This window comes from Onychomys torridus, chromosome 1, assembly GCF_903995425.1.
Source record: "Onychomys torridus chromosome 1, mOncTor1.1, whole genome shotgun sequence".
Classification (NCBI taxonomy): domain Eukaryota; kingdom Metazoa; phylum Chordata; class Mammalia; order Rodentia; family Cricetidae; genus Onychomys; species Onychomys torridus.
This window is the reverse complement of record NC_050443.1, coordinates 81,715,487-81,787,186: the sequence shown is the minus strand read 5'-3', so window position 1 is coordinate 81,787,186 and position 71,700 is coordinate 81,715,487. Positions and strand designations below refer to the sequence as shown.

At 43.4% G+C, this 71,700-nt stretch overlaps 4 protein-coding genes across 5 annotated transcripts; 3 read left to right on the top strand and 1 right to left on the bottom strand.

Annotated features, from left to right (window-relative positions):
* Nucleotides 1-13,650: 13,650 nt before the first annotated feature.
* Nucleotides 13,651-14,601, top strand: LOC118579990 (olfactory receptor 52K1-like). Its single transcript, XM_036181835.1, has one exon. The coding sequence runs from the start codon at nucleotides 13,651-13,653 to the stop codon at nucleotides 14,599-14,601; it is 951 nt and encodes a 316-aa protein (XP_036037728.1).
* Nucleotides 14,602-21,055: 6,454 nt separating this feature from the next.
* Nucleotides 21,056-24,848, top strand: LOC118579875 (olfactory receptor 52K1-like). Its single transcript, XM_036181645.1, has 2 exons — nucleotides 21,056-21,096; nucleotides 23,699-24,848. Exon 2 carries the CDS (start codon nucleotides 23,844-23,846, stop codon nucleotides 24,846-24,848), a length of 1,005 nt encoding a protein of 334 aa, XP_036037538.1. The 5' UTR covers nucleotides 21,056-21,096; nucleotides 23,699-23,843.
* An 8,126-nt stretch (nucleotides 24,849-32,974) lies between these two features.
* On the top strand, nucleotides 32,975-34,083 carry LOC118580064 (olfactory receptor 52E8-like). The gene has a single exon (XM_036181876.1). It carries the CDS (start codon nucleotides 32,996-32,998, stop codon nucleotides 34,004-34,006), a length of 1,011 nt encoding a protein of 336 aa, XP_036037769.1. The 5' UTR covers nucleotides 32,975-32,995; the 3' UTR covers nucleotides 34,007-34,083.
* Nucleotides 34,084-37,365: 3,282 nt separating this feature from the next.
* Rrm1 (ribonucleotide reductase catalytic subunit M1) lies at nucleotides 37,366-65,169 on the bottom strand. 2 transcript variants are annotated; one of them, XM_036173268.1, is made up of 19 exons: nucleotides 64,958-65,169; nucleotides 63,878-63,966; nucleotides 61,102-61,279; nucleotides 60,147-60,247; nucleotides 57,359-57,418; nucleotides 56,556-56,595; nucleotides 55,696-55,858; nucleotides 52,505-52,646; nucleotides 50,826-50,909; nucleotides 48,528-48,689; nucleotides 48,175-48,254; nucleotides 46,582-46,783; nucleotides 45,826-45,975; nucleotides 45,415-45,636; nucleotides 44,176-44,252; nucleotides 42,111-42,246; nucleotides 40,682-40,777; nucleotides 39,182-39,370; nucleotides 37,366-37,748 (listed from the first exon to the last, which is right to left on the bottom strand). In XM_036173268.1, the coding sequence occupies exons 1-19, from the start codon at nucleotides 64,974-64,976 to the stop codon at nucleotides 37,560-37,562; spliced, it is 2,379 nt and encodes a 792-aa protein (XP_036029161.1). In that variant the 5' UTR covers nucleotides 64,977-65,169; the 3' UTR covers nucleotides 37,366-37,559. The 2 variants fall into 2 exon arrangements, with proteins under 2 accessions (XP_036029161.1, XP_036029170.1); XM_036173277.1 differs by lacking the exon at nucleotides 64,958-65,169 and adding an exon at nucleotides 64,738-64,940.
* Nucleotides 65,170-71,700: the final 6,531 nt, after the last annotated feature.

Genomic DNA, 71,700 nt, shown 5'->3' with positions numbered 1-71,700 from the left:
GGCCAGGCGGTGGTGGCGCACACCTTTAATTCCAGCACTCAGGAGGCAGAGCCAGGCGGATCTCTGTGAGTTCGAGGCCAGCCTGGTCTACCAAATGAGTTCCAGGAAAGGTGCAAAGCTACACAGAGAAACCCTGTCTTGAAAAAAATATATATATCCCTTTTGCCTCTGGACTTTTAACTTTATTCTGTAAACCTTTCTTTACTTCGTACTCCGTGGCTTGCTGTGTGGTTGGGTGGCTGGTCCCTGGAGTCCTCCTCCTTTTCCTTTCGCTCCTCCTTGATCTCCTCCTTGATTTCTCTCCCCACAGATTTCTCCTCCTATTTATTCTCTCTGCTTTTTAGCCCCGCCTATCCTTTCTCTGCCTTGCTATTGGCCTTTCAACTCTCTATTAGACCATCATGTGTTTTAGACAGGCGCAGTAACACAGCTTCAAGAGTTAAACAAATGCAACGTGAAAGAATGCAACACATCTCTGTGCCATAAACAAGTACTCCACAGCATTAACAAGTGTAACATCTTAAAATACTATTCCACCACATTTCTATGTGTATCCCTGGCCGTCCTGAAACTCCATCTGCAGCCTAGGCTGTCATAGAGCTCAGGGATGTGCTGGGATTAAAGGTGCAGTGCATCTTGATCATACTCACTCATTACTCCACCCCAGAACTCCTCTCAGACCAGGAACAACCCCAACCTCCTTACCTTCACCTTCATACCCTTTTTTCAAAACTAACCCATTGAGCCCAACTTGTGTTGTTCATATATTCCTGCGTATGGGGCTATCCACTGGCTACTGCTGGGCCTATCAGAAGCCCCAACCTGAAAGAAAACTGACACTTCCTCCCCCAGGAGCCATCAGTTACCCATAGCCCTTCCCCCTCCATGCTAGAATGTTGGCTGGCTTGGTCTTGTGCAGGTCCTGTGCAGCATTGTTTCACTCTATAGACCAAGAGTTTATAAAGTCCAGATACTAGAGAAAGGGCCTCCTCACAGCTGGTGAGGGCTGGGCCTACTCTCTATCGTGGAGGGTGTATTTTTCAATTCCATTTCTCACCTGCTAAAAAAGAAACCTCCACTCTTTGCTTCTCCTGTGCCCTGGAGGAAATTCTTTTCCCTTGGGTTCAGATACCCAGAACCAATGGTTTTGGTTTTTAAGGCATGGTTGGACACATCTGTAAACTCAGGCCTGCAGGTGGAGACAGGACTGGGGGTGAGCCCCAGCTTCCAGAGACACTGTGTCAAAAACTACCTTGAAGAACAATATAGGAAACCAGCTGGTATCTGCTTCTGGCCTCCGAATGCTCACACATTAGAGCATGTGCATTTACACACACACACACACACACACACACACACACACACACACACACACATAAATGAATGAATGAATGAATGAATGAATGAATAAGTAAGTAAATAGATAAATAAATAAATCTCAGGGTTGTTTTGGTTTATTTTAACATGTGATCTAGGAAGGGAAAGGCCATGAAGCTACTCAATCTAACATCCTCCTTTTAAGAAAGGAGAGAGCTGGGTGGTGATGGCACACGCCTTTAATCTCAGCACTCAGGAGGCAGAGGCAGGCAGATCTCTGTGAGCTTGAGGCCAGCCTAGTCTACAAAGCAAGTTCCAGGACAGCTAGGGCTACACAGAGAAACCCTGTCTTGAAAAACCACAAAAGGGGTGGGGAGACCTGGCTGTGACTAGCCCAAGGACTCCCAGCCAGAGTATGGCACACCTCAAGAGTCTAGATTCCCTTTTCCCTGTGGCCTCCTGTCCATGCCTCATGGGGTCACCTGTTCTATTTCTCTGGGCTGGGGTTCAGGTTTGAGGGGTACAGATGTAAGAGAGATACAAGTTCAGAAGGCCCTGACGAGCTCCACACAGGATAGATGAGTCTCTTGAGACAGATGTTGTTGGGAACAGGCAAAAGCACCTTGTCCTAAGTACTACCATTTTGACTTCAGGCTCCATTTCAACTTTAGGGTGAAACAAAGTTCACATTCCTGAGCCCTAAGGAGCTGGGAACCATCCTAGAGCTGATGCATCTCCTCTTTAAGCAAGAGAAATAGTCTGTTACGCATCTTTAGCCCTCTAAAGACATACAGCTGTTCCTAACAACAGAAAGAACAAACGAGTCTGATTGGCTGGACTGAAAAGCTCACAGTCTATGCCAGTTGACAATGACAGAGCATGTAGCTGCAACTTTCTTGGGACTGCCAACCAGTTCCCACATAAAGACATGGAGACTTATTAATTATGAATGTTCAGCCTTAATTTTGGCTTGTCCCACCAACTCTTACAACTTAATTTAACCTGTTTCTCTTCATCTACATTTTTCCTCAGGACTTTGTACCTGTCTTTCATTCTGTATGTCCTTCTTTCCTGCTTCCTCCATGTCTGACTGACTGGCCCCTGACATCTCACTGGCATCACTTTCTCTTTCTCCCTCAAGCCTAAATTCCTCCTTCTACTTACTCTCCCTGCCCAGAAGTCCTATCTACACTGCTTCCCTCCCTACTGGCCATTCAGCCTTTTATTAGACCAATCAGGTGCCTTAGGCAGGCAAAGTAAAACAGCAACACATATTTACATAATTAAACAAATGCAACACATCTTTACATAGTTAAACAAATATTCTGCAACATTTCCCCTTTTTTTCTAAATAAAAAGAAAGGTTTTTAGCTTTAACATAGTAAGATTATGTACAATAAGAACAATCATCAAGTGAGAATTACATTCACAATATCCAGTCCATTGTATTTGGCAAATTTAGAGAAAATATTCCATTATCTATCCTATTTTGGTGAGTCCAAAGTTGTGTGCCTAATCCACTTTCTATCCTAACCTGTATCACCAACCCAAAATCATCATTTTATGCTATGGATATTGCTCTATGTAAATAAAGTTCTGATTGGCCAGTGGCCAGGCAGGAAGTATAGGCGGGACAAGAGAGAAGAGAATTCGGGGAAGTAGAAGGCTGAAGGAGACACTGCCAGCCGCCGCCATGGAAAGCAACATGTAAAGACACTGGTAAGCCACAAGCCATGTGGCAAAGTATAGACTAACAGAAATGGGTTAATTTAAGATAGAAGTAGATAACAAGTAGCCTGCCATGGCCATACAGTTTGTAAGCAATATAAGTTTCTGTGTGTTTACTTGTTTGGGTCTGAGCTACTGTGGGACTGGCGGGTAAGAGAGATTTGTCCTGACTATGGGCCAGGCAGGAAAACTCTAACTACAATTTAAGACCTCAAAACATTCTCTTAGATAAACAATCCAAGCTTTTATGTTTCTTAATCCCCTAAACTTTATATCTCTTTTCTTTCAATTTCTTTTCTAAATTTTGGTAACAAGGAAAACAATAACTATTTCATCTTCAACTCCATCAGAGACCCAAGGATACAAAATTCCCTGAGTAAACAGGAAGTGCAGAGTTAGCAACCTCTAAAACTATAGAAATGACAAAGACATCTGGCTGCCTGGACAGTCACCCAAGGTTCCCCTGCACCATTGGGGCATCCATCTTCAGCCTACAGGCCTACAGGTACAGACTTTTCTGTGAAACAGGAATTTTAAAGGACTGTCCCACCTTGTCTTGGCAAAGTTCCATAGTCTTTTTCCTTTGTGTCCTGCTTATCCAGTTTGTACAGTATACTGTCAACAAGGCAAGGGCAGTTTCTTGCCATTATGAACTCAAACTCCATGTGGAGATTCTTCAATGCTCATCTTCCTTTTATGAAGTAGATTGATGCTGCCAGGAGCAGACATGCCTCACTGTCATGAAAAGCCTTAAGTTATTAAACATTGCAAGTGCCATATTTTGTAGGTCTTTGAAGTGTTTGAAGATCATCTATCTATCTAAAATACATCTGTTTAACCTTGAAAACATATCTAACTGTAGCTGAAGTTTTTCTGAGTCTTGCCTGGCTCATGGTCAGGACAAAACTCTCTCACCCACCAGTCAGTCTCATAGCTGCTTGGACCCAAGTAAACACACAGAGGCTTATATTAATTACAACTACATGGCCATGGCTCAAGCCTTTTGCTAGCTAGCTCTTATATCTTAAATTAGCCCATAACCATTAATCTATATGTTGCCACATGTTCTGTGGCTTTACTTGTGTCCCATTACATGTTGCTCCTTGGGCGGCTCGCTGGCGTCTCTCTCCAACTTCTTCTTGGCTCTCTCTTTGAATTCTCCCCTACCTCTAAGCTGCCTTGCCATAGGCCAAGTGGCTTTATTTATAAAGCAATCAGAGCAACACATATTCCCCCCATCATCTAACATCACTATTAAGTTTGATTGTTATAGATGACTAACTACTAACCTGCATTTCTTAATTATCCTAAACAGTTTATAATAATATATTTCAAGGACTAGAACTCTATATTACACTTTTAAATGAGCTGCATAGGTATGCTACCTTAAACAAGAGTAGAAACATATATACAGTATTACAAAAATAACTTTAAATTTGTATCAGTATACAAAAGTCCATACCAATGTAAAATACTTAAGATGAATAATTATCTTTTTATCCTCTATTCCTATATCCCCACTAAATAATGACAAACATCCATAACCCACCAAATGAGCAAAAACCACCTGCCTCACCCCTTGGGATTGCGGGCATTGTGCTTTCTAAACTGCTTCCTGTTGTTTGGGGGTGACAGAATCCCCAGGAGACCCTGAGAAAATTAAGATAATGGTCAAGTTCTAAAAAAAAACTAGCTCTAACATTTGTTATCCAGTCTCTGTGTAATGGGAAAGTGCAAGGCTTACCTAAATTCTGGCTAGAATAGTCTGTGAGGCTAGATCATCTCAACTAGCAGCTTTGAAGTAGTTCTGAACACAAAACTCTGAGAAAATTGCAATAAAGGCACTCTGAGATGCTGGATCACCTGGGCCACCCATTTTCATTGGTTCCTGGTCCCCTTGCTCTAAAAACACACAAACTTTTAAAGGTAACATACATATCTGTTTTGACACAAGTATGGACTGTACATTGTACATAAGCCAGCCAAAGACCATTTTTTTGTTTTATGCTTGAGCAGGTAAAAGACATATGTCAATTTCTTAGGTTTGTTTGGACTATATAATCAAACCTCTATCTATGCCATATAAAAGAATAAGTCATGAGGACTCTGTGATCAACAAGATTTATTATGTCTCATCCAGTCTCAGAGCTGTTCCCATGTCAAAGGATCAGCATATACATCACTTGTGGTTTTTCTAGCTTTATTTCTTTATGTCTGTAGCCAAGATTTTCAGGTGGTCTCCCCCAATCAAATATGGTCTCTATTAATACTGAAGGAATTCACAGACTTTCATTTCCTGTGGAAACAAAAGCATAACCTCTCCCCCAACACAATATATTTTCTGAATTCCATTTTACAGTTAAGATAGCCTTAAAGTATCTAGGCTGGTTTAATTCAGCAGTCCCTTTTACAACCCCATGTCTCTCAGCAGCCATTGTTCACTCATCAGCACTCAAAAAATTCAAAGTCAACACAGCATGGTAATGATTCAGACTCCCTGTGTATTTTCCATCTTGACATGGTTTATTCTTTTTATATTACTTTACTCTTTCTTTAAAGACTTCATTTAATTATTTTTAAACTATTTATTTTTTTCTATGACTTTCTATACCCATTTCCTTTTCTTTCTTAAGCACCTATGCACAATATAATCTGTTTAAAAGGTTTTTCAGTATGGACCTGTTTTACTGTGCACCTGCAGTATTCTCTGACCACATTAGCCAAACCTTAAACTGCTAAGTGGCATCTAGGCCCATTGGCTTAGCCCTCTCCTCCCCATTGGCTAAGAGATGCATTTAACTGAGAGCTGTGTTTAACCACCCCAGCTCTAGGAGGTTGGTGCCCGCACTATAGCAGGTGTTTTTACTTAGCTTGCTGTTTCTACTTAGCATGCCAGCCGCTCAATGCTCTGCTACACAGCAGCACCTCTTTAAAGAGCTGTGTCAGGTTCCTTGTTTGTTTGTTGTTTTTTCAGCTTCCCATGACCCTATGTGGAAATTCAGGCCCCATGTTGGGCACCATTTGTAGTTGGAATTTTCTTTAGTCCACCAACCAGCTCCCAAATAAAGACACGGAGACTTATTATTAATTATGAATGCTCAGCCTTAATTTTGACTTGTCCTATCAGCTCTTATAACTTAATTTAACCTGATTCTATTCATCTACATTTTGCCTTGGGACTTTTTATCTTTCTTTCATTCTGTATGTCCTACTTTCCTGCTTCCTCTATGTCTGGCTGGCTAGCCCCTGGTATCTCCCTGTTATCTCTTTCTCTTTCTCCCCTAAGCCTGAATTCCTCCTCCTACTTATTCTCCCTGTCTGGAAGCCCCAACTGTATCTCCTCCCTTGCTATTGACCATTCAGCTTTTTAATTAGACCAATCAGGTGCCTTAGGCAGGCAAGGTAAAACAGCATCACATCTTTGAATACTTAGCAAATGCAACACATTTTTACAGAGTTAAACAAATATTCCCTGTAAAAAAACATTTACAGAGTTAAACAGGAACACATAGGGAAAGTCCCTAATCTTTGAATCCCAATTTGTGGAAAAATGTCACTGTAACTTGGCACAGATGTTTGTGGGTTTTGTACTTAAATACTTAATACCATTCTGGGACACAATCAGCTCCCAAGTCTGTGCTGTTGTCCCTGACCAGTCAGTTTCTGCTCGTGCTGCCCAATAATGAATCTTGCTTTGTGTAACCTCTGTGTCTGCACAGGTTGATTCAGAGCATCAGACCACAACAATGTCATGGATTTTGGTGAGACTTTGTCTCCCAAAAGCCTCCCATCCACTCTACATGCCACAGCCATCCCTTCCATTCCTCTACATACAGATTCTACAAAACCCTCCTGCTGAAGGATTCAGAGACTGTGACAAAGGCAAGCAAGGAGACTTCTAGAGCTGATGATACACACTCTGGTGAGGCTTGGGAAGAAAGGGCCAGTCAAGCAGAGGGGTAGGCATGGCATGAGCAGGGGGGGAGTTGAGAGGTTCAGGGAGGGGTAGGGGAGGAGAGCCTTGAATGCAAGGTGAGAGTCTAGCCTTGGCAAGATTGATGATGAGAGCCGCAGCAGGCTTTTCTTAGGTGATGAGGGGCTGGAGGAGATGAAGTGGCTGGAAGGGCTGATCAGATGACCTAGAATGAAGGCTTTAGTAGCAGGCTGGAGAGGAAACTGGAGGTAAGGCTGACAGTGCTTGGTACATGGAGAGGGCCAAGGGGCCTAGCACAGCCATGGTGGACTTCCAAGAAAGATGATGGAAAGTAAAGTTGACAGGCATTGGAAATGGGTCAAGGGAGCAGGCCCATAGGCGACCATGTTGCCCTTGAGATGCCTGTATCTACTTTCTGTTCTCCTTCCTGATTGAACTGCCATGTAGTCCTGGTGACCAGCCTCAGGACCTGGCCTCTGCCCTCTGCAGCTTCAGAATCTCACCATCTCACTGGACATTGCCAACCCACAGGAGGATCTCCCAGTCTGAGAGAGGATGCTCACCCTGCCCATGGAAGCTCTGAACCAGAAGAGAGGCATAGCTGGGGTCTGAGTGTTCAAAGGACCCCTGAGTGAAGGACATCTTTCTGTCTGAGTGCTCACTCAGCAACTAGAGGCTGCTGTTTTCTAAGAGAAGGCTCAAAGCTGACCTCCCTCAGGAAGCCTGCCCGAGGTAACCACAACCTTACACAAGCAGGTCCCATTTTTTCTGAGCTGCATCCCTGGAGTCCAGGACTTTAGACCTTTACAAGATGGGGCAGAGTTGTACCCTACCGTGACCATCACACACACACCTGCTTATGACCTCCAGATCCGGGCCACCTTGCTAACCCTCTCTTCTCTTTCTTTTACATTCCACACACAAGGGCTTTAGCGAGCTGTGTGATGGCCCCACAAAAAAACTCCCAGGTCCTAAACCCCGGAGCCTATGAATGTGATCTCATTTAGGAAAAGGGTTTTTTGCAGAGGAAATTGAATGAAGGATCATTGGATGAGATCCTTCTGTTATTCCGGTGGAGCCTGAAATCCAATGACAAATATCTGTATAAGACAGAAAAAGGGGGCTTGTGGATATGGACAGAGGTTGGAGTCACACCCACGGATCAAGGAAAGCCTGGAGTTGCATCTGACTGGAAAAGGCAGGGACTGTGTTCTCTCCTGAAGGCACCAAGGAAATATGGCCTGCCAGATGTCTTAGTCTGGGGCCTCTAGCTACCAGAATAGTGAGAAGAAACCTTTATGTCACTTGAAGCACCTAGTTTGTAGTCTTTTCTTGTATAGCACATGGAAATGAACAGCATGGACTATAGGAAGGGCCTGAATATCATGTGACTGGGTTGGTTCCTCAGTGTTCCTCGAAGACCATGTGTCAGGCAGGCAGCACTTGTCTCTCTGCCCATAGGCTGAGTGGAAGCCTGAGCTCCCAGGAGAGGGAGGAAGAGAACATTTAATGGCACTCAGGGAGCCCTGCTGGCTCTCTCTCTGCTCCTGCCTGGATGTGCTGGGATGAGTATCAGCTCCAGGGTAAGTGAAGAGTAGCAGGGTCTGGGTGGAGGCGCTTGCTGGGGAGGTGAGGGAAATGCGCAGAGCATGTCTTAGACTCACCCTGCTACCCATCCCAGAGTCTCCATCAGTCCACTCTGCTGCCTCCTCAGCCTCACCCCCAGGCTCAGGTCTTCTCAGAAGGAAATTGTTTTCTATGTCCCTCTTTTTAGAGACTGGGTCTTATCCCAGTAGAGAATAAGCAGGGGGTTTATTTCACCCATCTCCTTTCCCATCATCCTTTTCCTTTGTGCTATTTTTTTTTTTTCCATAGGAGGCGATCCGGGTACCTCCTTTGAGGCTGATGACAGGGATGGGGACTTGGGCTTTGGAGTTCCATCCATCTCTGATTCCTAGCTCTCAGCTTGTGTCAGTCAGGCTATTTGCACCAGACCTAGCCTGATTTGGGCTGACTCAGACTTCGGTTCTCGATAAGAAAGTCAGTCCTCTGAGCTCACCCTCACAGCCCCATGCCCACCAGCTCAGCATCCCTGGTCCTTAGGTGGTGCCTCAGCCTCAGATGTTGTCCCTAGACTTGAATTAGAGACTCTAAATAGTGTTCTGGGTTCCCATGGCACTTTTGACCTACCTGGCTAGACGCTACACAATTTGGACACTGGAGCCACATCTAAGGCACTTGAGAAGCCCCAGTGAGTGAATAGTAGAGTGACTTGGATATAACAAATGTCAAAAAAATAAAGCGTTAACAATAAATAGAAAAGTGAATAGATAAAGGGCCATTTCCTTCGCTTGTCAGTCCTAAACCAGCAAGCCACACCGTACATTCTAGAGAATAAGCACTACACTGAAAAAGTGTAGTGAAATAGATAATACCTTTCCCTTTTTAGTTTTAACATGATTCTGGACATTCTAGTTTGTCAAAAAATAGAAGACACAAAACATAAGTAAATTTCAGTTATTAAAAACAGAAGAAAAACAAGTAATTCTCCCTGGAATGCCCAACAGAATTTCCTGAAAACATTTTAATTAATAAGAAAAAATTTTAATGACAAGAAAAAAGATAAGTGTACAAAATAATATTGTTCCTATGTAAAAAGGACTCAAAACTGTGATAGCCTCAGTGAAGAACACAGCAAAACACACATGGGCAGGAGACTGCTCACTATTCAGCAATTATGTTCTGAGTGTAACCTGGTGTCTATATTTGGCTCCAGGAACACAAATGTAGACAGAATGTCTGTTCCCATGGACCTGTTCAAATCAGACCTGACAACCAATGGGAGATGGTAAAACAAGACGTGAAAACGCAGCTTAGGGCTGGTGAGATGCCGCCGAGTAAGACCGATTTTCTCACAAGTCTGACATCTGAGTTCCAGCCCTGGATCCCACAGTGGGAGGAGAGAACCAGCTTCTGAAAGATACCTTCTAACCTCTATACGCATGCCCTGGCATGCACACATGCACATGCACACACACAAACCATACACACACACCACACATCACAGACACCGTACACACATAACACACACACATATATATGCACACACACGTGCTCATATACACACCATACACACATTTTTTTTAATTTTTGTAAAAAAAAAACAAAAAACAAAAAACAAAACAAAACAACAACAAAAATACCACACTTTGTTACCAGATGGAAAGACAGAGTGTGGTTAAGATTTTGATTCTCCACAGGCTACTTTATAGGTTTAACAAAATCCTGATGTTTCAAATTGCAACAAGGTAATTTTTGAAAATTAACAAAGTGATACTAATAGTGGGGAAATTAAATAAGAATAATGAAAAATTAAGATCCCTTATGAAAGTGGGGTGGGTTTTTTTTGTGTGTTTGTTTTGATTTTGGTTTTTCGAGACAGGGTTTCTCTGTGTAGCTTTGCGCCTTTCCTGGAACTCACTTGGTAGCCCAGGCTAGCCTTGAACTCACAAAGATCCGCCTGCCTCTGCCTCCCGAGTGCTGGGATTAAAGGCGTGCGCCACCACCACCAGCATGAAAGTGTTTTATTAGGAATCTAAATAACGATTTTATAGTAATCACAACGGCTCTGGATTCTAACGCAGTACTAAGAAAGCCACCCGATTTAAATGTTCGAAGGCATGTTACAAACAGACATTTCTCTTGAAGAAATGAGTAAGCAGCCAACAAACAAATGAAAAGATGCTCAGAAAACAGAACCTGGGCACAGTGGTACACACTTTTAATCCCAGCACTCTGGAGACAGAGACAAAAGGTTCATGAATTCAAAGTCAACCTGGTCTATACAGTGATTTCCAGACCAGCCAGGACCACATACTGAGACCCTGTCTCAAAAAACCAAAAGGAATGAGGGAGCAAGGGATAAAAAGAGGAAAGAAGAAGCCAGGTGGTGGTGGCACACACCTTTAACCCCAGCACTTGGGAGGCAGAAGCAGGCCAATGTCTGTGAGTTCAAGGCTAGCCTGGTCTTCAGAGTGGGTTCCTGGACAGCCTGGCTACACAGTGAAATCCTGCCCCAGACAAACAAAAAGAGGGAAGAAGAATGATTAGGCATAGAAATACCTATGACCCAGCAATCCCAGTCCTCAGAATGTAACCAAAAATACTTTAAAACAAAATAATCATAGTAGCATTACTATAATAGCCAGAAAAGTGAAAATAATCCAAATACCCACTGTGAGTGGATAAATGGGACATGTTGTCTACACAGTAACATACTCTTCTTCCATTAAAAGTGAAGATCAAGAAATAAGCCGGGAGTGGTGGCACGCACCTTTAATCCCTGCACTCAGGAGTCAGAGGCAGGTGGATCTCTATGAGTTCAAGGTCAACCTGAACTACAGTGTGAGTTCCAGGAAAGCCAAGGCTACACAGAGAAATTTTGTCTCACCTCCCACCCTCCCCCGACCTCCCAAAAAAGTGGATAAAATACTTAGGCATACTGCATTATGGATGAATCATGAGGTTCAGAAAAACAGAAGCCAGGCACAGTGGCACACGCCTGTAATTCCAGCACTCCAGAGGCAGAGGCAAGAGGTTCATGAGTTCAAATAAGCAGCTGCAAAAGACTACAACTTTATTATTTCACTCACAGGAAATTTCCAGAGTAGGCAAACCCACTGACTCAGATTAGCAACTGATTAGCAAGGTTTATGGATGGACACAGTTCCTATGGGAGGATTGAAAGTGCTGGTCATGGTGGTTGTAACACAATGCCATAAACATACATTAAGCCGTTAAGTTGTACGCTCTAAATGGGGAAGTCATGTAGTGAGTTATTTACAATGAATATTTTGAAGATAGTGTGGCACTGGTATGAGTACAAACAGAACATCACTACCTTAAAAATAATAATTAAAAATAAAAAACTGGAAACCACCTCAGGGTTAGAGAGATGGGTCAGTACTTATGAGCACTTGCTGCTCTTCCAGAGGACCCAAGTTCAGTTCCCAGCACCCATGTTGGGTAGCTCCAGCTCCAGGAGATCCCTCACCCCTGTCTAGCCTCCTCAAGCAACTGCACACATGTACACACACACACCTCCCGAGTGCTGGGATTACAGGTGTACACCACCACCGCCAGGCCAGAAATAAATCTTAAGAAAAAAATTCAGCTACATAAAATAATCTAGAATAAAGACAGTAATAAGAAGTGACAGGTAGTGGGACACTAGCAATGTTCTCATGTGGGTAAAACCAACTTAGATTATCACAAGTCGTGAACCAAATGTATTTCATGCTGGTCAGAGCTCAAACACTTGGATATGGAAAGATTGCTCAATGGATGTCATGGTTTGAATGAGCAATGTCTCCCGTTTGAACACTGTTGGTGGCACTGTTTGGGGAGATTCTAAAACCCTTAGGAGGTGGAGCTTTGCTGGAGGAAGCCATGTCACTGGGGGGTGGGCTTTGGGGGTCTATAGCCTCAACTTGCCATCTGCTCCCTCTCTCTGCTGTCAGTGTCCACCACTGTGGACTGTCCCTGGAACTGTAAGCCAGAACAAACTCTAGAATAAACAAAAAGTAACTATAACAATGTAAAATATTTGCTGAACAAACATGAGAATCAAGATGGGTGGGTCTCAGGGGCCCAAGCCAGACAGGATAGCCAAAACAATGAGTAACCTGTCTCAAAACTAAGGTGGAGAGTTATACAGAAAGACACCTGTTGTTGACCTCTGGATATACAGGCAAGCATACCCATACAAACATTTGGACACAAATATACAAAAAATAAAACTCATATCCCAAAGAATAACAAAATATATTTACGATCTGTTTGGCCTTTCAATAAGACAGTACTTTCTATGCTAAAAACAAAAAGAAATAATTTACAAAAAGATATACCAATTGAATTAATTTTATACATGTAAGCTTTTGGTCTTAATAATATCATAAGCAGCCGGGTGGTGGTGGCACACGCCTTTAATCCCAGCACTTGGGAGGCAGAGGCAGGTGGATCTCTGTGAGTTCCAGGCCAGCCTGGGCTACCAAGTGAGTTCCAAGATAGGCACAAAACTACACAGGGAAACCCTGTCTCAAAAAAAAAAAATAATAATAATAATAATAATAATAATAATAATAATAATAATAATATAAGCAAAGTGAAAATATTAACAAGGTTTGTAAACCATGCTTCAAAAATACATAATGATAAACTACTAGGGAAATACTAAGTTCCTAACAGACAACAAGATCAACTATCCATGTCAACTAAAACGTCACTTAACAGCCACCATTTTTTAAAATCACTATGGCTCGGTACCAGCACCACTGAGCCACTGATGAGATTCATTCAACTTCTCTGGAAATCCACTTAACCCCTAAAAAGTGTGCCTATCACGTGACCCACAGAGTCTGCCTGCAAAATATGCTCCCATAATGTATTTGAAATGCAAGGAATGATTTATTGGAAGATGTATATCTCATTAAATAATAAGCCTACATGTCTTCTTTTTCCTCTAGAAATATTAGAGACTCATGAAAACCCAAGCACCCAGGCCAGCCTGGTGAGGCTGGGGCAGGTTCTTGCAGGACCTTTCAGGGACTGAAACCAGGCATCCTGCACCACCACCCCCTTCTCCCTGGAGCTGCCCTGCACCCTCAGGCATCATGTCACGGTGGGACAATGGCACCTACAATGAGTCCTACACCAGCTTCCTCCTGGTGGGCTTCCCAGGGATGAGGGAAGCCAGAGCCCTCCTGGTGCTGCCCTTCCTCAGCCTCTACCTGGTGATCCTCTTCACCAATGCCCTGGTCATCCACACAGTGGCATCCCAGCGGAGCCTGCACCAGCCCATGTACCTGCTCATTGCCCTGCTCCTGGCTGTCAACATCTGTGCTGCCACCACTGTGCTGCCTGCCATGCTGTTCAGTTTCTCTACACGCTTCAACCGTATCTCCCTCTCTCAATGTCTGGGACAGATGTTCTGCATCTACTTTCTGGTTTCTATGGACTGCAACATCCTGCTGGTGATGGCCCTGGATCGCTATGTGGCTATCTGCTACCCTCTGCGCTACCCAGAGATAGTGACAGGACAGCTACTGGCTGGCCTGGTGGGGTTGGCAGTCACCAGGAGCACATGCATCGTTGCTCCAGTGGTGGTGCTGGCCTCCCGAGTCCGCTTCTGCCGCTCAGAGGTGATCCACCACTTTGCCTGTGAGCACATGGCCCTCATGAAGCTCTCCTGTGGGGACATCTCACTGAATAAGACTGTGGGACTCATCATACGCACCTTCAACAGAGTCGTGGATATGCTTCTGCTGGGAGCCTCCTACTCCCGCATCATCCATGCTGCCTTCAAGATCTCATCAGGTGGAGCACGGGCCAAGGCCCTGAACACCTGTGGCTCCCACCTGCTGGTCATCTTCACTGTCTACTCCTCCACCATGTCCTCATCCATCGTCTACCGTGTGGCCCGCACTGCCTCCCAAGACGTGCACAACCTGCTGAGTGCTTTCTACCTGTTGCTCCCGTGTCTGGTCAACCCCATCATCTATGGGGCCAGGACCAAGGAAATCAGGCAGCACCTGGTAAGGTCATTCCTGTGTGTGGGCCCGTGAGTCTCTTCTGATAATTCCCCATTGGCTTCTCAGTTCTCCCAGGTAAGACTGAGGAAGGCAGGAAGTGGAGACCCGGGGAGCGAATTGCTACCATCATGCTTTCTCTCATTGCTTTGTTGTTGTTGTATTTTCAGCTGAGTTAGCATACAAAACAATAGGTTGCATCACAGCATTCTCATTACATATGTGTCATAATACTCAGTTCTAGTTTGTCCCTTTAACCCACAGTCCTCCCTCGTGCCCTCATGCCCCACCACCATTGATGGTTCCCTTTCTCCTTTCATCCCGTCCACCTTCAGATCACATGCATTCCATTATCCTTCTCATTGCTCCATTCTACAAAATTTTCCTCACCTAGAATAGAAGGGCGGGGGGGGGGAGTAAACCAAGGGCTTTGCTCAACTCTGTTCTCCCAGCATCCTAACACCAGCTACTGTCTAGGAGACAGGGGAGTGTACCAAGCAAGAGCTTTGCTCAACTCTGTTCTCCCAGCATCCTAACACCAGGTACTGTCTAGGAGACAGGGGAGTGTACCAAGGGCTCACTCAGTTCTGTTCTCACAGCATCCTAATGCCAGGTACTGTCTGTTCTCACAAAAGAGCATCAATATGTCCACAGTTGCATAGCCAATCATGCTAAAGCTACTGGGTCTGTGATTTCTTACCTCTCTTTAGCAATGCCGTCAAAGAACTGGGTAAGGCGTGAACACATCTGTAGCTATTCTCCTTAATGTCTCTCACTCAACTTCACACTGCCCACATTCAAATGACATTTTAAATTTGGAGTCTTATAAAAATAAAATTGACCTCCAAAAAGATAAAGAATGCATCTTGACATCTGGGTACCAGCTCTTCGGGAGAATCTGTGTCTGAGTAAATAAACTAAGGAAAAATGTTTTCCATGCTCTAAGAAGAATCAAAAGGACGATATTCACAGAATTATCCCGGCCTTGGCTCATGCTGGTTCTCACTCACTCAGTAGGACAAGCATTTTTAATTACCCAGAAGATTTCACTGAAAGCCATATAGACAACCCCCGATTTAGAAAATCCAGAGGGTAATTCTGTCATTAAAATTGTTCTTGAGAAAAATAAATATTTTTGAGGCTGTAAGTTGTGATACAAAACTATCATCCTAGCACTTGAGAGGTAGAGGCAGGAGGATAATCATGAGTTTGGTGCCAGCCTGATCTATCTAGCAGATTCTAGGCCAGCCAAATCTACACACTAAGGCACTGTATCAAAACAAACAATAACAATAACTAATTATTAAGAGTGGCTAGGGATGTAGGTCTGTGGCAAAACACTTGTCTAGCATGTGCCTAGGAGCCCTGGATTTGAATCTTAGCACTGAGAAGAAGGTCGTTGTTATTAGTGAGATGGAGATAGAGATAGAAGAGACCTCTACTTGCTACTTCATGGCCCCTGGAAATACAAATAATAAATAATACAAATCAATTATTAAGAATTTCAAATGGAGGTTGGAGAGACAGATGCTCAGTGGCTAAGATCACTTGCCACTCCTTCAGAGAGCTTAAGTTCTGTTTCCAGCACCCATGTCAAGCTACTCACAGCTGCCTGAACTCCAGCTGGCCTCCTAGGGCATCCACACACATGGTATACACTTACACATAAATAAACAAATAGACACATAAATAAAAATAAATTTTAAAATAATAATAGATAAAATAAGATGGAGGTTTGAGAGATGGTTCACTGGTTAAGAGATCATACCGCCTTTGCAAAAGACCCAACTTCTGTTCCCAGAACCATGTCAGGAAACCTGTAACTCCAGCTGCAGGGGATCCAGAGCCCTCTTCTGATCTGCATAGGCACCTTGCCTTCATGTGCACATAAACACAAATATATACACATAATTAAAAATAAAAGGAAATTTTTAAGAATTGAAAATGTTTCTCTTTTGGTTTTTTGTTTTGTTTTGTTTTGTTTTGTTTTGGAGACAGGATTTCTCTGCATAACCTGGCTATCCTGGAACTTGCTTTGTAGACCAGGCTGGCCTCCAACTCACAGAGATCCTCCTGCCTCTGCCTCCTGAGGGCTGGGATTAAAGGTATGTTCCACCAGCAGCAGTGAAAATGTTTCTTTTATGCCTGAGACAAAATTACAATAACATTAAGTAAAATTAAAAATGAGTTGCCTTGCCCAGCAGTGGTGGTGTCTATAGATCTAGTTCCAGGACAGCCAGGGCTGTACAGAGAAATCCTGTCTTGAAAAAAAAAAAAGAGTTGCCTTAAATCACAAAGTATAATATTCTAGTTTAGGGTTTGTGCCTCTTTAAGTATTGTTCTAATTTGTATTTTACTTTAACAGATTGTATAACTATCAGAAGTTTTTAATCACTTAGTATTAATAAATATTTGCATGAATAAATATCTAAATCTCCTCTCAGTTACTCCTCCTGCTTGGTGACTTGCAAACTGATAGACCAATTATAAAGTCCTGCTGGCATTCCCTCATGGCAGCTTCAAGAACTGTAGGAGATGGCACACCTTCATAAGGGCCATCCAGCTTCATAAGGGCCACCGTGCAAAGGAAACTTGAGAGCCACTAAGGGATCTTTCCTTGAATAAAAAAGAAAATATTGGCCAGGAGTGGTGGTACACACCTTTAATCCCAGCACCCTGAAGGCAGAAGCAGGTGGATCTCTGTAAGTTGGAGGCCAGCCTGGTCTACAAATCAAGTTCCAGGACAGCTAGGGCTGAGTAACAGAATAACAATAACAGAGAAACCCTGTCTTGGAAAAAAAGAAAGAAAGAAAATATTGTAGAAATGAAATTTTAGATGATAGACAGAGATAACTTTTTATGGACTATTTTCAAAAATGTTCTTTTGGAAAGTAAATTAAAAATTCAAACCATTGACTATGTCTAAAAAGTACAAAGTAAAGATGTCTAGAGAAAACAGCCTAGCCTGGGAGATGACTGCCATTATCATTTATGACAGGCAGTTCATGTCTAGACATCACATAGGACACAGCTTTGTGTTAGGCCCATTGTCTACCTTGCTAGAAAATGGAGTGGAATGTAGAGGAATACACAGATGATAGCATCCAGTACTACACATTCCTAGACAAAGAAAGCAATAGATGTATACAATACTTGAGACTATGAGAGGGTGTATGGGTCATAGAATAACCCATTGATGTTGGAGTGATTAAGACAGAAGCTTTGGGATTGCACTTGGTGGTACATGCCTTTAACCTCAGCCCACTGAAGGCAGAGGCAGAGACAGGCAGATCTCTCTGAGTTCAAGGGCAGTCTGGACTACATATAGCATTCCCGGCCATCCAGGGCTACATAGAGAGACCCTGTCACTAAAAAAAATAAAAATAAAAAATAAAATAAATAAATAAAAAGTCTGCAGCCAATTAAGCCAACAAGAAGCATCATCCTTTGTCATATATATGGCTTGTTGCCCATATTGATTTTGCTACAATTTTATTGCGAATACTCATGTCTCTGATCTCAATGTTGTCCCAAATCTAGACTCCAGACATGAATGTAAGGTGCCCTTGGGGTTCCCTTGTTCAGTACCCAGGAGGTATAAGGAGAAATCCAGTTTGCATACACTAGAATCACTAGGAGCCTTTAAAAAGTCAGCATTTGCTGCTGGGCATGGTGGTGTGTGCCTTTAATCCCAGCATTCAGGCAACAGAGGCAGGTGGATTTCTGTAAATTCGAGGCTAGCCTGGTCTACAGATTAGCCTCTCTCAAGACCCAGTCAGCCGGACTTCTGGCAGTAGAGTCCCATCAGCACAGTAGTACTGTATAAATGCCTCCCTGTTGTACCTATTGTGCAGCCCACAATGGCCTCATTGAGCCCCAGATAAAACCATTCCCTCCAGAAAGACAGCCTTGCATGAAAGTCTAGATCAGTGGCTCCCAACCACAGCTACACATTAATTTCCCAGCAGCTTCTCAGTGCATGTGCCATTCAAGGGTCTCAAGGCTTCCTTTCCTCACTACATGCAGCTACTGAACCCCAAACTATGAGTGTGTTACCTTCCCATGCCTGGCCCAAGGCAATCTTGCCTCCCTCTGCAAGCCTTGTTCAAATTCTGCTTTCTCTCAGACCCCTGGGCCTGAACAACTCTCCTGCTATGCCCAGACTGTCCTGGCTCCAGTATGTTCCAGTTACACTTCCAGCTAGGAGGCGTGCCTGGATTGTGCTTGGCTTTCTTCTGTCTTTCAGACATTGTGTAGATACTTACACGCCACATGACCCCAAGCTAGCATCAGCTCCATACACTCTATACCAGGAATCAGGCCCCACATATCTTTCTCCCTTCACCAGCTTCCCGTGGCTGCCAAGCCCTGGACTTTTTCCTTAAGTGCCTGGATAAAGAACTAGGCTGGGGGAGGAGGGACTGGAGTGGTTTAGAATACTTACTGCTTTTTCAGAGGATCCAGGTTTGGGTCTCTGCACCCACATGGCAGGTCACAATCCTCAGTAACTCCAGTTCGAGAGGATCCAATGCTTTCTTCTGACCTCCATGGGCACCAAGCATGTATGTGGCACACGTGTACATGCAGACAAAACACTTATACACATTAAAATAAATAAGTATCTTTTAGAAGATGTAGGCCAGACTTACAGTTTGTCCAATGCAAATGCCATGGTCTCTATGTCCTCCTCTATGCTCTATGCTAGTCTCTTATCACTTCTCCCAGCCAAAAGCTTCAGGTTCAGTCTGTAGAGCTCTACAAAAAGTCCAGAACGTGAAACGATGAAGCTCCTCCGGGAATTTTCAGATTCTTCATGTGGACTTGATTATCTGAATTGCCTCAGATGCCACATGCAAAAAAAAAACAAACAACAACAAAATTATGAAAAAGAAAACAGAGCCAACTCTCTAAGGTTGTGAGAATTAGATAAGAATTCACAGGCCACAGATGGTAGAACACACCCTTAATTCCAGCACTCTGGAGCCAAAGGCAGGCAGATCTCTGGGAGTCTGAGGACAACCTGGTATATACAGATTTCCTGGCCAGCCAGGGCTACATATTGATACCCTGTCTCAGAGAAAGGAAAAGAAAAAGAAGAAGCTGGGCAGTGGTGGTGCACGCCTTTAATCCCAGCACTCAGGAGGTAGAGCCAGGTGGGTCTCTGTGAGTTCGAGGCCAGCCTGGTCTACAGAGCGAGATCCAGGACAGGCACCAAAACTACACAGAGAAACCCTGTCTCAAAAAAAAAAAAAAGAGTTCATTGTATATAAGCATCTGGCCACAGTCTGATGTGGTTTGTGTTCTCACCAGATGACACAGTAGGATTAAGGCAGGAAAGTGGGAAGCATGCATCGAGCACAGTAGGGCCTCCTGCCCTGCATGAGAGTTCATATTTATATCACGGAGGACTCTTACAAAGACAGAAGTTGAAACTATAGTCGGGATGCATTGTATGAGAATCTATTTCAAAAACAAAAAACAGAAGTTAAGCTAGCAAAGCATTGAGACTCTTTTACTAAATTGCAACGAATAACCTGTTAATACACACACATGCTATGTGCACACACAGAGCCAATGTATAAACGTTAGAAAATTGTAAGTGGTATGCGTCTAATTCCAGCACTTGGGAGACTGAGGCAGGAAGATGGTGAGTTCTAAGCCAGGCTAAGCTACAGTGTGAAACCCTATCTCAAAGATGAGGGCGGTGTGGAAGGGAGAAAGAGAAAGGACATCTGACAAGCCAAAGGCCTTCCATTTTTACCTATCAAGTGAGTAAAGATAAGAAAAAATGAGTTTCATGTACTCTTACCTACTGACTGTCAGACAAAGAAAAGTCACCAGCTACTGTCACCTTAAGCATGTGAGGAACAACAGTAACAAGAACAGGGTTGTTAGTAACAGAAGGAATAAAGATGGACACGTTTCAAAGAAGGAACAAAAGCTAGGCAATTAAGCAAGCCCCCAGTGCCTTTCCCGGCCCTGACTCCTTCCTCTACCCCATCCCAGAAAACAGGGTGGCAGCAGCGTTTCTACCAGAGGGGGCACCAAAGGATGACAGTGTTTGGGAACTAGGGCATGACTCCAGTGCACAGTGTGATCCATCAGTGGAGACTTCCAATAAGCAGTTAAGCAGAGCTGGGTACAAGGGGCAGACGTGGCTATGGGGTATGGAGTCACTGGGGTTGATGGGTTATTGGTCCATCAGATGGATGAGAACACCTGGACGGAATGGGTGAGACAATCAAAGGAGAATCTTGGTAAACTACTCTCACAGGGACTCTGGACTCCCTGCAGACAAGTCCCTACCTGTTCCCTAGCTTGTCTCCATTAGGAGCTGTTCTCACTCACTATTCCCCCCCCCCAACAGGATCCTGGTGACCACTGGGGGCCTGGTAATTGGCTAAGTCGGAACCTGGGAGGGAACCTCAGAAGCTCTTTTCCCCTCAGGGAGAGATGGAGGGTATTTAACTCACCCTGGCAGCTGGACACTGACTTGACCAGTGCTTCTTTCCAGTGCCTGTGTGAGTCCTGGTGAGTAGGAGAGTGTGTGCTTAGCCAAGCCGGGGCAGGGGCTGGGGAGGGAGGGACTCGCAGAGAGGATAGGAATGAGGGCAGAGGCCAACTCCATCTCCCCAGTACCTCTTGCCAAGTACTCCACCATTTCCAATCCAGGAAAAAAGAAGGCCACACATCCACATTCCCAGCCTCTAATCTTGGTTTTCAGGGCTTTTGAGGTTGGTCATGTCTCCTAAGCCCTCTTCTGAGAGGAACCCAGAACCGAACTGTAACAGACTGGACCCGACTTATTCCTTTCCTTTTGTGCGGAGGTAAACAAATTCTAGACCTTTCTGACAGGTGTGCTTCTCAAAGCAGCCAATGTCTCCCTTATCAATGTCTCATGTACAACCACCTTCCCTTCTGCATGTTGGCACAACCACATTCACCCAGCAAGTCTGTGTACCCGAAGACAGGGTTTCTGTTAACACAGACAATACAGCTGTGCCATGAAGGACCCCATTTTGTATAAGGAAAAGATCTGAGACTGAAATTTCCCTGTTCTGGACAGATGGGAACTAAGATTCCATGATCTGCCTACCAACTCAGGAGTAGAGGAGGTCCCTATGCCCACAGACCAAGGCAGCAGCCTTCCCTCTGTCCCCAGACTCCCTCTTCATGTCCAGGACTCAGGGCTAGGCCCTGAGCTCACTTCTTTCACTTACTAAAAATGGACATAGAGAAAGAAGCACCAAGCTTGGTCTGGTGATTCATGCCTATACCATCACAGCACTTGGGAGGTAGAAGCAGAAGGATCAGGAGTTCATGGTCAACCTCTACTACACCGTGAGTTTAAGACCAGCCTGGAGGACATGAGATCCTGGAGAGAGACAGGGAGAGGGAGAAAGAGACAGAGACAGAGACAGAGAAAGAGGTGGGGAGGAAGAGAAGAAAAGGAGCAGAGTCATCCATCCATTATGTTCAACAGCTTTACAGACATCCTAAAAGGCCATTATTATAACGCCCACTTCACAGCTAAGGATCAAATAAATCCCTTGACTTTCCAGAGTCACACAAATGAGAGGCAGGACCCGGCTTCCGCATGACTATCTCACTCCAACATGCTGGCCCATGAGCTCAGCACACTCCAGCTTTGGGCGCTCTTCTTCCCAGCTTGGCCTCCCTCCGACACAAAGCTCTTTCTTCTTATCGGTGTCAGCCACACTCTTTGCTGCCTCCTACAAAGTCAGGGTTAGAACACACCCAGCACCCTGTCCTGTCAGGGCCGAATTTAGACCAACCCAAACTCCTGTCCCGAAAGCCTCCTCTAAAAGACTAGGGTTTTTTGTCTGGCATGGTGACACACACCTTTAATCTCAGCTCTCAGGAGACAGAGGCAGGTGGGTTTCTGAGTTAAAGGCCAGCTTGGTCTACAGAGCGAGTCCCAGGACAGTCAGGGTTACACAGAGAAACCCTGTCTCAAAATGCAAACCAACAAACAAAAAACCCACTGTGTTTATAGACTAGATGAACTCTGTGTGGCTCCTAGGAGCACACCCGGGAACAAGGGAGGAATATTCAGAGGGATGCTTGTAGCTCCATGGAAAGTCCTTTCTAAGGGTGGGCTCTGCCCCAAACTCCAGTTGTGGTACAATGGGTTGTTTCACAAGAAAATAGACACCCCAAAATAGGATGGGCTTCAAAACAAAATAAAAACATTATCCACAAAAGCCCTAGTCCTTCCCAATATCAGAGAGCAATGCCATGACCAAGGCATCCTACAAGGAATCACATTCCTGCATGATGGCCTGACTCCTTCCTCCTAAGAGTTCATCCTCTGCTGTCCACAGGTTCCTGAGCTCCACAGGTCTCTGGTGCCAAAGGTCTCCGATTCTGCGATCCCAGGGGAGGCCAGGGAAGAACAAGAATGATTATGCTGCCCTTCCCTTCCCCCTTCTCACTACCACTAAATAACTTGAAATATGAGCAGCCCCTGACATCCTTATCATAGGCCAGGCTCCTCCCTGAGAACCTCAGCCCTGAGCCATAGTCTCCTCCCTCAGCCTCAGTCCCAGAGTACCTACTCCACACCCTCATCTGTCAGATGCTGGAGTCAGCCTCGGATGGCTCTCTCAACTAAAGGTTTGTGCTTCTCAAGAGAAGTTGAAAATTCAGGGTTGAGAGAATGCAGCACTCGGAGATGGTTCCAGAAAGAAGCCAGGGTAGGAGGGAGAAAGAGGTGGGGAAGAGCCAAAGAATTGATTATGCGGCTCGCCCAGATAGTAGAGTCTTAAACACTAACAGAGAGAAACTGTTCTATGGTGTTTCCCCACCTTGGGTTTCGCCATATCAGCTGAACCTGGAATGGGAAAGATTCCATTTCAGCACCTTAGAGCTCCTGAATTTCTCTCTCATCACTTGGATCACATTCAATACAATCTGAAGTCACTCCAGACAGAGACAATCTATTACTCACCCAGTGTTCCAAGTCCCAAGTACACAAACTAGCACAAAATGGATCTTCAATCAGGACTCGGTAAAAAAGAAGGGAAAACCAACACGTAGGGACTGTGGAAAGTAGTTATTTCCTAAAATATCACACTAAAGGTTGACATGCAGCTCTTCATTTCCTCCACAGAAATGCTGTAGTTGATGACTGGCCAAGCACCCAGGCCAGCCTGGTGAGGCTGGGGCAGGTTCTTACAGGACCTTTCAGGGACTGAAACCAGGCATCCTGTACCCCCCCCCCTTCTCCCTGGAGCTGCCCTGCACCCTCAGGCATCATGTCACGGTGGGACAATGGCACCTACAATGAGTCCTACACCAGCTTCCTCCTGGTGGGCTTCCCAGGGATGAGGGAAGCCAGAACCCTCCTGGTGCTGCCCTTCCTCATCCTCTACCTGGTGATCCTCTTCACCAATGCCCTGGTCATCCACACGGTGGCATCCCAGCGGAGCCTGCACCAGCCCATGTACCTGCTCATTGCCCTGCTCCTGGCTGTCAACATCTGTGCTGCCACCACTGTGCTGCCTGCCATGCTGTTCAGTTTCTCCACACGCTTCAACCGCATCTCCCTCCCTCAATGTCTGGGACAGATGTTCTGCATCTACTTCCTCATTGTCTTTGACTGCAACATCCTGCTGGTGATGGCCCTGGATCGCTATGTGGCTATCTGCTACCCTCTGCGCTACCCAGAGATAGTGACAGGACAGCTACTGGCTGGCCTGGTGGGGTTGGCAGTCACCAGGAGCACATGCATCGTTGCTCCAGTGGTGGTGCTGGCCTCCCGAGTCCGCTTCTGCCGCTCAGAGGTGATCCACCACTTTGCCTGTGAGCACATGGCCCTCATGAAGCTCTCCTGTGGGGACATCTCACTGAATAAGACCGTAGGGCTCACTGTTCGAGTCTTCAACAGAGTCGTGGATATGCTTCTGCTGGGAGCCTCCTACTCCCGCATCATCCATGCTGCCTTCAAGATCTCATCAGGTGGAGCACGGGCCAAGGCCCTGAACACCTGTGGCTCCCACCTGCTGGTCATCTTCACTGTCTACTCCTCCACCATGTCCTCATCCATCGTCTACCGTGTGGCCCGCACTGCCTCCCAAGACGTGCACAACCTGCTGAGTGCTTTCTACCTGTTGCTCCCGTGTCTGGTCAACCCCATCATCTATGGGGCCAGGACCAAGGAAATCAGGCAGTACCTGGTAACTCTGCTCCAAAGGACTCCGCAGCAGGTCTCCACTGAGAAGCCCCAGTCCCTGCCCTCACAGAGAGAGCTTCCAGGCTGATTGTCCAGGATTTGTGGGTCCCAAGATCACTCTCACTGTTTAGTGAAGGAGGGGCATTCGTGTGAGTCATCTCTGGTACATTCTGTCATGGCTATAGTCGTGGTCTTTTCATAACAAGGTTCTATTCTATAGCCTCGCCTGTCTAGAACTCCTCAAGTAGCCCAGGATGACCTGGAACTCAATTCTCCTTCCTTACCTTGCCAAGTGCTAGCGTTGGAGGTGTGAGCCACAGTGCCCATCTTACCTGCGTTCTTCTTTGAGAGTCTTACGTCCACTTTCTGAAAAACACCTGCTCATTCTGAAGCACCATCAGCAAAGCGAGCTTCTGTCCCTGGCGTGACGTGCTCTCCCCTACCCTCTGCATGTGTGTTAGTCATTCGTTTACTTATACACCCACCAGATGTTTAGTCTGCATACTTCATTGTAACTCACTGACTGCAAAGAAGGAGCAAAATTTTGTCTCTCTTCAGAAGGAGATCCCAAATCTAGCAATCTATGGTGTAATATTCAATAGTAGTTTCTGTACAAATCTCTGTGGAAAGGAGGAGGAGGAGGAGAAGGAGGAGACATTCACTAAAGGTAGGATTGCCTCACAGAGCATCTGGTGGTCTGAATGAGAGCTGAGGCATAAGAAAGTGTTCTCTGGAAAGGAAAGGCTAAAGAGAAGGAAACCTATTCTAGGACTGGAGTTATAATAAACACAGCAGACGTGGACGCTCACTACTGTTTCCCTAGTGTGGGTGATTAGAGGGCTGTGGGAAGAAATGAAGCGTGCCTGGGCAGGAGTGACTAGACAATAGAAGACTCCTCTGTCACGGCGAGAGGTTTGACTTTTCCTCCAAGCAACATTCATTGAAGAATCCAAAGCAAGAAGGTGGCCAGATCATGCTGGGTGTGATCATCCTGCTGCCATGGAAGAATGCAGATCGAAATGTGGAGGCCAAGCTGCTAGGAGGCTGAGACACTAGTGTGGGGAGGGAAGAGGTGCTGAGCCTGACTAGTGACTGCAAGACAAGAAGAGCTGCAGCCAGGTGTGGGAGAAACCAGGACAAGAAGAGCTGCAGCCAGGTGTGGGAGAAACCAGGACAAGAAGAGCTGCAGCCAGGTGTGGGAGAAACCAGGACAAGAAGAGCTGCAGCCAGGTGTGGGAGAAACCAGGAGAAGAGCTGTAGCCAGGTGTGGGAGAAACCAGGACAAGAAGAGCTGCAACCAGGTGTGGGAGAAACCAGGACAAGAAGAGCTGTAGCCAGGTGTGGGAGAAACCAGGAGAAGAGCTGTAGCCAGGTGCGGGAGAAACCAGGAGGCCAGATTTGCACATCAAGGTCAGAAAAAGCAAGGTGAATGGCTTTACCAATGCAAGGGGAGGAGACTGTGTGATCAGTTGGAGTAGTCAATGATGTTGTAAACTCTGGTGGATCGAGAAGAAGGACAGACGGGTCCTTTGACTCAGTGCTGTTCAGGTGGCCGGTGACTGTTTCAGAACTGGGCTGTTTCTTTTTCCAGGCCCTGGGAATATGGTCTTTGCCTTCAATAGACTGGAGAAGGATGGAGGTGTGGCTCAGTGATGGAGCACATATTCAGCATGCCCAGGAGCACACACACACACACACACACACACACACACACACACACACACACACATCCAAAATGCTACACAGAGATAGTCAATTTCAATGCAGTGAAATGGTGAGGACTGAAATAAAAAGCACCATGAACCTGAATGAGGATGGAGAGAAGCTTTCAGGAAGTAAATAAAAAACAGCAGATGAAAGGAACAAAAAAGAAGATGTGGATAAAAAGTTTGCAGAAAAGAAAGAACACGAGGCTCAGGAAAGGAGAGACTAGAATATGATTCTTAGTTCAGACACTCAAAGGTGGTGGAAGTAGGAAGCAACCTTGGAATCCTCCACCCCACAGGAACATTCTGCCTCGGTTTCTGCTAGTTGGAGAAGAGCTGTGTTGATATATTGTGTACCCTAATAAATTTGCCTGAGGATCAGAGGACAGAGCCAGCCACTAGATTAGACATAGAGGCTGGGAAGTGATGGCACACACCTTTAATCCTATCACTCAGGAGGCAGAGATCCATGTGGATCTCTGTGAGTTCAAGGCCACACTGGGCTACACGAGATTGATCCAGTCTAGGAGAGAAAACAGATCCAGGCAGTGGTAGCACACACCTTTAATCTCAGCACTTGAGATCTCTTGCCTTTGCTTGGGAAGCACCCACCCCAGGAAGTAATATGGCAGGACAGAGAAGGGTATATAAGGTGAGAGGAAACAGGAATTTACTCTCTTTAGGACGAGGATTTCGTAGAGGTAAGAACTAGGGGCTGGCTGCTCTGCTTCTCTGATCTTTCAGCTTTCACCCTCATATCTGGCTCTGTTTTTTTTTATTAAAAGACCATCTAAGATTGGAACAACAGAGAGCTATGGAATGATGCATTCAGTGACATGCTACATGGATCTAAAAGAACAGAGCAGGAAAGACAAGTCTTGAAAGGAAGAGGGGCCCCTTCATTTTGGAAAAGGGATAGGGCTGAAGCACTGACCATCATGCTGTGTCTTAGTTCACATACAGCTTCCACCCGACTCTCAGCAGGTAGCATGAGGAACAGGAGGAACACTGGAGAGTGAGTCTGACCTCTGTACAAGAAGGATAGATGAGATGGGAGTGTTCCGAATGAGTGGGAAAGTTTCAAGTCCTGGAGGTCAGCACGAAATATAAAAGTAGGGATGGGAGTGATGATCCAGGCAGGACCTTGTTTGTGTCCTGTATGGAGGTAAATGAGCATTAAACGAGGATGTTAAATAGGTCATCGAAAGGCAAACTGCTTGGTAATTCCTCCTGTCCATGCTGGATTGGCCTCAGGGCCCCTCCCATACCAAAACTAGCAGATATCCAAATCACTTACATAAAATGAGTAGTAATCACATGTAACCTCCACTTGTTCCCCCGTACATATACTATGATCATTTATAGATACTTATGAGACCTACTACAATGTAAATGCTATATAAGTAAGTGTTATGATGTTCATTGAAGAAATCATAAGCAGGAAAGGTATATTCATGTTCAACATGGATGCAATTTTTAAAACTACTTTTGATCTACGGTTGGCTGAGTCATGGATGTGGCATCTGTAGATGGGGGTGGCTGACTCCTCGGGAGTTCAGGCGAAGACTCAAACTGGAGTCTTTGTTATTGATGGGAATAAAAAGGGTTTTAAAGCCACTGGAAGATAATGATGAAGAAGGAAGAAGCCACACGTTTTGGGAAAAATCATTCTAGAAACCTTAGAAAGCCGTTGTGGGGCTGGAGAGACAGCTCAGCAGTTAAGAGTGAGCACTGACTACTCTTGAAGAGGACCTGAGTTCAGTTCCCAACATCCGTATGATGGCTCACAAACACCTGTAACTCCAGTTCCAGAGGACTTAACACCCTCTTCTGGCCTCTGTGGGCACTGCCCACACATAGTGCACAGATATACATGCAGGCAAACACTCAAACAGGCAAAATAAAACTAATTCTTTTTTGTTTTGGTTTGGTTTTGGTTATTCAAGACAGGGTTTTTCTGTGTAGCCCTAGCTGTCCTGAAATTCACTCTGTAAACCAGGCTGGCCTCGAACTCACAGAGATCTTGCTTGACTCTGCCTCCCAAGTGCCATTAAAGGTGTGTGCCACCATGGTCCAGCTTTAAAGCTAATTCTTTTTTTAAAAAAGCCATTGATTGGGACTACTATTCAGAAGCATCACAATTAAGCTTCTTAGAAAAATATCAAGAAAGTAATTTGTTTGGAAATAACTGTCTCTTTTTAAAAAATATTTGTTTATTTTTATTTTATGTATATGTGCCTGCATGTATGTATGTACAACACATGTATGGAGAAGTGCCCACAGAAGAGGGTGTTGGATCTCTGAGACTGTAGTGACTAATGTTTGAAAGCCACCCAATGTGGGTGCTGATACTGAACCCCAGTTCTCTGCAAGTGCGGCCAGGACTCTTAACTGCTGAACTGTCTCTTCAGCCCCAAGCAATTGTTTCTTACAACATACATTAATCTGAAGCCTTCCTTTTCTCAAAAGGAACTTGAGCACAAGTACAAAATGAAGTTGTTTTGTAACACTATACAAAGTAGTTGAAGTGTGTGTGTATGTGTGTGTGTGTTTAAAATAAGCCTATAAAAAAGCAACAACAATAAATCCTAAAGTAACCATTGAAATAATAACAGGACAAAGAGGAACAGATTCTTCTGAGTTTCTCCTTGTTCCCTCCTTCAAGTCCCTGGAAATGAATCCCCTCTGGGACTCTGCTCTGGGTTCTCCACGTGGGCCCCACATATAATTAACCACCCCTGCACAGACTTCACAGATCAGTGCCTTGGAACTGGGCACTGATCACAGACCTTACCTCTTCAGAGCTTAAATCAAGGCCCAGCAAGTGACACTTTTGGAGACTATTGCAGGCTGCCACGGTGAGGACAAAGAATTATGGGAAATTTGGAGGCAGGTAAACCTGAGTTTGGAAACAACTTTACATTTTACCCTTGACAAACTTAGGTTTCATTTCTGTCCCAGAAGTTAATGCCTAAAGTTCGGTAAGAATGCTAGTTCAATTTTCTCCTCCTCAGTGTCTTCACCTACAGATTAATATAAATGAGCATTAATCTCTTGAAGCTGGACACACTACATGATGAACACCTGGCACAGAGTCGCCATGTAATAAACCCTCTTGCATTGCTACTGAGAGAGAACAGCTCAAAGGTTTCCAGTGCCGCCTCATGCAGGGTACAAGGATACCAAGATAAGACCAAGAGTTGAGGTTTAGTTCTCTTGCTAGGTGAGACTAAGAAAGTCACTTGAAACCTTTGAACCTGAAGCGTTTGATTCTCATACATTCACTCAGCCTCAAAACGCTGCTTCAAGTTTAATATGATCCTTCCACACACTCGTTGATTCCCCCAACACTCTTTGTAGACACCCTGTTCTGCCCTAGGCTCTGTGCTGGGCACTTGCAGAGATGAATAAGCCATGGTCTCCCCACTAGAAATGCCTCTGGTCTAGTGAAGAGATAAACATACCAGGGACTGCATCATATAAAAAGGTGTGCCAAGGACTCGGCTTGGAAAGGAAGAAGGGAGATTGGGATCTAGGAGGCTATATGAAATTAAGGAAAAGCTCGTTTTCTCCAATGACAGATAGCTAATTGACTTTTCATAAGCTAAGGGAACGGAGAGAGAAGTAGAGGATGCCCCGAGGGCAGAGAGAGAACAGCTGTCTCTCTTTCTCTCTCCTAGAACATGGCCACAGGGACCACATCCTTTGTGAGGATGGGGAATGAGTCCTTTTTGTGCTGTGGAGGTTATAACACCCCTTCCTTCGGGAATCCTGTGATGTCCACAGTCTCATTCAGCTCTCCTGTCTGTCCATGCTATGGCTGCTCTGCACATTAATCCTTAAAGGACAGTTTAGAGTCATTGATCTTACCCTATTAGTCTGTAAGTTTATATACCTTGAAGCCTCCCCAGCAATCAAGTCTCCTGCAGTTTCTGCCTGCTTGCTCCTGGATCTCATCCTCTCTCCTCTCTCTTAAGTCTTTCACTGATACCTGCTGTTCTATCTGTGCCTCGGGATGCTATCTCACGCTTCATGTTCCCATCCCCAGCCTCAATCCTTCATCTGAACTCCCCTCTTGTATGTACAGTCATTGACTAAAAGACTCTTCACTTGTGAGTTGCTTAAAGTATCTGAATGCAATTCATTAACTGTACCTTCTAGAACCTCAACCCAATTCCTCCCTTTTCAGGGTTTGGCAGCTCCATTAGAAATCATTATAGCTTTAAAGTCTTGAAGCTACTGATCACTCATTTCTCTTTAATTGGCTGCTGTGGGGTTGGTTTGTCTCTAGGAAGTTCTTCCTTAGCTTTCTAAGCTCTTTCTTAGCCAGTTAAATGGCAGCCCTCCACACTCCCCAGCATGTTTTCTGTCCCTTCTTAGCAGGGTCATTATTCTACATCATTTTTATTGACTGCCTCAGGGTCCTGTGTCAAAGATGTTCCTTATGGAATCTATCCAAGGAACACCAACACAAGACAGGAAAACAAATTATAGATCATATGATAAGGACAGGGCAGCCTTGTCCAAGTCAAGAGATTCATGGGCTGCTTGCCAGTCTTCTCTCCTTTCTACCCTTTGGTATATCTGGAAAAGAGGACTACAAGACTGCCCGATGTCTTCCTGACTACTGCTCCCCCAGATTTCATTTCCCTCCTTCGGTGTACCAGTTCTTGCCTTGTCCATGTCTCACTGTCCTCTAACAGTCTTTCCCAGACTCAGCTACACAGATTTTTATCACTTTGCCGCAAAGGTTGTCTTGTCCTCAACCAACCCAAGCAACGATAGCTTTTCCAAAATCTACTGTCCAAAGCAAAGTTCTGAAATTTTCAGAAAGATATCCCAGGGTGGGGAGAATTCCAAACCCACTTCCTCCCAAATCCTCTTCCCAGTGAGGATTTGTTAATAGACACACCTCCTCTGGTATTCAGAGGAAGTCTAGTCATACCCACACAAACACTGATAAAGAGGGAGGGAAACATTTCTGGGTTGCTCCACAACTTGCAAGCTTTCTCTGACCTTTAGTGTAGACAGCGGTTATTGCAGTGACGTGATTAGTTGCTAGGTCCGCCTGGCCGTTTTCTGGGGATTCCAGACTTTCAATTCTAAAGCCCCGCAAGTTCTAGGCAAGCCAAGAGACGGTATGAATCTTGAACTTGTGAAAAGAGTGCATCGTAGAATGGAATGGCACAAACTCACATCTGTCATCTATTAGCTGCGTGGCTCGAACTAGACTTTGCCTTTCTGTGTTTCTGTATCCTTGCTGATAAAATGAAGCTGGCTTTATTTGTTTGTTTGTTTGTTTGTTTGTTTGTTTGTTTGTTTGTTTTAGACAGGGTCTCAGTATGTAGCCCTGGCTGGCCTGGAACTCACTATCTACACCAGGCTAGTCTCAAATCCACAGAGATCTGCTTCCTGCATTATGGGTCTAAAGCCATGCACCACAACACTTACCAAACTGAAGACTTTTTTAAAAATTAGATTTATTTATTTAACTTTATGTGTATGAGTGTCTTGTTCAAATCCATGTCTGTGCATTGTGTGTGCCCAAGGCTCGCAGAGCTCAGAATAGGGCTTTGTATCCCCTGAGTTATAGGCAGTTGTGAGCCATCATGTGGGTGTGGGGAAGTGAACCTGGGTCCTCTGCAAGAACAGTGAGTGCCCTTAGCCACTGAGTCATCTCTCCAGATGCCCAAGTAAATATTTTTTAAGTTAATTTATGAAAGCATTTGGAACATTTCCTGATGTGTAATCACTATCAGATAGGTGCCATCTGAGTGTACACCTTTTCCAAGCAAAGCCCTGGGAAAGTCTATGCGGCTCTGCACATGGTGCCCTGGTGAGCTCTCCCTGGACTCACTGTTGTGAAGGAAAGCAAGCTTCCAGGACAAGGCCAGGCAAGAGGTGCTGCCGCCAGACTAGAGGAGCTAAGGACAGGACCAGACTGCAGCCTGGTGCTTTGGCCTCAGAAAATCAGCTCCCTTAGCAACATTCTTCTGGCCCAGCCAGTGTCCCTTGAGCACACAGTGAATCCACTGCTCCTGGCTGAGTCCTCTCCCCGGTCTGAAGCCTTACTTGGGTCCTTCCCAGACTCCTTGGAACAAGGATCCTTATATACTTTCTTGTCCTCCTAACTAAAGGGATTTTTGTTTTGTTTTACCTCTGAACATCACTTTCCTCCTCTCGTATTCCACATCTAATTTTCTGTCCTATATTTTATTCAGCAACACCTGTAACATCCCCCAAACAAATATAAATATATCTCATACATTTATATTTTACACAGAGAAAACCAGGAGCTCCCTGGGGACAAGGAATGTCTTATTCATCTGTGTAGCTCCAAACACCTAGCATTGTACATGTCTGCTCCAAAGCAACACACACACACACACACACACACACACACACACACACACACACACACACACGCATCCCACAGATAGGTTTTCATCATGCACGCCTCAGGCTCCTAAAATAACCATTTTGTTCTAACAGCCTCTGACTCTCACGCCTGGTGCGAGGACTGAAGTCAATGGGTGAGGATGGAAATACCAGTATCTTCAACTTTTCCTACACCAGCTTCCTCCTGGTGGGCTTCCCTGGATTGCAGGAGTGGCGGCCCCTTCTGGTCTTGCCTCTTACCTTCCTCTATGTGTCCATCGTTTCTGCCAATGCCTTAGTCATCCATATAGTGGTGGCCCAGAGGAGTCTGCATCAGCCCATGTACGTGCTCATTGCCCTGCTCCTGACTGTCAACATCTGTGCTTCCACAGCTGTGATGCCTAAAATGCTGGAAGGCTTTGTGCATTACGCTAACCCCATCTCATTACGCGGCTGCCTCGCGCAAATGTTCTTTATCTACTTTACGCTCCTTCTGGACTACAACCTCCTGCTGGCCATGGCCCTAGATCGCTATGTGGCCATTTGCCACCCACTTCGCTATACTGAACTGATGACCTCTCACTTACTGGGCCTGATTGCCACCTTTGCCCTGACCCGGAGCCTAGGAGTAGCAGTGCCCCTAGTGGTACTAACTGCAAAAGCCCGATTCTGCAGGACTTCTGTGATCCGACACTTCACCTGCGAATACATCGCACTGCTGAGTATAGCTTGTGGAGACCTGACCTTCAACAACCGTTTGGGATTGGCTATGCGGTTGGTCACCGTGACCTTTGATCTGGCCTTACTGGGAAGCTCCTACACCCGTATCATCTATGCTGCCTTCCGGATCTCTTCTGGGGGAGCCCGAGCCAAGGCCTTGCACACTTGTGGCTCCCACTTATTGGTCATCCTCACCATCTATCTTTCTGGTCTTTCCACTTCCATTGTCTTTCGAGTGGCCAAGACTGTGTCTCAAGATGTTCAGAACCTACTCAGTGCCATTTATCTGCTGCTCCCAGGAGCCTTGAATCCTCTCATTTATGGAGTGAGAACTAAGGAGATCCGGCAACACATAGAGAAAATGCTCTGTGGAAAGCAGTCACCCCAAGACATCAGAGAGAAGTCGCAGAACATGAGAGAGGAGAGGGAGTTACCTGGGTAAGAGGGCATTACCAGCTTGAGAACTTGGGGCTGTGGCCCGTGAAAACAAGAAGTAGGCTGTCTGTACTAACAGGATGGGTGGGTTCTTAGCAGGTTATGGCTCAATGGAGGCCTCTTGTTGAAGATATGATTTGTTGAATTCTTAGAACATTCTGTTACTAACACCCCAAATAGGATTGCTTGTATTTGTCCTTCTAAGTTCATTCTGTCTTCTTTCCAATCCTTGAAAAAACTAAAATTATTTGAGAATGCCTGTAGCTTTTCTAGGACACACAGAGTAAGTCAAACAGACCACAATCTGCCCTGAACCCCTGTTGAAAAACAAAGTCCCAGCCCTTCCGACCACATGTGAAGCAAGCATCTTTTCCAGATACTCAGTAAACAAACAGGCCAGACTAGAACACCCAAACGAAGGCTATTTTGCTTTCCAAACTCAGAAGCCTCTCAGGTGTTTTACCCTTTCCTTGACTGTGGAAAGTCAGGTACAATTTATCCTTTACCTTGTATCACAGGATCCTGGAAAATTTTTCTGATTTGAGGACTCTGAATGTTTATCAGATTTATTTCCTGCCCATAAGTCTAGAATAGTCTACTTCTCCCCCCATGTTAAAAATACTGCTCCGGGGCTGGAGAGATGGCTCAGTGGTTAAGAGCACCGACTGCTCTTCCGGAGGGCCGGAGTTCAACTCCCAGCAACCACATGGTGGTTCACAACCACCTGTAATGAGATCTGGTGCCCTCTTCTGGCCTTCAGGGACACATGCAGACAGAGCACTGTATACATAATAAATAAATAAATCTCTTTAAAAAAAAAAAAATACTGCTCCGGTCTGCAATATCATCGATGTACTAGTTCTGTTTTGTGGAAGGGAAAGCTGATTGAAATCATGTAAGAACTAAATTATGACATAAAGAGAATTGATGTACCTTCAAAATAAGATAAGGGGCTGGAGAGGTAGATGGCTCTGTCGTTAAGAGCTCTTGCCATTCATTCCCTTGGTTTTTACTCAGGCCAAATGGGTGAGTTGGATGAAGATGGGGTAGAAATCACAAGTCGATGGTGACACCAATCTCTGTCATCCTTCCAGGATGCAATTGGCTTTGCTTTTCCACCCTCTGAGTGGCTAACCTTTGCCTTTTCCTAGAACAACAGTCCTCACTCTGTAGTCACAGGACCAAGTAGTAGAGATTCTACAAGTTACAGAGCACATGTTACAATGATGCATTCTGAAGAAATAACCACAGGATGGTTCTGGGAGCCCCCTTCAAACTCCGTGAGACAAAACTGAGCTAGATCTACCTATAGATCACGATGACTTGGGGTGTTACCTGAAATTACTGCAGTTAAAAGTCAAAGTCCAGTAATCTGTGAGAGGTTGACTTCCTTTTCCCAGTGTACAATGCCCTATACAAGGCCGGCAGGAAGCAGGAAGAAAGACTTAACTCAAGGGAACGTGGTCTCCCCTTCATTTAAGGGCTCTGGACCTATACACTTGACCAAACCTGGAAAGTGGGCCAAGAACTAAAACCATTTATAGAATTCAATTAGACTCTGTTTATTTGGCCCCAAACTCTCCTACTCATACAAGTGAAATAAGGCTGCAATAGCTCTCCTATCTGTTCTAGGAACTCCCTAATTAACTGGCCTAACCACAGATCTCTACACACAAATAACAGACTGTGCCCTTGATGTGTATCCTTTTCGGTAACCAAGCATATTTTGCCTATAGGGATAACTAGGACAACTCTAGAAATTCAAGGAAGTATTTACCCAAATATAATCCAAGTACATGCTAACAGGGACTTCAGTGACCACACACAGTTCAAAGTCTGAGAATCTGATTTGCAGAATGACCTCATTATAAGTCAGAGTCCAGATTCTCAGTACCGAGGCCCACAGCCCATGCCAGTTATAGAAAACAGGCAAAAACTTCAAGGAACCAAGACAGTGGCCCTACTGGCACAAGACATTAATGCTGTCTCAGGCTAGAGATGTAGCTCTGTAGGTAGTGCCTGCTTAACATACAATAATCCCCCAGTACTGCATAAACCAGGTGTAGTGGCACACACCTGCAATCCCATCCTCAGGAGCTGTAGGCAGGAAGATGACAGATTCAAGGTTACCTTCAGCAAGTCTGAGGCCAGCTAAGCTTCCTAAGACTCCAGTCTCAAACAAAGACAAAACAAACCAGTTGTCTTAAACAGATTAAAGGCTGATGGAAAACATGGACAAATTAAATAAATGAAATCAATGTGAAGCAGCATACTCATTATGAGTTCCATAAGAGAGAGAGAAAAAAGAATAGAATGATTAATGAAAGAAAAAACTGGCCAAAAACTTCTCAGATTTAATGAAACATGTCAATCTACAAGACCAGGAAATCCCCTACTAAAACATGAGAAGGGCTTTACTAAATTATGAAAGGCATGTATTATAAGGATATGAAGGCAGTGAAACCCTAAAGCATCTCTCATGGAAATATAATGGTGTTGTCAATATGGTAGTTCCACAAAATCATACAGTCCAACAGTTCTTTGCTGTATTGGACCAACCAAACCAACCTGAAAGCAGGAATTCAGATGTTGTACACTAGTGTTCATGGCTGTTCTCAACAGCCAAGAGAAGACAACCCAAGTCCATCTAACAGATGACTGGACGGACACAAGGTGCCGTGTCTATAGAGAGGCACCGAGAGTTTACACTGCGATGTGTATTTAGTTATCATGTAAGACACAAGGGGACACATACTGCATTCTCTGTAGGAGGCCCCTGGAGTCCACATTCAGAAAGATGTAAAATAAGAGTGGTTACCATGGACTGAGAGGAGTGTGGAACAAGGAATTATTGTTTTTATGAGTAAGAGTTTCTGTTTGGAATGATGAAAACATTCTGGAAATGGCTAGTGATAATAATTACCCAATAGTGTGAATATACTAAACGCCACAGAATCAAATTTAAAATGGATGAAACTGTCAATTTTAGGTTATAGATAGTTCATCATGGGGCAAGGAAGAGCATATACTAACATCAGACTTCTATACAGTCTAAATAATGTCTTTAAAATTTTGCCTCTGAACTCTCAACAGAAATTTTTTTTCAAAATTCACCTTTGTATGATAATAGATGACAAATTTAGCACCACACAATCAGTTACAAATGTTTTTATTTCAAAATGACTATAAAACATTTATGTAGACAAAGCAGACAAGGTATCGCTTGGCTTTGCTTCTAGGAAAGCAGTCAAAGCGGAACTAAGTCTCTTTGTCCAAACTGAAATGGTCAGACAGAATGCTGGAGGAGGAGACTTCCTAAGTCTCAGTCTATCTCCAAGGCTCTTCTGCATTCCCCAAACCTCTATCTCCAAGGCTCTTCTGATTCCTAATATCAAAGCTGGGTTTGGTTTTTGTTTTGGTTAAAACAGTACTATGAATCAAGGACTCCCTTCATGGCAGTAAGGTCCAGCAAAGCTTTCCTGAAATCAAGCAAACCCACTACGCCTATCTACACTCAAGAAGTCTGCTATGGTGAGAGCCAGTCTCTGCTCGGCCTCTTCTCAGGATCCGCACATCAGGCACTCCTCTCTGTTCTCCAAAGAGCACACCATGGCTGCTGTGTTCCTCTCCTTCTCCTCCTCCTCCTTCAGGGCCTTCTCCCTGTCCTTCAGCTTTTCCTTGTTCAAAGTGAACTGGATCGGATTAGCCGCAGGTCTTGTCCTTAAATAATACATCCCGGTCTTTAAACCCTACAAGGGAAAGAAACACAGCTATTTAGAAGAATTCCAGGAGAACAGTACAGAGTCAAGATCTTTGTTCAAAATAACTACCATGTGGTCAGCTACAAAATTAATTTTTAAAACCTTTAAATATATTCCTATAAACCAACTTAAACTCTTTTTTAAATTTGCTTAAATAGATAGCTAAACCTTGGGGGTTTTGTCCCTAAAACAGGATTGCTTCTTTGGAATATCAAATATTTTTGTTCAGTTGTAGCTACTTTTACACGTATCACTTCCAGGTTTGTACAAACAACACTCCTGCCTTAGACTGTAACCATTTAGGGGATGAGACAGTCAAGGTAGAACAACAGACATCAACACTTCACAAGGGTCATCTTCCTGTCCAGTATCCCACATCAAGTAAGGGTCAACCTGTAATTCCACAGAAGGCCTCTCATATGTCAAGACATAAGAAAAACTGGGATTACAGCACTTATTATTACACTGTTACAGCTGGCAACAGTGTAACCTGGCTCACACACTGGATAAAGCAGGGACAAGGGATGCTTTTGAACAATGGATGGACAGTGAGTGCAAAGCTACTTTGGAAAAGGCAAGAGCGCACAAGATGGTCTGGAACAGAGAGAGGTCAGTGAAAAAGAGGGCAGTGGGCGAGAATGGAAGGCTTAAAAAACAGTATATAGGGGCAGAAAGACTGTAAGAGACAGAGGCCCAGGCAAGTGGAGCAAAATGCAGCCAAGTGCAGCCTCTGGCTGCAAGTGAGTCATTGTTCTAACATAGAGTTCATGAGTCCCCACCCCTAACTGAGGAGCTATGGACAGTTGATGGTTTCTTGGGGAAAGAAAGTCAACACCCAGCGGTACAAATTGGAGTTGGTGGGTTACTTAAAAACAAGAGAAAGAGGGCCAGGTGTGATAGCACACACCTTTAATCTAGCACTTGGCAGGCAGAGACAGGCAAATCTCTGGGAGTTCGAGGCCAGCCTAGTCTACAGAGCAAATTCTAGGACAGCCAGGGCTACACACAGAGAAACTGTCTCAAAAAAAAAGAAAGAAAAAGAAAAAAAGAAAAGAAGGAAGGGAGAGAGAGAGAAAGAGAGAGAAAGAAGAGAGGGACAGATAGAGAACACATTGTATAAAATTCTGAAAGAATAAAAATATCTAAAACAAAGGCCAGATGATGGCTCAGTAGTTTAAGGACACTTCCTGCCCTTCTAGAGGATCTAAGTGTTCAGCTCCCAGCACCCATATCAGGCAGCTCACAAGAAAACCCAAAGTGAAACTTTGACTGACATAAAAACCACTCAGGCTTAACACATTTGGACTTGAACTAAAAAAAACTTCCAGATGGCAATATGAAAAAGCAGCTAGAACAGAAACTATTTCAAATCCCAAATATCCCAAGCTGGCAATTAAGCCCTCTCAGGGTGCTCGACCAACCTGCTTCCAGCCATAGAAGTGCATACTAGTGAGTTTGCCATAGTTGGGCTCAGCAATATGGATGTTTAAAGACTGGCTTTGATCGATGAAAGCACCTCTCTCGGCCGCCATCTTGAGAACAGTCTTCTGAGAGATTTCCCACACAGTCTTATAGAGTTGCTTCAGGTCATCAGGAATTTCTGGTATGCTCTGGAAAAGGAAAACCATGTGTTGTTGTTTTAATGTCAATAAGAAAGCAATATAACTAACAACAGGTTAATGGTGCTTGCTACAATGCTTGGTTTGGTCTTCCTATAGATCTGACATTGTCATGCAGTTAGTATCTTAATGGTTATAGCAAGTGTGCCCAAACTGCTTATCTCTTGCTTAGAAAGTCAATAAAATCTCACTTAACCAATCAAATATAAATCTGATGTAGTAACTTAAATATCAGCTGGCTTATGGGCAAAATAGTTATTGTTCTAGATGTATTTAAGAAAGGAAAGGGATGCTGGGCAGTGGTGGTGCACGTCTTTAATCCCAACACTCGGGAGGCAGAGGCAGGTGGATCTCTGTGAGTTCGAGGCCAGCCTGGGCTACTACCAAGTGAGTCCCAGGAAAGGCGGAAAGCTACACAGATACACAGAGAATCCCTATCTCGAAAAACCAAAAAAAAAAAAAAAAAAAGGAAGGGGAGCAGGCAGTGATGGTGCATGCTGAGAGGCAGAGGCAGGTGGATCTCTGTGAGTTTGAGGCCATCCTGGTCTACAGAGCAAGTTCCAAGACAGCCAGGGCTACATAGAAAAATCCTGTAGAAACACCTCCCCCAAAAAAAGCAGGGATGGGAGTGGGGGTAGAGTTAAGCTAATAAATGACAGAAACACAAATAATCAAGACTTTACAGGCACAAGATCAAAGGAAGCAGTGAGCTAAGTCAGAACGCCACAGACTGCACTTAAGAGTCAAAATGGTTTTCTTAGCCCTACGGCTGACTGACTACATTGAAATACATGACCTGGCTGATGCTACAGTTTCTAACATGAAAATCTGAAAGTTAGAGGAGCAGTTGCCAAGCTGGCCAGTGTTTAGCCAAGGCATCCATCTACACAAATGCAATCATTTTATTGTTAAGCACTACCTGACTACTTTCTAGACTGTCTCAGTCCCCCATGCTTTTAAAATTTAACTCCAATTTTAGGTTTTTAAGAAATCTGTAGGTCTGACTGCTACTTCCTGACATTCTTATTTACTTGGCAATACACGCAACCCAAGCTTCAAGATTTTAAAAGCTCCCCAATTGTGAAGAAAAACTGAGGACTACTGTTTTATTGGAGAAACAATAAGGATTATGTAAAGATGTATATTAAAACAAGCACAACAATGCAGAAATACAGACACATTAAGAGAACCTGTATGGCCACAGTGAAAGACCATTTTTCTCTGTATTGCCTGGGAGAAGGGAGATGGCACCACAATGTTCAGCTTAGCTCATAGAAAGTACACGCCATTTCTAATCTGTACCTGGATGGACCCATTGCATGCGATAATCTGGTTTTTCATCTCTTCATTCCACAAGCCCCGCTCAGTAAGATCTTTCAGTAAGTGAGGATTCACAATCTGATGAAAAAACAAAAAGATGTCAAGAAACAAAGTTACACTGGCAGGGCCTATAACAGATCCCAGGCCTAGAGTTCAAAATAAGGAAGACGGCTGAATTACTTATTAGATACCCTAATAAATGCCATTGTTTTTTAACAAAACTGAGAGGACCATTTCACCACACAAAGCTACATCCCTTTAAGGTCTTGACATCTATTATTGAAGAAACAATATATTGTGGTAATCATTCTACAAAGTATAAACACATGTATGTACATATATATGTACCACACACATATACATCAGATCATCACATTATTTGTCTTGGATTTTTATAAACCTTATTTTACTAACACTACAAAAATGTTTAAGGGCTGGGCGGTGGTGGCACACGCCTTTAATCCCAGCGCTTGGGAGGCAGAGCCAGGCGGATCTCTGTGAGTTCGAGGCCAGCCTGGGCTACCAAGTGAGTTCTCTTTGGTAACCATGTCTGAGAACCATTCTCTTGTCTCCACCTCCTAATTGCTAGAATTAAAAGAACAACCCGTTCCTAACCTGAGAACCACTTTAAAATGATACTTTTTTAAAAATAGGATGGGCGATGCTATGTAGCCTAGGCTAACCTAAAACTAGAGTGCCTCCTACTTCAGTTTCCCAAGTGCTAGGATTATAAACACAAGTCACCATACCTAAGTAATGCTATTTCTATGGGCACCTTTAGTATCCCAACTAAAGCATGTGAGGTATGAAACATGTAGGGCATGGTGGAACATACCCATAATCCAACTACTCAGAGGGCAGAGATAGGAGGACCACTGCAAGTCAGAGGCCAGCCTGGTCTACATAGTGAGGCTTCTCAAAAAAAAAAAAAAAAAAAAAAAAAAACCAGAAACAAACTGGGCAGTGGTGGTGCACGCACGCCTTTAATCCCAGCACTCGGGAGGCTGAGGCAGGCGGATCTCTGAGAGTTCGAGGCCAGCCTGGTCTACCAAGTGAGTTCCAGGAAAGGCACAAAGCTACACAGAGAAACCCTGTCTCGAAAAACCAAAAAAACAAAAAACAGAAATAAACAATTAGGCACTTGTCAACTCTGACTCAGCCATACATGGTGGTGCACATCTGTAATCCCAGCACCTGAGAAGTGGAGAAAGAACAATCTACTTAAGGTCATCTTCAGCTACATGGCAAACTGGAGGTCATCCAGGGTTACCTGAGATTGTCTCAAACAAAACCCGAAAACAGCTTCTTTCGTACTGTTCCTCTGGTCACTGGCTGCTTCCATAGATTATGGGTAAGCTTTTACTCCCAGCTTTCAGAAGAGCTCCCACAGACCTGGCTGTAAAGTTCTCACCTGAAATTCTCCTGACAAGACCCTGCGAGTGTAGATGTTACTGGTATAAGGTTCAATGGACTCATTATTCCCCAGAATCTGAGCAGTTGAGGCAGTAGGCATTGGGGCAATAAGTAAACTGTTTCTTACACCATACCTTAAAAGAAAAAGATCATTAGAGATTATTAGAGAGTCTGCGACACTGTATTATAGCAGAAGCTGAGAATACCACCACAGAGGCATGTAACCACATACCTACTTCAAACTACAAGGAGTACACTTCACAGCATGGATGCCACTGCTCCACTGTTCTAAAATGTCCACCTCTGAACAGACCAGCACAGTTTTAACTGCTAGCAAGTCTTATAAAGTCCTCACTTATGTCACTTGTTCTGTGACACTCAGGAGTCACACACAGCACTCAATGCACTATTTTGCCCAGGGAAACTGAACTCAGTCCTGAGCAGCCCATCTGTATCACGGCACATTCATTCAAGCCCACTCATCTTTACTACATGCCTTAATGATCACTGGCTCCTTCACAAAACAATGCTGTGAAAGTGGTCAGAACTAGTCACCTATTACAACTCTCCATTATCCTGTATAAAAGGAAAAATTATGCTCAGAAAAAAAATTCTAATTTCTCCTACTACCAATTATTAGCTTCTAAAAAGTTAATTTTTTCACTTTTCAGTACCAAGAGTATTTAAAGAATATACTATTTAACATTCTAAGAAAGCTCCACAGCTTAGCCTAAGATACCAATTCCAGGGCCTGCAAGATGGTTCAGTGGATAAAGGCATCTGCCACCAAGCCTGATAACCTGAGTTCAATATACAGAATGCACATGGTAGGAGAGCTCTAACTACTTCTGGCTGTCCTCTGACCTCTATGCATGCCTCAACATACATGTATGCGTGCACATATGTACACACAATAAATAAATATTAAAAAATTTTTTAATGTATAGAGACCAACCTGCATGGCATTTTCCTGACCAGGTGTGCAACAAATACAAATGTCAAAACAAATACATGTTCTTCAAGCATTTCCGGTGACTAACACCATTGCACATACTTTGTCTGCACTGCTTGTTCTAAGTTCCTACAATACAGACAGCCTATCCTTCTGACATTCTACACCTGTGGATCGATATGGTGCTCAGCATTGAGCCTCAGGGCCTACAACTAGGTTCGCAACCTCAACCTCACTGTCACTTTCTAGACATAAGGCTTCAAGCAAACCACCAGTTTTCTCGTGCCTTTACTTCTTCACCTGTAAGTCCCAATATCACATTCATAGATAGGAGACTGCTATGAAGTCACACCTGCTACAGATGATTCCCTATTGTAATTGCTGAAAACATTAAGATCTACTTTCACTAGAAGATCTCCAAACCAAACCTCAGAATCTGTCAAGTTCCAATTACATTTACATGACCAAACTGTATGTACGGAAGAGGTCTAGAAAAACACATCATCAATGAGACTTATCTTTGAAGAAAGGAACAAATTTTAAAAGAACAGTTTCTACTTTCGATTTTATTTCTGTATTTAGGGTAGGGCATGGGGTGGGAGGTGTCTACAAGTCTGTAGCCAGCCTGGGCTATAGAGTAAAATCTTATTTAAAAAAAAAAACAAAACAAAACTATTTATAAGCTCAATGAATAAAAGAGTAAAAACATTTTTTTAAAGTAGACCTGTTTGGGCCAGGCAGAGTTGGTGCACACCTTTAATCCTAGCACTCTAGAGGCAGAGGCAGGAGGTTATCTGTGAGTTTAAGGCCAGCCTGGTCTACATAGTGAGTTCCAGGACAGCCAAAGATACATAATGAGACAAGGTCTGGGGGGAAAAAAATTGACTAGCATAAATGTTCAGCTCCTCAAAATAACACCAATTCATACAGAAAAGCTTACTGTGTGCTAAAAGGCTTTCATTGACCTAAGCAAGCTTCACATTATTATTTCTTACAGTTTTCTAAGCCATTTCTGTGAGATAAGTCACAGGCCCAATTCAAATGTAACTCCTGAATAACCAGAAAGCCCCAGTCTCCTGGCGTCCATGCTACTTTATACATCTCTACTTACTTTGCAATCTTCTCCTTGAGAAGCTTCCAGTCCCACAGGTCTGTAGGAGTAACATTCCACATATCATACTGAAGAATCTAAGAAATAAATACCCCATATTTATGATGTTACTCTCAGGCAATTTAAAACAACGACCAAAAAATTTTTAAAAAGGGCTAACTGCCATATCCCCACATCCCAGTAAATGCTGTCTTGTAGGCAACACATTAAGAAATATCAGCTCGCCTGGCAGTAGTGGCGCACACCTTTAATCCCACACTCGGGAGGCAGAGGCAGGTAGATCTCTGTGAGTTCAAGGCCAGCTTGGTCTACAGAGTGAGTTCCAGAACAGCCAGGACTACTTCACAGAGAAACCCTGTCTCGAAAAAACAAAAAACAAAAATAAAGAAAGAAATATCAGCTCTTTGGCTGAGCAGTGGTGGCTGGTGGCACACACCTTTAGTCAGTCCCAGCACTCGGGAAGCAGAGACAGGCAGATCTCTGTGAGTTCAAGGCCGGCCTGGTCTACAAAATTAGTTCCATGACAACCACGACTATACAAGGACACTCTGCCTCGAAAAACAAAAAGGACTACTGGCTCCAATGAATCTCTTGGACAAAGTCCCATTAAGCATACTGATCAGAAGCAGCCTGGGACCTCATCTCAACCACATTCCTGCAGATCTACAAAGTAGGAAATCTTAACATTCATGAAATGGTTTAAGAGATGCAGTCCTTTTATAATAAAGCGTACTCTGTAATCCTTGCTTCCTGATCTGTTTATTGGGCTAAGCATACCCCAAATTCCAAATAACTACACACTAGACTTTCTGAGTATCAGAATAAATGCAGAAACTAAAACTTTATACAGAAAAGAGACATACTACTGATGACAAGGGCAGCATGGAAGACAGAATTCTAAGATGGCTCCCCAGATTCCAGTCCCTGGTGTCACAAGCCAGGGATAATCTGTCTTCTACTTGAATGTGGATAGGATCTGGGAATATCATAGATGTCTCAGTGTCTCTTGCAGAACAGTGACTGCTGGATTTAGGGTCCACCTGAATAAATCTAGGCCTCAATAACCCAGAACAACCCCATCTCAAGGTCTTCAACTACATTTGTAAAGACCCCTTCTGCAAACCAAGCGCTCTCCCAGGCTCCGGGAAGCAGGATGTGTGTTCATCCTTTGAGGAGGGGTCATTATTCAGCCCATTACTAGTACTCATAGGCAAAAGGAAATCTCAACCACATACTTACTCCTTTGCTGACTGGAGAGCCCTCATACGTTTCATAAGGGCCATACTCCTTTGCTAGGTCACAGCTGGCTTCCAAAGCTCCATAATAAATAGTTTCAAAGATCTGCTTATTCAATAACTGGGCTTCTGGGCTCTCAAAGGGGTATCTCATCAGGATGAAAGCATCTGCTAGACCTTGTACCCCAATTCCAATGGGCCGATGGCGTTTATTTGATAAGTGTGCCTTTGTGGGAAAAGGAAAAGATCACTGAACACAAAAGGTAACATTCTATACCACTGACACACATGACCTCTTCATTCCCACTCTCTCACACCATTCCGAGGACATTCACTTAAATTAGGACTTGCAGCCATGACAAACCGTCCATCTTGGATTCAATAACAACCAATACGCAGGGAAATTTATCCATACCTCTGGAATAGGGTAGAAATTTATATCAATTATCTTATTCAAATTTCGGACAATGACTTTAGTGACTTCAGCCAGTTTCTTAAAATCGTATGTATGTTCCGGTGTGACATACATATTCAGAGCCAGAGAAGCCAAGTTACAAACTGCAACCTGCAACATAAAGAAAGGGTTCAGATCACATGATCTTTTGGTGTCTTCTCCCTGTATCAGTGAGATCATTAAAGTCTTTAGATCGATCAGGTGTGAAAATTTACCAACAGCCCCCCATACCAGTGCTGAAGACCAAACTCAAGGAATTATTACTCTTTGCTGAGTAACCTCTTTACAACTAAGCTAAAGCACCAACCCCTAAAATTAGGATTTTCTCATCATTTATCAGTATATTTCTAATCCCAATGATTCCAACTATCCACTATCAGTTACATATGTGAGTTGTACTATTCAGAATACTGAAATAGTTCCTAACTGTACTCTCTGATGCATTCCATTCTCCATTTTCCCGGGGGGCTAAATTCTTATTTTTAAAATACAGCTTAGTTAACATAATTACGCGTGTGCGTGCCATGCATGCGTGCGTTGCGTGTGTGTGTGTGTGTGTGTGTGTGTGTGTGTGTGTGTGTGTGTGTGTGTGTTTTCAGTGCTGGAAAACAAAATTCCCTTCAACCACTTCAGTAAATTCAATGAGGGACTCACAAGTAGTAATGACCTCTACAATTCCCTCAGTATGCTAGGTAGCTTCTCTACTTCTTTACCTACCTCATCTTTGCTGGTATACTCTACTATTTCTGTGCACAGGTTGCTGCATTTGATGGTTCCCAGGTTTTGCTGGTTGCTCTTTCGATTACAGGAATCTTTGTAGAGCATGTATGGGGTGCCCGTCTCTGTCTGAGATTCAATGATGGCATACCAAAGCTGCTGAGCTTTCACAACTTTGCGGACACGACCCTGCTTCTCATAACTGAAAGACAAAGACAGAATTATTCCAATATTCATACCCTAGGAAGAATACATGAAAATATAAAATTATGCAAATTTTCAAAGCTTTACTAAAGGGGAAAAAAAGCAATGATATTCATCATTTTTTAAAGACTGGTTCTATTTATCTGTGTATGTGTGTCTGTGTAAGTATATGTGCATATGTGTGCATGAGTGCACATGGAAACCAGAGTCGGAGTAACTGGTGTTTTCAGGATGCCTGGCTTGTTATCTGGGTGCTGAGAACCAAATCAGGGCCTCAAAACTCTGCATGTGCACGCTTAACTACTGAACCATTCCTCCGACCCTGATATCCATTTTCTATAAGCTGAGACCACCAGAAAACCAGGCAGCTTTAGATTCCTTCCAATGACCCCCAACAAATCAATAACACTGTTCAAAATAAAAAGGAACAAAAGTCATCATCAAAATCATGGCAGCTGCTTACACAGCCTCTGCCTTGCAGCCTGCACTTACCTTTGCTTTTCCTTCTACTTTTCTTTCATACCTGGCGTGACCTGGGGATATTTTACCAGACAGTCTGGGCTTTCTTTCTCTGAAGTCCTCTCCCCTTGTACATGCAGCTGCTTACCAAACACCATTGCTGAAGCTGCCTACTTTCTTGGACCCTAACTAAGTTTAAAAAGCCTGGCTTTCTCTCTTCCTCTTACCCATCTACCTCCCTGCAATTGCTGCTATTTATAGTTTGCCTGCCTGTTATTTTTCTCAAACTGTAGTGAAACTGTCATTAAGCTTCAAAATATAAAAACAAAATTTACTACTATGCTAATTCTAAAGAACTGTCAACATGTAGGTCCTAGTTATTTGGGATTTATGTTACTGGGGCCAGGAGGTGGCTCAGTCAGTAAGGGTCCTTGCTGCCAAACCTGAGAATCTGAGTTTGATCCTGAGGACCCACACTCCTACAAGGTGACCTCTGACCTCCATATATGCACTGTAGCACATTTGTGCCCCCAATCCCAAAATAATTACATAAATGTAATGTTTTTAAAAATTACTATGCTATAAAATAACTCTTCTCAGTTTTTATAAGGATCAATTAAAAAAATACCAAGTACTCAAATTTTAAGAAGATAAATAATTTTGGTGAAAAAGTCAAGACACCTCTAACAACAATCAAATTAATAATTACACTCTCTTCTGGATACTTTCAAAGATTTCTAGAAATGAACTAGTGATTAAGTATTTTTTTGGTTATCCAATGGTAGGGTTCAAACTTGGTGCCTCACAACAGGGTAGGTAAATGTTCAAGAGCCTTGGCTTTAGCCCACCATAAACACTTCTGATATTTGGATGCCCTGAGTAAGAGAAACCATGGCTCAAATGATTATAACATTAATATTTTTCTCATACCTTTCATACAACTTCTCAAATTCCTCTCCCCAAACTTCATCCAGACCAGGACACTCATTTGGACACATCAATGACCAGTCCTACAAAGAAGTAGAAACAGCTATGAGAAATATACAACCAGCCATTGCCTACTGCAAACACCACAAGAAGGGGGCTTTCATGGAAATGCGGTGCAGTTCTACCTGTTTGTATGGCCTTTAAAACACTTAGGTCAGGAGGCATCTGCTCTCCAGAACAGAACGTCATCTGTGGCATCACACAGGCGAGTCTTTAGTAAGCACAACTTAAAAGGACAGAAGAGCAAAGCCTGTAGGAACCCTGCTGCTGTGAGCACAGGTGCCCAGCCCTCTCACCTGGTTAGTCTCCACTCGCTTCATGAAGAGATCTGGAATCCAAAGTGCAAAGAAGAGATCCCGGGCTCGCTGCTCTTCCTTCCCTGTGTTCTTCTTCAAGTCAAGGAACTCAAAGATATCTAAGTGCCATGGCTCCAGGTAAATAGCAAATGCCCCAGGCCGCTAATGGTAAGAAAGTCAGCATTCTTATCAAAATCAATATAAAACAAAGAGGCTTCATATTTTGTAAAGCATTTTTATGATGTCTCCTTTCATCTTCACTGTGATCAGTTGAAAAAAAGTATCAAAAAATAAACTATGAGTTAAGATCACTTGCTGCTTTAACAGAGGACCAGAGTTCAGCTCCCAGCACCCACATTAGGCAGCTCACAATTGCCTTTAACTCCACTTCCAGGAGATCTGACACCCTCTTCGGGCCTCCACAAGTACCTGAATGCAGGTATGGACAAGGACCCCCCCCCCCACACACACACACACACAAGAGTAATCATTCAAAGTGACAGTGAACTACAGGCTCTTCTTCAAGGTAGGGTAGCTCACTTTATACCATGACAAGATATCAAGTCCAATTAAGGTTACTTTAACTTTAGCAATGTAACAAGTGTCTCATTTAAGGTTAAAAGACGGAGCTGGCTGGGTATGGTGGCACATACCTGTAATCTCAGCACTTGAGAGGGAAAGGAAAGAGAATCAAGAATTAAGGGCCAGCCAGAGATACATGAGACCATGTAGCTCAAACAAACAAAAAATGATGACCTATCACATGAATGTTGTCAAAAAGTCCCTTAGATAAAAATTCATAAACTAGTAGTATGATTAATACACCTACCTATTTATAAGGGACTTAGTTGTAAATCTAATACTGGATAAACAATGCAATTCTCTCAACTCTAGGGGAGTTTCATTGTGATTTCTTTTTTGTTGTTGTTTTTGAGATAGGGTCTTACTGTGCAGCCCTGGTTGACATGAAATTTGCTTTATAGAGCAGGCTGGTCTTGAACTCACAAGATTGTCATGCCTGTGTCTCACAAGTGCTGGGATGGAAGGCATTTGCCACCACCCAGCTATTGCTTAAGAAAATTTAGGATGAATTATTACAAATCTATTTCAAAGTTAGGTGTTAACCTGGGTAGGCTGGCACATGGCTGTAATGTCAATACTTGGAAGGTAGAGACAGAAGACCCAGCCTCAGCTATAATAGTAAGTTCAAGATTGTGTCTCAAAGAAATAAAAAAATAGGGACTCAAGATGTCTCAGTAGTTTAGAACTCTTGCCGTTCTGGAAGAAAACCTGGGTTAGGCTCCCACATGGCAGCTCACAACCTTCTATTAACTCCAGTTCCAGAGGATCTGATACCATCTTCTGACCTCCATAGGCACCAGGCATATACATGGTATACATACATAGAGGCAGGCAAAACATACACATAAAATAAAAAGAAATCTTTTAAAAAATAAATAATAAATCTTAAAAAGTAGGCCAGTGAGATGTTACAAGGAGTAAGGGTGCTTGCCACCACTCCTGACAACTTAGTTCAATCCTTAGAACCCACATAGTGGAAGGTGATAACCCATTCCTCCAAACTGACCTTCCCTTGTGCAGTGTGACATGTTCAAACATACACATAATAAATAAACAAATAAAAACTTTAACTATAAAATGACTTCTTAAAGAGCTGAACAGATCAGTGACTGCTAAGATCCTGGGATAAAGTATGTGTGGTCGAGAGTAACAGCAGTGACTGCCTGCAAGAGGACATGAGCAAACATGGGGTAATGAACGTGTCCTGTATCTTATGATACGGCAGTCATTCGAGTGCACTGCTGTTAAAATCCATTCAACTATGTATTGAGTTAACAATTATGTCTCTTTAATTTGACTAAGTTACAATCACACAATACTCAAGACCAGCCTAGACTGCACAGAAAGTCTGAGGTCAGCTTAGGGTTGCAAAACAAGATTCTATCTTTTAAAAGAAAAGCATGGTATTTAGAGAATTAGGGGAGTGGAAAGATGGCGCTACAGTTAGGAAGAGGATGGGAGTTCAGTTTCCAGCACACACACTGAATGGCTCACAACCACCTATTCATAACTCCAGCTCCAGAGGCGCCAATGCCTTCTTCTGGCCTCCATAAGTACTCACTTGTACATGCTCACACACAGAGATATACACATACTAATCACATAAGAATAAAACAAATATTTAAAAACAAAGTACAACAATATATAACTGAACCAACTTTTATAGCTAAAGACTTTCAGTTCTGATTTCTAGCACTTGCTAGTAATAAAGTTTACCTTGTTTCCACCTTGATCCACATATCGAGCTGTGTTATTGTATACTCTCAGCATTGGTACAAGGCCATTTGAATTGCCATTAGTCTGAAAGAAAGGTTAAGAGTAAAGGATCTGGATGAGCTAGGAAAAAAAAAAAAATTCCAAAAGTAAAAACCTGTTCCTAATCTTTTGTTCAAGCAGTGACTAATTTCTAAGCAGCCATCTATGAAGTTTTACCTGGTCTCCCTCCATCCACACCTCAGCAATGAAAATATAATGCCCAACATAACAATCAACAAAATGTTGCTAAGTTATGTTCAGCTACTTTAACACAACCCTAATTTATAATGAGATATAGTAAGTCAAAAAATTCCAAAACCAAGGTAACTAAATTTAAGCTCTGAAATCTAACAGTCATTAGATAAAGATATACTTAGAGTATCATTAAAAAAAAACAAAACAAAAACAAAAACTATGATAGCACTTTCCCCACTAAAGAATTCAAGGCAACTTGGTAGCGCACGCCTGTAATCCCAGCACTTGGGAGGCAGAGGCAGGTAGATCTCTGTGAGTTCAAGGCCAGCCTGGTCTACAAAGCTACAGAGAAACCCTGTCTTGAAAAACTAAAAAAAAAAAAAAAACCACACACACACACTAAACAAACAAAATAGGTAGATAAACAGATACATAAATATATAGACAAAATAGTACAGAGATTATGAAATATTACTCACAAAAAAGACAGAATATTACATACCTGAATACATCATATAACAATTCTTTGGGAATTTGACTCCATAGGTTTAATTTTTTTTCACATTGCACATAAAAATACTGATATCACTCCCTCTAGGCCACATTACCAATAGGTAAAAGAAAGAAATAGTATGGAAATCCAAGTCCTACATACACCATTATCTTGGTTACCAATGTCTGAAGCTTCAATACTGGCTCTATCACATAGTATGATGACTGATCCAGAAAAAAATAAACTTTTAAGCCTCACTTTCATCTTGTGGAAAATAAAATCACTGGTGCCTAGATTATTGTAAACTCAGATGCTAGCATGTGTCTGAAATGGTAGCTATCTCCTAGGTTGTAGTAAGTAAAGAGAGTAATTCCTACAAAGTATTTGTAACAGATTTGACACACAGTGAGCAATCAAATGATAGCTAGCCAGGCATGGTAGCAACAATCCTTTAATCCCAGCACTTGGTAGACAGAGGCAGGTAGATCCCTTTGAGTTCCAGGCTAGCTTGATCTACACAGTGAGACCCTGTCTCGAAACAAAAACAAATAGGCCAGGCATTGGTGGGGCATACCTTTAATCCCAGCACTCGGGAGGCAGAGCCAGGTGGATCTCTGTGAGTTCGAGGCCAGCCTGGTCTACAGAGTGAGTTCCAAGAAAGGCGCAAAGCTACACAGAGAAACCCTGTCTCGAAAAACCAAAAATAAAGTAAAATAAAATAAAAAAAATGGCTGCTATTATTATTGTTTTAAAAAAATCATAATTCTAAAATCTGAGCTAGAAAATATTAAAGATTATCTCACATAAACCAACCCTCCAATGACTCAAGAAATAAAAAGACTCACTCCCACTCACACAACTAGGCGATAATTAACAGAAACCCATGTCTCCCAAACACTAGCATTATCATACCCATGACTGGTTTTAAAAGTCACACAACTTAAACACGTACCCCAGCAATGTAGCTGCCAGTAGCCCGAATACAACTCACAGCAACACCAATTCCCCCAGCAGACTTAGAAATCAAGGCACACTGCTTCAGAGTGTCATAAATCCCTTCAATGCTGTCATCTTTCATACTCAAAAGGAAACAGCTACCGGGAGAAAAAAAGGACGATTAAAGCAAGGAAATCAATCAATGAGTCACAAAAAGGGACTAGATAATCCAGACAATTAAGTCAAACAAACGAGGAGATCTGAAATCCACGAAGTTCCTAAGTGTTTTCAGAGGATGGGAAACACCTTTCACTGAACAGGAGACACCAATACAGCCTATGATTTTAAATTAATCTTGCTACCTACCTTAGACATTAAGCCCAGAATAAAGTTTTATAGGTAAGCCTAAAATATTAGCCTGTTTTTTACCAGACTACTTATGTGCCAGGATTAATTTTCTCAAACTAACTCTTAAACATACATCAGACTTTTCCAACTGTTAGTAAACCACCAGGAAAAATAAACTTTTTTGTTTGTTTTTGAGACAAGTTCTCTCTACATAGCCCTGACTGTCCTGAAACTCATTATGTAGACCAGGCTGGCCTCGAACTCACAGAGATCCGCCTGCCTCTACCTCCAGAGAGCTGAGATTGAAGGCATGCACTACCATGCCCAGCACTACAACTGAAATATTTTGAAAACAAAAACCTGTCAGTCAATTCTTTGACATGTACATAAAAAATATAGTTCTCTTTCAGTCTTTTTTCAGATGGCCCCTCTACCTGAACTTTGGCTCTATCTTATCAAGCTCCCAATTCATGAGCATTACTCTACCAGGGACATTTCAACATCTTGATGTTAAACTACTCAAACAGATTCTATTCAGACTTTCTATAACATTCTCAGGTATTTGGAAAGATTAGATACATACATCTGTATGGCATCTTCCTCAAGAAGTAAGATGCCACAAGGGGCCAAATTACAATTCCTGTAATTAATTAACCTTCTGAAGTCTCCCTAAACTCAACTGTATACAATTCATTAATGTATGTAGTCTTAATTTACTTTCATGGTTGTAAAGCATCCCACTGATCGAGTATCCCATATGTTCATGGGCTTATTGATGATCATTTTCCATCTATTTGCTCTTCTAAAATATGCTATGAAAATTCTTCCCTTTCTCCTATTTATTTACTTACTTACTTTCTTATAAGGGTATACAGCCCAGGCTGACACTGAATTCTCCATCCTTCTACCTCAGTACTACCATTTCCAATGTTGCTAAGACAATTCTTGAACAGTTGGGTGCTAGGAATCAATCTCAAGGCTCTACACATGCTAGCAAGCACTCTACCCCAAAGCTACAGCCCCACCCTTGATGTCTGGAGGCAGAGTTTCCCTGTATAGCTCAGGCTAGCTGTCAATTTGCTTTGGAGAGCAGACTGGCCCCAAATGACAATTTTTCTGTGTTTACCCGAGATCACAGGCACACTCATCATGCCTGGCTCTTAGCAGCAGACCTTGAATTAAATGTTCTAAATGCTAAAGTACAGAAACACAACTAATGTATTTATATTAAACTTCTATTTAAGTATTTTGCCTAAATCTCTTTAATTCTAATAACTTGTCCAAAGACACTACTGAATTCTTTATGTAAAAATCGTATCTGTGATCTTATTCTTCCACTTTCAATCATTTCTTTTTCTTATCTTACAATGCTAGTTCAGGCCTCCACTAGCACACTAAAAACAGTGATAGATCTAAGAGTTTTGTTTCCTTTTCAGATTTATTTTATTTTATAGGTATGAATGTTTCACTTGTTAAGCATATGTGTACCACATGTATGTATGCCTGGTCAGAAGGTGTCAGATCCCATGGAACTGAGGACTGGACAGTTGTGAGCCACCACATGGGTCTTCTACCAGAGCCACAAGTGCTCTTAACCTCTGAGCCATCTTTTCAATACCAGATCTAAGGTTTTTGTTGTTGTTGTTTGTTTTGTTTTGTTTTGTTTTTGAGACAGGGTTTCCCTGTGTAGCTTTGCGCCTTTCCTGGAACTCACTTTGTAGCCAGGTTGGCCTCAAACTCACAGAGATTTACCTGCCTCTGCCTCCTGAGTGCTGGGATTAAAGACATGTGCCACCAACGCCCAATCAGATATAAGTTTTTAATGGATCTTTTACCAAATTAAGGAGGTTATTTTCTACACCAATTTTGCTAATGAATTGTATTATAAAACAGCAATGAATTATAGAAATGTTAATATAATGAAATATGTATATAGACACTGGCATATTCTTGAATTCCTAAGATACACAGACTTGCTAAAAGCATTTTTTTTTTTTTTTTTTTTTGCTTTTACTTACTCCAGACAGTGTAAACTGTGATCCTTTTCACAGCTAAGGACATCACTAGTAATCCTATTCTGCCCATAAATTCAGGAACCATCCTTAACCCAGATTCAGAACATCACAAATTCAATTTAATTCCCATGTATCTCTTTCACCTCATTAATCCTTTCACAATTTTTTAAATAAATTACTGCAGGAATTTCTTAACTAGTTCTAGATACTTACTAGTCATATCTCTTCTTACTAATCATTTTAACAGTGCTGAAAAGTCTTGAGCCAAAGGTCTTGTGCATGCTAAGCATATGATCTACCACTGAGCTACAGCCTCTTTTTTTATTTAAAAACAACTCTCTTGGAATATAAATGACATACAATTCCCTATCAAAAACTTTTTGTTCAATAGCACCTAAAATACTCAGTTGTACAACTACTACCACCGTCAGGTCTATAAAGTTCTCACTAACAGCATTTGCCCTCTTCCAACTTATTTACCCTAACAGATTGTTCCAAATGCAAATTATTTAATCAGAGCAGGCAATAACTGAAGTTTTTGTATGTTTTTAATGTATGAACCACCTGGCTTTTTATTTCCCTAGTCAGACCATTTAGAGGCCATAAAGATGACTCAGTGGTTAAGAGCACTGGCTGCTCTTTCAGAGTACCCAGGTTCAATTCCCAGCATCCACATGGCAGCTCAGAACCATCTAAATCCAGTTCCAGGGATCTGATGCCCTTTTCTGAACGTGGGCAAGAGTGCACATGGTGCACACATATACATACAGACAAAACACTACTATAAATACATCTTTGAAAAAGAAAACAACAGCAAGGAAAAACAGCTTTAGATGCTACATGCCTGGACAGTTGTGGGCGGTTGGTCCCAGCATTGAAGAGAGTAGGAGAGGCATGAGTAAACCACTTCTCAGAAAGCAGGTTGTATGTTTCAATTGCAGCATCAATATCCTCTTTGTGAATCCCCACAGATACCCTCATCAACATATGCTGTGGTCTTTCAGCCACTATAAACAAAGTAGGAGTTTTCAGACAATGGGACATGTCAGAATAACTAGGATCAAACATATTTGAACAAAAAAATTTAACACCAAAAGAAACTTCAAAAAACTTTACAAATAAGCAACACAATTATTTATAATAAACCTAAAGTTCAAATATCATTTAGAGATATTTTGCTATCCTTACCATGTGATAATCCCCAGAACCATGAGCTAAAAAAAATGCTATTCTTTACAATAAAGCAACAACAAAAAGGTTATTTGGAAGGCTGCAAAATGGCTCAGCAGGTAAAAGCACTTGTTGCTAAAGCTAACAACCAGAGTTCAATCCCTGAGTCCCACATTGTGGAAGGAGAGAATCAATCAGCTCTTACAAGTTGGCCTCCAACTTCCACATCTCTCTCCCTTCCCATTCCCATGCACACATATAAATTTTTCAGATGTTATGGGTGTTTTGTTTGCATATGTATGTCTACGTACCACGTGCATGCCTGGTACCCACAGAGACCAGAAGAGGACCCTGGATCCCCTTGAATTGCTGTTACAGATAGGTTCTTAACTGCTGAGCCATTTCTACAGCCCCAAAAGCAATTTATGTTTTAAAGTGTTATTTGGAGTCTAAATAGAAATGTTAAGGTTAATAGTGCAAAGCTCTACATTCAACGTAATTAACAGAAAGCTAACATACATTTTCATTTCTTACCTTTTCCATTGATCTTCAACAAATAGGACCGCTCCAGTGTCTAAAAGAGCAAAGTCACCTAAGAATTCTCAAGTTTTTAAATACAGTGGATATGTAATTCATAGTAAGGTGATCTGATGAAATCTCTCAATCTTATCATTTTAAATAAAAAGGATAACATTTACCATTTCTACCTGCAGTCTAGCAGATTATCACCTGGCTACTCTGCTTCAGCAGAGATTACATGCAAACTCCTGGGAAAGGCCCGCTTGCATACAACAATGCTACAGGCTGTGGTATGCGGCGGCGGTGGCGGCGGCAGCGGCAGCAGCAGCAGCATGATGTCTTAACATCTGTGCAGTGCTTGTAAGAGACTAGACACTACCCCCAAGCAACATAATCGATCTCCAGAAGAGCATGTTGAATCTCATTTATACCCATTCTAAGGAGGGAACTGACTGCATAGCTTATGAATAGGAAATGGGAAAGCTGAACCCAGTTGGTCTGATACAAATATCCCTGCCCTTAGTTACTACGTTGTGTAATCAACACAACAGACAAACGCTTCAGAGTAGAGAGTCAATAGTTATTGCAAAAATAGTAGACCATGGAGTGATTGCGACAGATTATCCAAGTAATTTTAAAAATAATCCACGAGTAATATTTGGAATGTTCAAAGATATTAATGAAAAAGCTGTTTTTGCTTATTTTAAAGTTTCACCACTACCATAATCCTACCATAACTAGGAACATCAAAACTCAATCATCAAACATAAAACCCTATATTTCTGGATTTAAGGAGGAATACCCACATATTTACTTACCTTAAAGCCAAAGTAGTTATAAGAGAAATCTCTGTCGTAGATAATGGCAGAATTCAGGCGCTGAAGGGAATCAAGAAGAATCCGTAACTAAGATAGTAAAAGCTACTTTCACAACTTCTAATACGTTTTTGGCTGACTCCAGAACTAAAACTAATATAGGAACCAAAGAGACAGCACTGTCATTACAGAAATCAAACACTGAAGGGCAGAGGGATGAGGAACTTTAAACCAGGCACAGAAGAGTGTGGGCCAGCATCTAAGTGACAGAGCATTAGCATGCACAAAATCCTAGGTTCCATCCTTAACAGCACAAAAAATGTAAAACTTTAAGACTTTTTTTTTTTTTTTTTTTAAGTTTTCTAGTTTTTGAGACAGGGTTTCTCTGTGTAGCTTTGGAGCCTTTCCTGGAACTCACTCTGTAGACCAGGCTGGCCTCGAACTCAGAGATCCACCTGGCTCTGCCTCTCGAGTGCTGGGATTAAAGGCATGCCCCACCACCGCCCAGCTAAAATATAATTATTTAAAAACTAGAGAACTTACACTGTGTGATTAATTTCCCAATTTTCCCTTATGTTTCTATCAAATTTGAAAGAAATGAGCATGAAAGTGACAATATGGTCGTCCTTAAACTTGTTTTCATACTAGTAAATATTAAAATATTGGTACCAAATACTGATTCATATTTTTCATATTTTTTAATTTTATTGCATGTGTGTACACTTATTTATTTAAATTTTTGTTTGTTTTTTCAAGACAGGGTTTCTCTGTATAGCCCTGGCTGTCCTGGAACTCAAGTCTGTGGAACAGGTAGACTAGCCTCCAACTCAAAGATCCTCCTGCCTCTGCCTCCTGAGTGCTGGCATTAAAGGTATGCACCTGGCTTCATTTATTTATTTTTGAGACAGGAACTTGCTATGTACCTCTGACTAGCCTGGACTCACTAAGTAGACCAGTAGTCTGGTCTTGAACTTGCAGGAACAGTCCTGACTCAGCTTCCTGCCAGGATCATAAGCATGTACCACCATTTTCAGCTGCAGATTTTTGTTTTGACAATGAACCCGCTTTAAACTGAACGAAATAAATATGTGTTACAAGCAAACAAAGTAGTTTATAGGCTTTGAAAATCCATGGTCCTTTTAACAGATCTAAAGTAAATTACTATTATGGCAGTAAGATTTTATAAATTGGTCATTGTTAAAGAGTTTTGGTAGGTTATTAAGTCATTTAAAAGAAAACAAAGGTAATTAGGAGTGATCTGATCAGTCATACTATCTGAAACCCGGTTCCCTTTTACTGTCAAACCTTGAAGGGCTTTTTTTTTTTTTTTTTTTTTTTTTTGGTTTTTCGAGACAGGGTTTCTCTGTGTAGCTTTGCGCCTTTCCTGGAACTCTCTTTGTAGCCCAAGCTGGCCTCGAACTCACAGAGATCCGCCTGGCTCTGCCTCCTGAGTGCTGGGATTAAAGGCATGCGCCACCACCGCCCAGCTTGAAGGGCATTTCTGTAATCAGAACCAGGTATGGGCTAGAATGATCAGTGAAGAACTGAGGTACTAGACTATAAGTATTTGTTTATTTTCTAATATTTACTTTTAGGCTCAGTTTTTGCTCCTGTTGTCCATCTTTAACTTATGCACAGGGCCAGGTGTGGGGGTGTAGGCCTGCGAAAGCACTCCAAAGGCAGACAATACAGCACTGCTGCGGGTCCTAGGGCTACACATTTAGATCTTGTCAAGAGAGACTAGAGTAGAAAGAAGACAGCGGTTAAGAGCTGCTCTTTCAGAGGACCAGGGTTCAATCCCCTGCACCCACATGGTGGCTCAGAACTATGTGTAACTGTGGTGGTCCCAGAGAATCCAAGCACACATATGGTACACATAAACACATAACAAGGAAAAGAGCCACATACATAACATAGAAATAAAATCGAAAGAAAGAAAACCTTGAAGGAAAAAAGGGGGTGGGGAGAAAGACTATATTATAAGTAACATATAATTGGCCACTTTTCTTTTACATCTCCTTAATAACTGCTACATACTTAGAGAGTCAGCCAACTAATCTGTTACTTAATGTTAAAACAGGCTTCTACCAAAACATCGACATGTCTATCATACAAGGCTATTACTGCAGTGAAAAATGGAAAATAAACTTTCACCAATAGAGGGATTCTCTTGGGTACAATGAAAATAATCTATACAATGGAATGTTATGCCAGATAGGATAAATGAGGTAAATTCATAAATGCTGATAATGATGAGTTATAGTTCTATGTGAAAATACCAACAGTGAGAACAGTATGCCTAACATAGTGCACACGCACGCACACGGTGTATACACACACACACACACACACACACACACACACACACGCACACACGCACACACACACACACGCACACACGCACACACGCACACACACACACACACACACACACACACACACACACACACACCACACACGGTATATACACAGAACAGCTCCAGGTAAGTATGTTTTAAAAAATGCTAAGGAAAACCAGAATCTAGAGCAGGAGAACTAGTTTTTATCAATGCCTTTTGTAGTGTTTAAATGTTCTTGAATGCGTTTTGTTTTGTTTGTTTTCAAGACAGCATTTCTCTGTGTAGCCTTGGCTATCCTAGAACTCGCTCCTTGGAACAGTCTGGCCTTTAACTCAGAGATTTGCCTGCCTCTGCCTGAATGCTGGGATTAAAGGCGTACATCACCAGCATCCAGCCTTAAATGCATTATTAAAATAAATCAATTTCCACCAGAAAAAAAATGTTGTACATACATCCTTATTGGCCATAACAATATCCAGCGTCGAACTGGCCACCATGGGAGAATGTCTGCCGTTGTGTGGATTTATGTAATTGTAGAGATCCTCCATCACATCTGAGAAAAGATAAAAAGGAAAGTCAAAACCACCTCATGGCTATTTTAAAACAGTGGCTCTCAATCCTTGTTTTTTTAATACCAAGCCACTTTTGGTGCCTAGCAGAGAAAATACTCAACAAACATACTTCTGTCGAGTACCCATAGAATAGTACATTATATATACAAAAGAAAGTCTTCAAAGAAAGCGAATATAAGCCCTTATAGCTTAACAGCAGTTCCCAAGTAACTGATACACAGCTAAAAGGGGGGGTAGGAGGAAGGAAATGCAGAAATTAAAGTCACTTCTTGTCATTTTCTTCTTTTTTAATTCTTTCAGAACAAAAACTTAGGTCAGCAAGATGACTCAGCAGGTGAAGGTATTTGCCACCAAACCTGATGACCTGAGGTCTATCCCAGGAAGTGACTCCCACAAGCTGTCCCTTGACCTTCACATGCACACACACACACACACACACACACACACACACAAAATAGGCAAACACAATTAAAGATTAATTAAAAAAATTAAAAAGAACAGAAACTCAAGCCAGAATGATGACATATATGTGTAATCCCAGAACTTAGGGAATAGAGACAAGAGAATCAAGAGAGTTCAAGGCTGGCCTTGGTTACAAAGAGTTTGCAGGCATGCTGGGTTAAATGAGACCCCGTCTCAACATACACCACAGACACACATAATTTCATACAGTAGGTCAGCTACATGGAGAAGCAGGAATTTCTAGTTCCCACCCTACACTGAACTGTATATGGTTTTTTAAAATAAGATGAAATCTTAGAAACTTACGTAATTATTATTCCTATAACTTTACGACAATATTAAATTCTTTCTAATGTTGTTACTCCAGACATACCACTGAACACTTTCTTTGTTTCTTTGTGCAAGTTAGAGACAGCAATCCTTGCTGCTAAGATGGCATAGTCAGGGTGCTTCGTAGTCAAGGTTGCCGCTGTCTCCGCAGCCAGAGTATCCAGTTCCACCGTGGTGACCCCACTATACAGGCCCTGGATTACTTTCATGGTGATCTGAGCCTACAAAATAAAACCAACAGTTATTACAGCTTTTTCCAAGAAACAACAGCCTCCTTAAAAGAGTAGTTAAGACAACCAAAGTTATAACATAACACACTCTCCTCATCTGAAAAACATTATTCATCCCAATGTAAGAATTCATAAGCCAACAAAACGACTGAAAATGTATCCTTACATATAAAATTAGAATTAGTGTTAGGTTCTCTTTTTTGTGGTGGTTTTCTTTTTTTTTTTTTTTTTGGTTTTTTTTGGGACAGGAGTTTCTCTGTGTAGTTTTGGTGCCTGTTCTGAATCTCTCTCTGTAGCCCAGGCTGGTCTCGAACTCAGAGATTCGCCTGGCTCTGCCTCCCAAGTACTGGGATTAAAAGCGTGCGCCACCACAGGGTGGCTATAAGAATGTTTTAATTTTAGGGTTGGGGATTTAGCTCAGTGGTAGAGTGCTTGCCTGGCAAGCACAAGGCCCTGGGTTCGATCCTCAGCTAAAAAAAAAAAAAAAAGAATGTTTTAATTGAAATTGATTATATTTTCTCTCACAGTAGTAAGCATAAATGTACAAAGAATAAAGAAAAAATTAAAAGCAAACACAACAAAAAAAATCCCACAAGCACATAGCACACATGATCAGGAGACAGCATGGAAAGTCTAAGGACAGAGGTCTCACTATGACAACTGACCTATTCTTTGGGACAGTGTCTCCCCGAGTCTGGAGCTTGCCATTTTGATGTGCACCCGGGATCTGGTCCTTTCTCCGTGTGCCTAGAGCTGCGGTAACACACACTGCTGTACCTGGCTTTTCCACATTGATACTAAGATCCAAACTCGGAGTCTCGTATTTACAGAGCCCATCATACATTTTAAAGGAAAATAAATTCTAAATTGTGTCTACATATTTACTAAATCTTTTAAATACAACAACTTAACTAGTAACATTGGCCAAGGCACACATCTCCTTGAAAAGCAGCGGGAGTGAATGGAGGCGGTTACTGAGACTGTATCTGTAGCACAGCTAAGCCAGTTTGCTTCTGACTGTTTCCTTGACTCAAGAGATTAAATGCGAAATCCATACAGTTTCTGGTGCTATGTGGTAAACAATCAGAACTCGGTCTAGCATAACATCCATGTGCCACATCTAATAGCATCCAGACTTTTTCAACAGGTTCTGCCCTGGGAAGCTGGAATCCACTAAGGCACCCCTGCATATATGGACATGTGTTATAGATGAGGCAAGTGAACATCTAAGAATCAAGGAGCTCCACTTGATTCTAATTGCACTGCCACTGACTTTGATCAGCCCCTCCGCTCTTTGGACCTGCCTTAGCTACAAAACAAAGGAGAGGAAATAGGATAAGGTTGCAGATTCATCCCAGTATTAACATTTGACTATTTTAATCAGTATCTGGAAGTCGAAAATGTGTACACTTATAATAATATACTTTAAAGTACAAAACTATTTCCTCACTTGGCTAACTAAACATTTATCAAGTACCTAATTAGATAAATGTCACACTGTGGCTCTAACAAGAATAAGATATATTCACGAGGGCTGGAGGGATGGCTCAGCAGTTAAGAGTACATACTGGTGGCTCATATCTTTAATCCCAGCACTCGGGAGGCAGGTGGAGCTCTATGAATTCAAGGCCAGCCTGGTCTACAATGAGAGTTACACAGAGAAACTCTGTCTTGGGGGGAAAAAAAGTACATACTGCTCTTCCAGAGGACTCAAGTTAGGTTCCTAACACACATATCATGGGTGACTCACAACAGCCTATAACTCTAGCTCCACAGGATCCAACAACTTCTTCTGGCCCCTTTGGGCACCCACATACATGAAGCAGATACTCACAGAGACATAAAACAATTCTTTAAAAAAAAAAAAAAATACTCATGAACTCACAGCTGCAGTAGTTATCTGCACAAGATTTCTGCAAGATTAGGCCCATCAGTATTTCGTCATGAGTGGAGGATGAACTCATGGGACCCTACCCTTAGCTGTCCAGTTAATGGTTGCAGGAGGAGTCAAATTCCTCAGAGATGTAATCACTGGTAAGTTGCCCTTGCTCAATCAGGTAAATTAAGCCCAGACTCCTGCTCATACAAGCAGCCCTAACTAAATGAAGTGGGACAGACCAGGACACATGCAGACACATGTTCACACACAAAAACACACAGACCAGGACACAGACAGACACATATTCACACACAAACACACAAGAGTACTAGATGGACTAATGGAGAAGAGATCTGGTGAGAAGGTGGTAAGAGGACACTGTGGAAAAGATGATAAAAATGTATTTAATATATGTATGTATACACTCTTAATTCTAGATACACATACACAACCAGTTTCCATACTGTGTGGCTAAAACCCCAGGAACACCGGCAGCAGAAAAGGGTGAATTAGATGCCTCAACAGAGGTAAGACCAGGTGCTCCTCTTTGTTCACATACAGAACTCTCTGAAGGACACTTCAAAGTCAAGAAAAGCCGCAGGCAATATATTCACATTTAACACTTAAGTATAGTTAAGTGAAGGTCTAGAGATAAGAGACATAAAATCACAGGAAGCAAAGAATCCATCATATATACTATATTTACTTACAGGATCAACAAAGTCCATATTGAGTCCATAACAGAGTTTCTGGATTCGTGATGTAATTTTGTCAAACATAACTCGCTCTTGGCGGCCATCTGAAGAATCAAACACAGTTTGCACTAGCAGTTATAAACTGGCATTATCAAAGATTCAAGTGCAATTAACTTTGAAATTGACCAAAAAGAAACGTTCACTAAGAGATTGTCTTTGGGGTCTGTGGAGACAGCTCTGTGGTTAATCTTACCAATTTGGTTGGATTAAAAGTCACCTATCTCAGGATTTAGGAGGCAAAAGCAGGTCTCTGTAAATTCAAGGCCCGCCAGGTCTACATAGCAAGCTCTAGGCCAGTGATATATAGTGAAACCCTGTCTCAAGAAACAAACAACATAAAAAAAAAAAAAAAAAAAAAAAAAAAACACGACCTCTCCCAAGAAAACTCAGGGGCCGATACCACACTCCCACCTCACAAAAGACCAGAAAACTGACAGGTGACCCTGTGGTGTCCAAAGTTTTTTCTTTCCGTATTTCCTCCTGTGGCCCGGTCAACTTCATGAGCTTTTGGGTTTTTTGTTTTGTTTGTTTGTTTTCGAGACGGGATTTCTCTGTGTAGTTTTGGTGCCTGTCCTGGATCTCGTTTTGTAGACCAGGCTGGCCTCGAACTCACAGAGATCCACCTGGCTCTGCCTCCCGAGTGCTGGGATTAAAGGCGTGCGCCACCACCGCCCTGCTGCTTTCTTTCTTTCTTTTTTTTTTCCCTTAGGAAATTAAAAAAGACAGACACAGAACTGTTATCAGCCATGAATCTAGCTGAAGGGCTTTTGCGTCAGTCTCTGAAACCTCCTCGGTAAAATGGAGCCAAAAGCTACCTCGGACGGTGCTCAGAACAGTCCCTTCCGGAGGAACTCTGGAGGGCGCTTAGTTAGGAAGATGGAGGCAGACTGAGCTCCGACGCGGGCTCGGCTGGTGGCCCGGCGGGAAGCCGCGGCGAGAAGAGCGGGAAGGCGGAGGGCGGGCGGGTGGCGTGAGCAACCGCGGCGACTCGGCAGCCGGGCTTCCCTCTCCCGCTCAGCCCCACGGGCTCCTCACCTCGCTTGATCACATGCATGGCCGCTGGTGGCTGAAATGCGCTGGTGGCTGAGGTGCTGAGGGGTTCGGGAGCAATTTGCAGCTCCAAAGCGCTGACAGGACGGAGCCGACGGTCGAACTTGAGGTCTGAACCAGGAGCCGCTCGGCGAATCGACTAAAAACGCGCCACCGACAGCACTTTCCTCACCAGAAGGAACGAAAATCCGAACTCCTTCCCGCTCCCGCCACCCGTGACGCACAAAGCAGCGCGACGCAATGCGAATGACGTTATTGACGCTACCAGTGCCCGGAGTTGAATGGGCAGAAAACGAGTAGCAGAAAGTCAGCAAGCCCGTCCCTCGGGCGCCATGTTGAGTGTGGGCAAAGCCCCGGAGCCTGCGGGTCCACCAAATTGGGTGAAGGCGGACCTGGCGGGAACCGAGTTCTCCTGCCGCCATATTGTGTGTGGGCAAAGGGACTCTCCTCCCCCAAGTATTTTTCGTTTCATAACCCAGAACTTTTTTTTTTTTTTTAAACATTCTAGCAACCCCAAGATTTCCGTCTGGTTGGCGCCAAAGTCTAAGCCCCGCAGACCAGAGGCAGCTAGGAGGCCGGGGACTGCATTCCTGAATTGAGGAATCTGGCTAGGCCAAAGCAAAGGTATTTGGATTTTAGCCTTACAGAAACAGGAGTTCTGCGAAATTTTTAATCAGGGAGATCCATTCGCTTCTACTGTTTTGTGGATGGTGGTAGAGACAGGATCAGCACTAAGGTGGCTGTCACCAGATGGTATGGTATTAATGACTGAACACGTTAAGGGAAAACAGACATGCAAGACACAGAACATTCAGTCCCAAGGGATGTCACCTTCAAACCCCCCCCCACCTCAGGACTCAGGACACCCTGCAGAAGAGAAGCCAGGAAGAGTGTAAGAGCCAGAGGGGATGGAGGACACCAAGGAAACAAAGCCCTCTAAATCAACATGATCAAAGCTCGTGAACCCAGAGATATGGCAGAATGCACAGGGCCTGCACCGACCGGTCTGCACCAGGTGCTCTCATATACATTATGGCTTCCATTTAGTGTTTTTATGGGATTCCTGAGTGTGCAAACAAGTGGATCTCTGACTCTTGTGCTTTTCTCTTGTGATCTTTCCCTTCTGTTGGTTGTGTTCGGTACTGATGTGTTAGTTTTATCTTATTATATTTAACAAATCAATAATAAGGTAAATTATTATTTTCCCTTAGAAGATTGTTTTCTAATGAGAGACAGAAAGGGAGGGGATCCAGATGGGAAGGAACTGGGAGCAGTAGAGGGAGGGGAAACTATAATCAGGATATATTACGTGAGAAAAAAAATCTATATTCACTGGACAGTGGTGGCGCACGCTGGGCACGCCTTTAATCCCAGCACTCAGGAGGCAGGGGCAGGCGGCTTTCTGTGAGTTCGAGGCCAGCCTGGGCTACAGACTGAGTTCCAGGACAGGCTCCAAAGCTACACAGAGAAACCCTGTCTCGAAACAACAACAACAACAACAAAAAATCTATATTCAATAAAAGGGGAAAAAGAAAAAGGTGGAAAAAAAGAATATTGAGGGTCCCACTTTATACTTATACAAGGAAGGTATAAAAACTAATCTGGCTTGTCCATCTCCACCCACAGCTCACACTTCATAGGAAGTCCTACTTGAAGCTGGAAGACTAGGGTGGTGGGGCGCAGGGGGGGGGGGATATGGTGTATGTACACAAGAAAGGAATTAGGACATTAGGAAATGTGTCATTTTCTGGAAAATGGAACTGGAGATCATCACGATAAGCCAAGTCCCTAAAGACTAATATCGAGTGTTTTCTCTCATGTGGAATCCAGACCTAAACAGCAACAACAGAAAACTCCACCAAGCCCAGCAGTGGTGATGCATGCCTTTAATCCCAGTGGATCTCTGAGTTTGAGGCCAGCCTGATCTACAGGGCGAGTTCCAGGACAGCCAGAGCTACACAGTGAAACTCTGTCTCAAAAAATCCAAACACACACACACACACACACACACACACACACACTCACACACACAACACACCTTGAGCCAGCCGTACGTAGCCCATTCAGAGAGGCTTCCTACAGCAGCTGATAGGACAGATGATAGATAATTACATGTCCACATGGTTGGGCTTGCCCGGCAGACCGCCTAACTATTTCCGGTTCAGAATAGCCATCTCTGGGTCAGACATCTCGCGGGACCGGGACTCTGTGGCTTTACGTGGTTGCGTAAAGCGCGCGCGCGCGCAGCCATGTAATCTACACACATGCGTGGAGTACCCACAGGAGTCCCTGTACGCATGCACAGCCCAACCTTTAAAAAGCCGGTGCCATCTTGCATGAGTCTGTCTGTCTCTCCCCTCACATGTGTTTTACGCAGGCCTGTCACCTCTATCCTCTTTAATAAAACTCTTCTGTGGTCCTGTCGTGTTCAGAAAGTGTTCCTAGCGCCGCTTAAATACTAACATTGGTGCCGTGCGGAAACGGGCGCTTCGGGGCGCTCTGTGCCTGGAAACCCGGGAACCGGGACGGAAACTGCGCTACACACACCGGGAACTCTGCTCCATTCGCGACAGATCACTCTCCATTAGCCTGGTCACACAAATCCGTATACAACACCGCTACTGATTGGTGAGTTTTCCCCTTTTCTTTACTGGCTACCACTGGTCCCCATTGCGGGCCCAGATTTCCAGCCACTTCCCACGTCTGCAGCTTGAGATATTTTCTAAAGGGACCACCACCGTCAGGTGTGTCCTGAGGGCTGTATGAAGCCGGCACGTTCTTCGCACCCGATGGGGTGGCTGAGCGTCAAGGGCTCCTGGGGAGACCTTTCTTCACACAGCAACCCCCCCCCTTATCGGCTGACGAACTGATAAGGCGGCTTGTGCCCGAGATCTGTCCAGACCTCCGGGAGGTCTTGGCTCCAGATCATGTTTATTTTTCGTTTTTGTCTCTCCGCTGCAGACATGGGAAATAAGGCTTCCAACTCGATCAGCCCTACTTAAAGATTCCTAAGCTTATCTGTCTCTATACTGAGACATGGCCTAAGAGATGCTTTAAAAAATAACAAAAAATCCCAATCTTTTACGGGAGTTATCTAATTCTGGCCAGCGAACAGGCAAATGGAAAGAGTTGCTCTTTATCTTAGCTTTCTCTCTCTCTCAAAGCTCTAGAAAGGTAACCATGGCTTGGGATTCTTCCGCCAACCAGCACGCACCTCCAGCTGGCCGCCGCAGGGGGGGGGGGGGGCAGCCATGAGAAGTGCAGCTATCGCCACGATTTTTTTACAGTGAGTCTGCTGTTCTAATGGCTGAAATCTAAGCTATATATTTGCGACCGACAATCCCGGGGGTTGTCCAGGCTATGCTGGCAAGGCAGGCACATTTTTGCTCAGAGCAAAAATGGCGTCTGGGGTCTACCAGGTGGACCCAGGGCAGCACTGTCGCAGCTCCTCCCATCCTTTGACGAAAGAGGGGGGGGACTTTAGCTGACCTTAGATCTTACTTCATTCTTAGGACGCCTGAGTTGAAGTCTGATCCCGGTTTGTTATTTTAATTTTTTATTTCCACTCAGTTACAACCATGGGACAGAGGGCAGATACCACCCACTTACTTTGGCGGATGGGGCGGGTACCGGTAAATCTGGCCGCTTAACAGCTTTGCGGTACCGGTAAACCTGACCACATAACAGTGTGGCAGGTACTTCAGCCAGCAAACGGGAAAATAAGAGTTGCTTGATCTCCAAGCTTTCTGCTAAAGCTCTAAATCCTTTCTTTCCTTTCCCACTAAGGCGTCTGCCACGTGTAACCTTTTCTGACTTTGGCCCACCGGTGGTGAGCGGGCTCAAATGCACGGGCTTGGTTGGTTTCTAAGACTTGCCCTAACTTACCTTAACTCCACCCACTCATTCTCAGAACTGCCTTGAGGACCACAGACAGGTCTAAAAGCAGCTGAGATCTAAACAATGAAGTTTACAATAATCAGGATAGCTCCTAAGCCAAAAAAAAAAAAAAAATCAGTTTATAGCCTCAAGCAAGTCTTCCAAAGGATCGGTTTACAGTCTGCCTACTGGCAGATCTTCCAAAAGCTGTCCTTAAGCCACCAATCATCAGGAAAAATTCAGGACATAGAGTAAAATCCGTCTCTTGTTCCCGGCTAAAGTTAAGTATCTGGAGAACAAGGCTCCTGACCCCACGGGCAAGAAAGTCATCTGTGGCAGTTAAGGTGTGCCAGGAAAGAGAAGCCTGAAAACAAAATTGCCAAATGCTGGCACTCGCTGACTCCTGAAAGCTGTTGGGTCCCTGTTTTAAATGAAAAAGGCCATGGGCTAGCGAATGCCCTGCCCATCAACAGCCTTGTCCTTGTGCTGCCTAGAAAGACAACCAGTCAGCTGACTGCCCCCAGGCGCCAAGACACATGGGTACAGCAAGCTAAGACCTCCAGCAAACCTAGGCTTGGCTACAGACACAGCAGGGAACCCAGGACTCAGCAGGGAAGCGATCAGTTTCATTCCTTCTGGACACCAGAGCCACTGACTCAGTCCTGGGAGTTTTAGGATGTCACTCCTTTCTATTGTCGGGAACAGGACAGCCTTACTTACCAGATTTAATTGTACTTTCAGAGTTACTTAATGAGAAAGATTTCCAACTAAGATAAGAGCTCATTGTCTTATTTCAAAGTTACTGCCTGTGTTTCTCATGTGCATACAAAGAGGGCCATGATCTTTGCCTTTTCCCTAATTCAGAAAAATAAGTTCTCTTCCACTCTCAAGCTCCAGAGGACATCAGGATCCACTTCTTTGTCACCAATTCCAGAGGAATAAGGTATCACCCCTTTCCCAACTAGTGCCACATAGAGCCGAAGGCAAAAGGGACCATCAAAATATCCAGGCGGTAAGGATATAACAATCTATCATTGTTCAATACTCAGCAACTGATCACCTGTGTTTCCCAAACGCTAAACTAGCAAAACAAGCAGGTGCCTTAAATAAACCACCTCAAATAAGGCTTGTCTCGGGTAAAAAAAAAAACCAAGCAGAGAAGCATCACAGCCACTTTTAACATGTCTCCAACCAGACAGGCCAGATAGATCTACCTCAGATAAATGTCAACTCCAAAAACAAGATAATAATGAGTCTTTTCTCTAAGCTTTTTATGTTACCAGTGTTTTGTCAGATAGAAGGTTCCCAGCCACACCTTGGAGGATTAACACAGCTACAGGATTTCATCCCAGAACTTCAGGAGACAGCTTCCCCATCTCCCCCAAAAACCAATCAACGTCCACCATTCAGCCTGAAGCAGTCTTTGAGAGAAACGGCGTCCCATACCCATCTATCCACGTTTTTTTTCTTTTTTAAAACATGAGAGTCGGGAATGATAAATAATTACATGTCCACACGGTTGGGCTTGCCTGGCGGACCGCCTAACTATTTCCGGTTCAGAATAGCCATCTCTGGGTCAGACATCTCGCGGGACCGGGACTCTGTGGCTTTACGTGGTTGCGTAAAGCACGCGCGCAGCCATGTAATCTACGCGCATGCATGGAGTACCCACAGGAGTTCCTGTACGCGTGCGCGGTCCAACCTTTAAAAAGCCGGTGCCATCTTGCATGAGTCTCTCTGTCTGTCTTTCCCCTCACGTGTGTTTCACGTAGGCCTGTCACCTCTATCCTCTTTAATAAAACTCTTCTGTGGTCTTGTCGTGTTCCTAGCACTGCTTAAATACTAACAACAGAGGCAGAGGCCCACAGCCAAACATTAGGCAGAGGGAGAAACCAGATTGGAGATCTCCATCAGGTCCCTCCCCTCAGAACTTGGATAACCCCACAGAAAAGGGAAAGAAAGAATTGTAGGAGCCACAGGGATCCTGGACAGCAGAACTCAGTCCACACACACAATCAACTGGGCTCACAGAGACTGCCGTGACGATCAGCCTGTATGGGTCTTAGGCCCCTTTTCCTTCTACTGGGTTGCATAGTGCACTCTTGATATGAGGTTTGTGGCAAGTCTTAACTGTCGTGCCGTGCTCAGTTGCTATGCCTGGAGGCCTACTTTTCTGAAGGGGAATGGAGGGGGAGTGGTTGTGGGGAGAGCGGAGGAGGGAAAGGGAAAAGGGGTGAGAGGGGGAACTGAGGTCAAGATGTCAGACAGACAGATAGAAAGATAATTTTTTAGGAAACCTGGAAGCAGGGGCACTATTTGGAAAGAGGAAAAGTATTAACAGGGTAAAGGTTTCTCCCATTTTGTCTCAGCTGAAGCCATCTTTGAAAGAAAATGGTCTCCCAAAGAGGGGACACTGTTAGGAGGTGTGGGAAAGTGTGTCACTTGGGGAGGGGGCGGGCTTTGAGGTCTCTTCTACTCAAATTTCCCTCAGTGTGACTGTCAGTTGACTTCCTGTTGCCCGCAAGATGTAGGACTCTTAGCTACTCTTAGCCCCACATCTGCCTCTATGCTGCCTTGCTCCCTGTCATGATGATAATGGACTGAACATCTGAAACTGTGAGGGAGACACCCCAATTAACTGTTTCCTTCATAAGAGTTGCCAGGGCAGCCGGATGGTGGTGGCCCATGCCTGTAATCCCAGCACTTGGGAGGCAGAGGCAAGTGGATCTCTGTGAGTTCGAGGCCAGCCTGGTCTACAAAGCAAGTTCCAGGAAAGGTGCAAAGCTACACAGAGAAACCCTGTCTCAAAAAACAAACAAACAAAAAAAAGTTGCCAGGGCCATGGTGTCTCT

Bases quoted from the DNA above. Each gene is read 5' to 3' on its own strand.
- LOC118579990 (XM_036181835.1), top strand. From the start codon at position 13,651: ATGTCACGGTGGGACAATGGCACCTACAATGAGTCCTACACCAGCTTC.
- LOC118579875 (XM_036181645.1), top strand. From the start codon at position 23,844: ATGTCACGGTGGGACAATGGCACCTACAATGAGTCCTACACCAGCTTC.
- LOC118580064 (XM_036181876.1), top strand. From the start codon at position 32,996: ATGGGTGAGGATGGAAATACCAGTATCTTCAACTTTTCCTACACCAGC.
- Rrm1 (XM_036173268.1), bottom strand. The intron at 57,419-60,146 runs GTATGTACAACA...GATTCCCTTCAG, and splicing joins TTGTTATGGCCAATAAGGAT to CGCCTGAATTCTGCCATTAT. The intron at 50,910-52,504 runs GTACGTGTTTAA...CCTTTCTTTCAG, and splicing joins CTGGCAGCTACATTGCTGGG to ACTAATGGCAATTCAAATGG.